The sequence below is a fragment of the Ricinus communis genome, chromosome 2 (assembly GCF_019578655.1).
Source record: "Ricinus communis isolate WT05 ecotype wild-type chromosome 2, ASM1957865v1, whole genome shotgun sequence".
Taxonomy (NCBI): domain Eukaryota; kingdom Viridiplantae; phylum Streptophyta; class Magnoliopsida; order Malpighiales; family Euphorbiaceae; genus Ricinus; species Ricinus communis.
The window spans coordinates 9,322,830-9,394,918 of NC_063257.1; the positions used below are offsets into that span (position 1 = coordinate 9,322,830).

General features: G+C 29.1%; 5 protein-coding genes across 5 annotated transcripts; 3 read left to right on the forward strand and 2 right to left on the reverse strand.

The window, feature by feature from the left end:
* The first annotated feature begins 8,158 nt into the window (after window positions 1-8,158).
* LOC8281424 (cytochrome P450 78A7) lies at window positions 8,159-10,115 on the forward strand. The gene is made up of 2 exons (XM_002527077.4): window positions 8,159-9,238; window positions 9,333-10,115. Exons 1-2 carry the CDS (start codon window positions 8,243-8,245, stop codon window positions 9,948-9,950), a joined length of 1,614 nt encoding a protein of 537 aa, XP_002527123.1. The 5' UTR covers window positions 8,159-8,242; the 3' UTR covers window positions 9,951-10,115.
* A 13,692-nt stretch (window positions 10,116-23,807) lies between these two features.
* LOC8281425 (non-specific lipid-transfer protein B) lies at window positions 23,808-25,173 on the forward strand. The gene is made up of 2 exons (XM_002527078.4): window positions 23,808-24,235; window positions 24,885-25,173. The coding sequence occupies exons 1-2, from the start codon at window positions 23,892-23,894 to the stop codon at window positions 24,892-24,894; spliced, it is 354 nt and encodes a 117-aa protein (XP_002527124.2). The 5' UTR covers window positions 23,808-23,891; the 3' UTR covers window positions 24,895-25,173.
* A 2,074-nt stretch (window positions 25,174-27,247) lies between these two features.
* LOC8281426 (non-specific lipid-transfer protein A-like) lies at window positions 27,248-27,955 on the forward strand. Its single transcript, XM_002527079.3, has 2 exons — window positions 27,248-27,670; window positions 27,802-27,955. Exons 1-2 carry the CDS (start codon window positions 27,327-27,329, stop codon window positions 27,809-27,811), a joined length of 354 nt encoding a protein of 117 aa, XP_002527125.2. The 5' UTR covers window positions 27,248-27,326; the 3' UTR covers window positions 27,812-27,955.
* Window positions 27,956-28,949: 994 nt separating this feature from the next.
* LOC8281428 lies at window positions 28,950-40,082 on the reverse strand. The gene is made up of 13 exons (XM_048371245.1): window positions 39,872-40,082; window positions 38,761-38,912; window positions 38,371-38,615; window positions 38,089-38,214; window positions 37,383-37,971; window positions 36,726-37,078; window positions 35,979-36,106; window positions 31,517-31,618; window positions 30,920-31,071; window positions 30,567-30,811; window positions 30,277-30,405; window positions 29,254-30,201; window positions 28,950-29,080 (listed from the first exon to the last, which is right to left on the reverse strand). The coding sequence occupies exons 1-13, from the start codon at window positions 39,977-39,979 to the stop codon at window positions 28,950-28,952; spliced, it is 3,408 nt and encodes a 1,135-aa protein (XP_048227202.1). The 5' UTR covers window positions 39,980-40,082.
* A 23,239-nt stretch (window positions 40,083-63,321) lies between these two features.
* Window positions 63,322-66,989, reverse strand: LOC8281429 (laccase-14). The gene is made up of 7 exons (XM_002527082.4): window positions 66,795-66,989; window positions 66,404-66,555; window positions 65,538-65,785; window positions 65,279-65,404; window positions 64,539-65,148; window positions 63,647-63,999; window positions 63,322-63,553 (listed from the first exon to the last, which is right to left on the reverse strand). The coding sequence occupies exons 1-7, from the start codon at window positions 66,894-66,896 to the stop codon at window positions 63,414-63,416; spliced, it is 1,731 nt and encodes a 576-aa protein (XP_002527128.1). The 5' UTR covers window positions 66,897-66,989; the 3' UTR covers window positions 63,322-63,413.
* Between the last annotated feature and the right edge of the window lie 5,100 nt (window positions 66,990-72,089).

Sequence of the window (72,089 nt, forward strand, 5' to 3'; positions counted from 1 at the left end):
TTTCTTGATGGGCGTGACCCCTATCATAAAATTTCAGCTTCAAGATTTTTATTGGGCTAACCTTTTAGACCGGTGTCAAACGGATACTAATTCAAATATCATGTAATTCAATTGCTATGTACTGTGATATTGCCAGTGTTAAAATCCCCTCCCAATGCTTAAAAGAAAAAAAAGTGATAATGATATCAATTTGAGAGCAGGGTTGTTAACAAATTGAATTGAACTCAGCCGAGTTTTAATAAATTTAAATTTAGTTTATTACTATTTTATATAAATTTAAAATAGAGTTTAAGTTTATGGATAACAAATTTGAATCAAATATGAATTTATTTTAAACTCGACTTATTAAATTATTTTGAATTGATAAACATTTAATATTTAATTATAAAGCATAACCAAAAATAAAAATACTTCTACAAGTTCATATAATAAATTTATTAACAAACTAACTTAATTATAAATTTAAGAATTTATAGACGAGACGGCTCGTAATTTAATAAATTAAATATCGATAAATTTGAATTTGATTTATCAACAAAATCAATATTTATGGAGCGGAACCCAGAAATAATTTGCGAAGCCCTTGATCGGTGTAATCCACAAATCTCGTGCCTTTCAACAACAGGAATCAGATCTTAAAGTTTATGGCAATTTGTGTCCATTTTCCAACATGAAAAATGCCACTTTTTGCATTCCCAAAATTTACTATGACCAAGAAATGTCATGTAGACATTCTGTAGCTATAACAGTCTGATGATCCGCAGTTACAAAAATCAGAGTATCCAATACTTGCGTTCCGTTTGAGCAAATCATGTGTTGAAATTTGAGGCTATTTTCCCCAGATTTTATCAGTTCTTGAACTCGTAAGTTCTGTTCTGTTTTCCAAGTTAATCCAGTTCCCATTTGTACTGCTTACTTCGCTAAGCTAAAACAATTAAGGTTGCCGAGTCTTATAAATATATGTGAATTTTATGTCTGCGCACGTGCTATCACTGGATTTCAGTTTTCAATGGATTAATAAAGAAGATTTTATATTCTTTTTTAAATATGTTCACATAATTCTTCTAATTTGTGATCGCATCACTTTTTTATTTAGTGGTAATTTTTTTAAATTATTAATTCCAACTTTTAGTCCTTGATTATGAGTTACTGTAAGAATATTAACAAAAAGATTTTGCTATTAATATTTCATACGAATATATTCATAAGAAAATATTTAAATCTCACAAGATATATCATTATAAATTCTACAATAAAAATTAAAATCTTTTATGAAGGAAGATCAATAAATTTTAATGATAAACAGACAAAAAACAATAATATTTAAAGGATTTGTATCTATTGAACAAAATGGAATTGTATGTATATATAAATAAAAAATAACGTATAAAGTACTAGGCAGCTTTACTATTTGATCTTGTGTTTTTATAGATAAAACGATATATTTAATTAAAAATTATAATAAAAAAAATTTCACCGTTAAAAAATATTTGATTCATAAAAATTTAATTATTTTTACTCCAATCATCTATTGTTATCACATTGTATGTATTTAATAATATGAACTTAGAATTTAATAATTTAAAAATATTGTTTGATCGTTGAATCAATTACTTATTAAATCATAATTTGATGATGAAACAATAAAATTCAAAATTGTTAAATTATAAACTCAAATTATTAAATAAATGCAACAGATAATAATAATTGATCACAGTAGAAATTATTGAATTCTTGCTAATCAAAACCTTTAGATAATAAAATACTTTTCTTTTATAACATGTACCTTTCTTTATTAATATTTAGAAAAATATATTATATTAAAATTATAAAAAATGACAAAATCACATATTACTTATTTATTTATTTCTAAAAGAAAAACAGTAGCCATTTTATTTTAAGAAACCGTAAAGACAACATAAAGGGAGTAGAGCCGAAATCCCATGAGAACGAAGTTTTGTGTGCTCGCACAAGACCATACGTACGTGTGAAAGGGTAAAACTACAACACAATCACAATTTCTTTTTTCTTTTCTCTTTTGCCCTTTTCCTTAGTTTACTTGAAAAAAGCATAATATTTCTTTTAGTATATAATTTTAAATAGAAATTTTTTAGATAAATTTAATTTATAATATTATTTATAGACTAAATTAATTATACAGTAATATATAATTTTATTCATTAATTATAATTTTTTGATTGGTTAATTGTCGTGGACAGTTGGATTTATATTTTGTTTATTTTACACAGAATATATTTTTAAAATTTATTAGTATCTCATAGTTTTAGAGAAATTAAGAAATCAGAAATATTTGTAAATAAAATTAAAAAAAAAAACTAGTTGTTTACCGTAATAATTGATTGAGATTAAAAATTGAAATTTGGAAGGAGGAGAGGGGCTTCTAAATCGAGATTGTAGCCACATAGAAAGCAGTCTATTGGCATGGGGACTATCTTGGGATTTGGGAAGTCACTTTGGTAAGCTAACAAATAGCTAATTCATTAATCGAATGGTTTATCTCGTTACCATTTGATAAAATTTATAAAATTATATATATTTAAAATTTGATATTTTTTAAATAAAATTAAAATTATTAACTTATTATTTTATATAATTAAATTTATATAAAATTAGTTATAATTAAATTAAATTATAACAAAATAGATAGAAATTTCAAATAAATTATACGTTAATAAGTGAATATATTTTATGACACCAAAATATTTTTTTTTATTTTATTATTTATATTTTATCTTTTTTTAAAGTAAATTTTTTTTTAGATTTTAACCAAATATAGTATTAAACTAATTATTATACAGTGTTTGATTGAAATCCATAAGATTTATAGAATTCATTTATAAATCTAAAATTTATATATTTTAAATAGAGTGGAAGTTAATTTAATATTCTATATAATCATATTTGTTTGAGATTAATTATAATTAAACTAAATTTTAACACAATAGATAGAATTTGTAAATGAATTCTACATTATTAAGTTAATATATTTTATAATATGAAAATATTTCTTTCAATTTTATTATTTTTACTTTATTTTATCTCTCATGACTTTTCTGAAGTACAATAAATTTTTTTTATGATTTCAATCAAACATAGTATTAGTGATAATTTGTATTTCCTAAGTTCAATAGGATATATATATATATATATATATATATATATAATACTAATCAATTTTCCTATTGAACTTAGTCTTTATATATAATATTTTATTATTTATTTTATATCGTAATTTTTTTATATGTTTATATTTAGTTTAATTTATAATTGTATTAGTACAGAAAGTAAAGTTTTATTTTTTATTTTTATGTTATTTACATTTATACTAATCTTTTATAAAATTTATATAATGCATTCTTATAAATTTTTTATATTTATTATATGTCGAGATAAATAAATATAAGAAATATATATTTATTAATTTTAATATTTTATCTATATTATTAAATTAATAAATTTTCACACGTTTGTGTAATAACTATTTTTAATAATTCAAATTGTTAAAATTTCCATTATTTATTTCTTATTAGTATTATTTTCTAATATATATATATAGATTGGAATATTTTTATCTTTTATATTAGACTAATAAAACTTTCAAAATATCATATTTTTTTAACTATTTTATATTCAAATTTAAAGTTCTTATTCCTTTTTTTAACATATTTTATATAAATATATATTATATTCGAAAAGATAATATATAAGATTTGTTATTTTAATTTAATAGGTATGATAATTACTATGCTCATAACAATCTTATTTTTAAATAAGTTTTATATTTTACCATATTTTTTTATGAGTACTATAAGCATTTATAATTAGCATTTGCCACTGGTGATGTGACTTTATACTTATTCATGATATTTATTTGAAGTCTATCCAGTCAAATTGATTAAAATCTGAGTTGATGAGATAATAGATATAAACAATTTATACTCGAAAAAACTGCATTGACAATAGATAGGATATAAATTATTCATACATGGACCCTTACTTATCCAAAAATATTTTTCCTTTAAATTGGATACACAATATTAAATTTATTAATTTTAGTCATCTAATATATTGTATTTAGAGAATTAAATAAATTATTTAATTATTTATTTATATATAAGTATTTTTTAACTAATTAAATATAAAATAACTACTTATAGGTTTAATATATATAATTAGATATATAATATTAGTAATTTTTTTTTTTTTAAGAATTTGACCTTTTCTACAGTACCAAGAGTCAAACTTGGGATTCTAACCCTTCCATTCCACCGTGGAAGAGAGGGTTAGGTGATGGGATCAATGAATTCAACCATCCCCCACGAGGGCTTCTGATTCCATTGCTTCTTTTGCTTGGAAAAAAAACTTGGACAGGCCACAATTTACAAGAAATGGTTGGTGGTGGAAATACATACTGCCTCCTAACTTCTGAATTCTCCATATATATATATATATATTTACAAATTCTTGGAAGCAACTTCTATGTACGTACATAGGAGTATAATATAATACCAAAGGCATAGTGGACTTTGTACACTAAAGCCTAATATATGATACCAGTCAAATGGTTCGGTTCTGAATGTCAAATGTGATAGGTGGATTCGGTGGCCTCACCCACGGTAAATCAGTCCTTACCTGTGGTCTGTGTTGAAAGTTAATCCTTCCCCTCAGCTACCCAAGATTTTTCTACTGACTTTGTACTTTGGGCTTCTGCTTACTGCTATATATAACACCGTTTCATTACTGAAAATAAAAGATATGATAGGTGGTCTAATATTTTTCTCAATTTTTTTTATTTTTTTTTAATTTATATAATCTAGAGCGTGCCGGGGTAGAATTCTTATGGATGATAAAACACTATTTTAAGAGTTATAATATAACTGTATATTTAAGACTTGCATTCCATACCTTAGTTAAGCTATGAGAGATTCTTATCATTTCATTTATGCGCTTATGAGTTAATTTTTGATATTCTCACTTTAACGTCGTGTACAATTTGTCTATCTTTCTATATAATAAAAATTTTAATCTAATTAAATAAAACCAACAGATGCATTTGTTATTTGAGCTCACATGTCATCCCAAATTGTTCCTGTTCTTTTCACAGAGCTACTCGTAATAGCTAACTCCATAAATTTAGCCCTGATAGAAGAGCTTTAAGGGATTAAGCAAAAAGGCCTTTGATTTTCTTTGCTTTCTCTGAACCAATTCGGCAATACACTTGAAATATTAAATAAATTATTATTTTTAAGTGAGTGTACGAAAATAGCTATCTATAAAATTCATGACTGGTTAGATCATCTATAAATGAAATGTAACACAAATCTTACCTTCATTTTCTTTTTCTAATCAATGGATGTAAAGGGGCTCTGAGTTGCATAGCATGTAAAAATGTATAGTTGTTTCTTATATTGTACAAATCACAAAAAATAATAAACTCCCAACCAATATTATGACTGTTAAACAGAAATATTCTAGCTTGAGACTTCTCTGAAATTCTCAAAAGTAATAGTATCATGCCTCAAAACTGACAATATACTCTTGATTGAGGCATAATTTACTTGTCTGATTACATTATATTATCTTCCCAATTCCCATTTTTGCTTGTACCATAGGAGCCACCAAGAAGAGATTTGAGAAATCGTAATTTCTCTCTCTCTCTCTGCTACTACCAATACTATTAGTATTACTATTTTTTTTCCATTACTACTATTCAGTATTATTATTATAATGTCCTTTTCCATTTTTCAGGCATTAATTATATAATTAGCTGAAACTCGTATATACTTCCATCATAAGATCATCATCTTCATCTAAGAAATTGAAGTATGTGTGTGAATGCACAGTTTTTTTATTCGCAGACGTGATTGTCAATCATCGAATGGACATTGTACATTAGTACACCAAAAATCTGTTCTATGTCTTTTCTTTTCTTCTTCGAAAACGACTTAGCATTTAACACACACACACACAGACATGTATATAATGGTAAATTTATGAGAATCTACACGTATTTTCGACCTTTAAGTGAGAATCTTTTATTCTTATTCAGCGGTCGGGAAGATCATGCGTAATTGCCTATCACTATATCAGTACAGTACCCTTGAACATATCCTAAATGGTTTCGCACTATGCCCATCTTGTAATGTCCGGATACTCATTACAGGAAAAAAAAAATCAAAATATCCTCAAGAAACTATATATATTCACATAGCAAGATTTTGTTAGATCATATCTTGAGACATCCACAGAGGTCATTCATCATCACCCTTTTCTTGCCTCCTCACCAGTCAGTCACCACCTCTCTTTCCTTTTGCTCTCCCTCCTTTATTATTAGCTAGAAAGAGATGGGGGCAGCACTATAACATTAGGGTTCCTGTTAGGGGGTAGCTAGGCTGATTGAAAAGAAATTAAAAAAGAAAACAATAGGGTATTGAAAAAAAGAGGAGTGAATAAAATCTACATAGTTCTGAGATATGTATAGAGAATCACGCAAACACCATAGAGCTTGTGCACGTGAGTACTGAGAACAAGAGACTGAGGAAGAGCCTTGTGAATTAAGACAAATAAAAAATTTGATAAAACTATTTGGAAATCTGCAACTACACGTAAACTGGCCCCCAAAAAAACTGTAATAAAGATAAAAAAAGAAAAAAAAAAAAAGGCCCCAAAAACCAATACAACACGCCACCACCTCGCTTCCTGCCCTAACACACGCACTGAAAAGTTATAGAAGTTAAAAATAAAGAAGGAAAGTTTTGGTGTTTTCAAGTCAGCAGTCGAGGAGGACGAGGGAAATTCTTAACTGGACCACAGTTTCCACCTTACAGTTTACGTAGTAGATTGTCTTAATTTAAAATAATCAATTATTTAAATGTTTGAAGTAGAAAATATAATGTTTCTTTATACATTTATTAGAGCATAATTATATTCTAATGTGCAAAAATGAGTTTTTTTCTTCTTTTTTTTTTAAAATTTAATGTGGATCCCATAATTATGTGAAACAGTGATCATGATTATATGCTTGAAGCAGAAAGTTTTCTCAGAAAAGAACAACCAGTGGTAAACAGTGGCTTAATTCTTTCCCCATTAACATTGATTCTCAGTAATATAAATTCTTTCCACCCATTGTAATTCCAGAACTTCTATGCAAAACCCAAAAGGAATAAAAGGGTAAGAACAAACTAGAAAAAAAGCTGGACAAACTGAATTGGTCTTGGTGACCGACTTTGACTGGTCTTCCCCTAACTAATAATAACTAATTAATGAGGCTAACCATTCTTATTCCGATTATATTGAATTTTAAAAATACTCTAAAATATAAATCGTGATGATGTTTTCTTAAACTTAGTTTTCACTTTGGAGTTTTTCTAATTCATAAGACAAGTTACAAAAATATGTTTTTTCTTGTTAGTTTTAATTATTTATATATATTATTAGTTATTTTTTTTTTAATTTTAATTTGTTATTCGATATTTTCATATTTTAAATTATTATCATTTTTAAAGTCTAATATTAGAAATTACTATTTGTTTGAGTATCCTCTATTTATCAGAAATTCTTTACCTTAATATATGTCCCACCTATATATCAAACTCATAGATAATTGATATATATTTATTAATATTAAATAATAAAATATGTGTCAATCATTCAATTCTAAAATATAATAACTTATACATATATTATTTTTTTATTAATTATAACGTATATACCAGCCTTATCACACTACTTTTTCCTCCATTTGTAGCAAAACCACAATAATTAAACAACTCTTGAAAAATTTTTGTTATAAAAATTATCCAACAAAAACATATTAAATTGATGCAATTTATATTTTATTTTATTTTTTAAATAATAATTAAAAATGTGATATGATCATGGTTATTTTATTTTATTTTATGAATCTTAGTAAAATAGCGAATATAGCGAAGTTATGTTGAAGTAATAAAATTTAGTATTCATAAAAAAGAAAACATAAAATTTAGTAGATTAATTTATTTTATTGTTAATTAGACTTTGACCGGAGTGAACTTAAAATCTAACGGCTCTGATTCTCTTTGATCATGACTCCACTGCATTCCTTCACCTATTTAAACCCAACTCCTGCTTCCCCAATTTCTCACCAATTGACATCATCACTCTTCTGTCTTCTCTCTTTCTTTCAGTGTCTGCTTTCTCTGTCGCTTGCATTTGTTCACTTTCTCTCTCTTTAGCTCTTTCAATGGACTTATCTCCAACGTCTTTGGACTCAAGTTGGTGGGTTTTTACTCTCCCGGCTGTGTTACAAACCCAAAATCTCTTGAACCCTTTCTTCCTCTTCTTTGTCGCCATATCATTTTTGGTCATTTCTCTTTCAACTTGGTTTGTCTCGACAGGCGGTCTTGCCTGGAAAAATGGAAGAAACCAAATGGGATGTGTCCCGATTCCCGGTCCTCGAGGTCTGCCCTTCGTTGGCAGTTTGTTCAGTTTAAGCCATGGCTTAGCTCACCGTACACTTTTTTGCATGGCTTCAACACTATCCGCTAAACAACTTATGGCTTTCAGTTTAGGCTATACTCCTGCTATTGTCACTTGTGATCCCCAAATTGCTCGTGAAATCTTGACCTCTCCCCACTTTGCTGATCGTCCTATCAAGCAGTCTGCTGTTAGCCTAATGTTTAGCCGAGCCATTGGGTTCGCGCCGAACGGAGCTTATTGGAGATTGCTTAGAAGGATTTCATCAACTCATCTTTTTGCACCTAAGCGTATAGCAGCGCATGAGCCTTCCCGCCAGTTGGATTGTGATGTTATGTTACGTAATATTTATCATGAACGGTCCTTCAATAATGGAGTTGTTTGTCTGCGTAAACATCTCCAAAATGCTTCTCTTAATAACATTATGGGAACAGTTTTTGGTAAAAGATACGAGTTTGAGGAATATAATGAAGAGGCTAAAGAATTGAAAGAACTTGTCAGGGAAGGATTGGAGCTCTTAGGTGCTTTTAATTGGTCTGATTATCTTCCATGGCTTGACTACTTCTATGATCCTTTTTGCATCAAAGAACGTTGCTTAGCTCTTGTTCCTCGAGTCAAGAAACTTGTGAAGCAGATTATTGATGAACATAATCAGAGTAAAAATCCTAAAAGTGTCTTTGATAACTCTGATTTCGTCGATGTTTTGCTTTCTTTGGATGGTGATGAGAAACTTCAAGAACATGATATGGTGGCTGTTCTTTGGGTCTGTGTCATATAAGTTCTTCATTCTCAATTAAATTTATCTCCTTATAATCACTCACACTAATTAAGTATGGAAAATTTTCTATGTTATGCAGGAGATGATCTTTCGAGGAACTGATACAGCTGCACTTCTAACTGAATGGGTAATGGCAGAATTGGTTTTGAACCCTGAAATCCAAGCCAAGCTTAGAAAGGAGATTGATCTTGTCATAGGAGACAGGAGTGCTAGTAGCATCCAAGATGTTGACATGATTAAATTAACATATCTTCAGGCAGTAATCAAAGAAACACTACGTGTGCACCCACCCGGCCCCCTCCTCTCATGGGCCAGGCTGTCCACGTCAGACGTCGAACTCAGCAATGGCATGGTCATACCTAAGAAAACAACAGCAATGGTCAACATGTGGGCCATAACCCATGACCCAAAAGTTTGGGAAGATGCGTTAGTGTTCAAGCCAGAAAGGTTCTTGGAGAGTGATGTTGATGTGAGAGGTGGTGATCTTAGGCTTGCACCATTTGGAGCAGGAAGGAGGGTTTGTCCAGGCAAGAATTTAGGGCTGGTCATGGTTAGCCTCTGGGTGGCTAAGTTGGTGCAACATTTTGAATGGGTTCAAGACATGGCTAACCCTGTTGACCTCAGTGAGGTGTTGAAACTGTCGTGTGAAATGAAGCATCCTCTCTGTGCTGTTACTGTTCCAAGAAATAACGAATAATGTTTTTTAAGCTTTTCTAGCTTAGGGCTAGGGTTTTGTGTGTCTTGGGAGAATAAACTTGATGGGAGTCAAGATGAATTAATATATTAATTATACTATATGTATATGTATATGGGGAAAATAGAATGTCTGTGGGATGGTGGTATGGTGAGAGTGGATTTTCTATGTTTGTATTTTAATTAAGTTTCTTGAATGGTTCTGTGCCTTAATTTCCTTGTGGTTTAAGAAAAGTGCTCATGTCTTCTTCTCTAAGTGAGAGTTAAGAAAGTTGTTAATTATGATGTATTTCTTTTTTATGATCATATATTATTAATAAATTAATGCGTAATTCCTACCGTTCCACTTATTAATTGTTTCATTGTACAAAACTAGAAACTTCTTGCATTCTAGGTATTACAACCTATCAATGAGTCAACGATTATGAAACACAAGAGTTAATACACAGTGATTAAGGTTCGAATAGTTATTAATAGTTCAATTAAGAAAATTAATTAGAATATTTGCTAGTTATTAATTGATTGAATGGATACAGTAGGCAGTAATTTTTCTTTTCTTTTTTTTCCTGTCATGTCACTTTCCAAGTTCAAGTTACAATACAAGAAAACTCACATTGCTTCTGTAGCTATTAAACAATTTCTCAAACCATCAAGTTTTTAGTTAAGTGGTCAGATATTTAGTACTGAAAATTTAAATCTCAAGACTAAATCTCCTTTTTTTTTTTTTTTTTTTTTAATGTAATAGTTTATTTTTTACTTTATGGAAAAAAACTTCACTAATATGCCGTCTATATCTATTGTTTTTTAATTTTTTTTTTATCAACTTCACAAGAGCAATAAACAAGCAGTAAAAATGTACAAATTGGTTCTACCCACTTAAGAATACTACAACATAAGCCAGTATAAAGCTTAGGTAAAGGCAAAATTAAGTAAGAAAATTTAAAAGTATTCCATGATAAGGTCTAAGCTCAAAATGGTATCGAAAATAAATAGGGCATATCCCCAGCTTACGAAAACACAAAGAAACTGTAACCATAGAAGTATCACCAAGAATCTTCATTAAGGCTTACTTTAAGCTTTCAAAATTCTATTTTATCAAGTGCCCCTAACTTTGGGTTGATTTCTTTTTCTTTTTTTGATAGGCAAAGGGAGGAGGAAGAATCCTCGAATAATTTGATGATACTGCTTCAACACCCTTCAAGCAATTTCACAGCCACCAGCTTTGGAAAAAGTCTTGTATAGGCTCAACAAACTAAATCTACACATACGAGATATGATAGCATATACTATTATTTCAGAAAAATAAATCTAAACTCCAATCAAATATTAAAAATTCTTTTTTAAATGATTCTTAATATTGCAACCAAACGCCGGAAAATATTTTTTAAAGAAAATGATTTTTGAAGAGAAAATTATTTTGGCAAACAAATGGAGCATTAATTACTAATGTTCATATATAGAAAGAGAAAACTAGGGTTAACTTGAGAAACTTTTTTCTTTTTCTACTAGCTATACCTATGTGCTTTTTATTAGTTGCAATTTTATCAGGTAGCATCAATTTAAGTCTATCATTTGTTTTGAGTTTTATAACTCTCTCTATCACAATTATCTGGATTGTTTTAATTCTTATGACAAAATATAAGATATATGAGGGTTAAATTTAAAATACATTCAAGCCCTTTTCACACAACTTTTTAGAGTAAAATCATGATTTTTTATTTTTCTTAAATCCTTACAATTTAAAAAATATTTATCTTTTCTTTAAAAGAATTGATTTTTCTAAGCTATTTCCAAAAGTTAAATTTATAAAAGCTTATTGTAAGAGATTTGAAATATAGAAAAATAAAAATTATCAAAAAGGGAATTCTTAAGCTATTTGATATGCTAGTTATCTAAAAATAACAGAATAAAAAGGAAGTATCTCAATCATCAGTTAGTAACATAATTGATTTCAATAAAAATAAATAAATTTAAAGAACTGAAGCACATCACTGTAATTTATTCTAAAAGTCTTGTTTCATGTGAGCTTGGTTTCAGGAGGGTCCCTTCCTATGCTGTTGAGGTCTTCTAGTAGAAATATAGGCCGGTCGGTCCATCCTGAAAATTGTCTTTTTTGACAGTTTAAAAATGACAAAGATCTAATGAACAAAAGCATACTACTTGAAACTTGAAAGTGATCATCTTTAGGTATTTAACAATTAAAATTAGTAACAACTGCCCCACAACCTATTTTCAGTTCCTGTTAGGCTGCCTGCCGACATCCCTTTTTCTGTGTAGATTGCAAAAAATGTTTCCTTCAAGGGTGCAAAGTTATTTGACATGAGTATTTAACATCAATAATTTCCGCATTAACCTCCGATTAATAGAAAATAGGGTGTATTTGAATACAATCTTTCAAAATCGACTTAAAAAATATTCCAGATTGATTTGATGTGATGTTAATTTAATTAAGATAGCTTGATGAGTTGAATTTAAATTTCATAATATTCGACTCGACAAACTTGCATATCTACTCGAGATTTTCTTTATTTAGTATTTAACTTTTATACATTAATAAAGTGGAGCTCGTATTTAAAAGATAACATTCAATTAAATTTTAAATATTTTTATCATTTCATGATGTTATTTTCTTATAAAATAATTAAATTGAGCCGAGTTTACAAACTTCATATTAAACAAATGAGATTTTGAGTTTTTAGATTAAATTGGAACTCAAATTGAATAATATTTTGATTCAGTTTAATTTGATTTTTTTCTTTAATTTAAAATAACCAAAATTTAAACTTTAATATTTTTTGAAAGGGTTAATTTTCAAATAAGTTATCTAGTTTGCATTTATTATTGAATTAAATATAAAGTATTTATTATTTTCAAATTCTACTAATGTATTTTGATATTTATTTTAATTTTAGTATGCAGTGAAATTTCTTAAATGCCCTGCTGTCATGTAATATCTTAAGGGGTTTTTTTTTTTTTTTTCATTGGTATAGTGGTTGAATAATTGTAACGCTGGGTGAAATTCATTATAATTTTATTTTTTTAAAAATAATAATTAATTAAAGCAGTAATATTACTAATTAATGGTTAAACACATCAGTTCCATGGCTTCTAATCTTAACTTAGAAAACCATACAGAAGGACTGTTTAGGTTTTCAAAATTGTCGGTGCAGAGAATTTATTTCTAAGTTAAAACTACGTGGGCAGAAGATGACCATTCTTTTCAAACATTTAAGGAAAAATATTAATATCTAATGAGGTGATTGACGTGGATGCTATATTGTCTTAAGCTTAATTTAATTTATTTTTCACTAATCCTACATTGTTGATTTTTTAGGTCATTTCTTTGCGGAAAAGAAATTATATTTTTAGTGTTTTAATTTTTTTATTTTTCTATTTTAGTGTCTAAATTATTTTTTATTTTATTAAGTATTTAAATTTATTAAAAATATTCAATATAATGTTTTTAGCCGATTTTATATGTTAAATTACCTATTTGACTTATTTTAAATAGTAAATTGACTTAAATATTCTCATCTAAAATAATATTATATTTCTTTTTCTATTTTATCTATTTTCTGCACTACCATTTTAAATTGGAAAAAGGTATAAATGAGCCCTTAACGTTTGGGCTGAGTCTCACATTGGCCCTTAAACATTAATTGGGCTCAATATCAGCCCTCAAATGAATAAAAATACTGTTTTGAACCCTCCATTTCACGTCCCATTTAAACAGAGATATTGCCGTTATTGTTTTGCTAATGTGGGTTATAAGCTGGTGACATGTATTGGTGGAACCTTAAAAGAAGCTATATAATGTTTGCTAATGGTGTGTGAGTCTGCAGGAAAAATAAAGAAAAAGTTTAATGTAAAGAAAAGCTTTAATATGCTCAACTACCAGTAAAAGACAAAATAAAATCCCCAAATTAACAGAAACTCTATATTGTTAATCCTAGCAGCTCAAGAAATCACATCATATACCAGTTTGTAAGCTTCAACCTTAGACGATATAGAAGGATTTTTTGGTATTGTGGCAAAGAAAGTAAGTCACATTGGTGATAAAGAAAGTGAGTCATATTGACTCGACTGAATAAGTGAGTGATATTTTTTTTTTGCTTTTTCTTCGCATGTTGTGGTCCTCTTGTTATTGTCATTTTCTATTACTTAAATATAATTTTTATGCTTTTCAAAATAGTGGTCCTGAATTAGCAATTTTTTGGCTACTTGCAGTATGGACAATATAGTTGATTTCGGATTCCACTATGGGGGTAGTTAGGTATTTAAGCAAGGAAAATGAATTATGTGAATGGTGGGACTGATATAGTATACGATTTTGTCCCTGACTATATGTGCTATAGTGACATAGTCAATAAGTATAAAGAAAAGTTAGGGTTTGTGACCCAGAAAAGACTTGTTTGAGGACTTATTTTTGATCCATGATGATGAGAGCACTAGGAAGGTGTTAAATTACATAAGCACAAATAGTTAGGTGGAGGGATTGAGTTCTATGCAAATCATGATATAGATATGCCAATATTAGTAAATGAGGTTGCAGCTATTGAATGGAGGGGCAAAGATGAACGATCGGGTTTTTGTACTAAGGTGGGAAAGATGAACAATCAGGTTTGTGTACTAAGGTGGTTCTAGGGTTGAAGATGAGAATCAATGAGTACCAATAGAAGCTAATTCCAATATAGGAACACAATGCAGTTATGCAAATGCTGGCGAGAGAATGAATGAGCATGAGAAAGGTAACAGAGGGGAGAATGAGACTGTGTTTACAAAAAAATTATATGTTGCACCTAATGGTTATTTGAGTGAAGAAATGATAGATAAAGAAATTAATAATGATGTTGAGAATAAGAATAAAAGTGCTAACAGTAATGAGGAGGAGAGTGAAGAAAAAGAGGTAGCTCCACCCACAGAAAGGGTTAGATATGATGGGGATGATGGTTTGGGCTATTTCATGCTTGGTATAACTAGTTATGGTGTGGCTTTTGGATATAAGTTGAAGATCAACCCTAATGAACCACAAAAATTGAGGGTAAGATGTATGAATGAAGATGTATGCCCTTTTGTGATGTTGATATCAAAAGATGGAATAAATCCAGGTTTGATAGTAAAAATACTTAGGCCTAAACATAGGTGCTTTAGGCATTTTAGCATTCCAAGTGCAACAACCAATTTTCTAGCAAAATATTTTAAAGACAAGATTTATAAGAGGCCTGATTTTACAACAAAAGAGATAAACGATGAAGCTGAAAACTGCACTGAAGATTAATGTTAGTATAGCAAAGTGTAAAAGGGCAAAGAAAATAATCATATAAGAGTTGGATGGGAGCTTTAGGGTAGAGTTTGGATGCTTAGAAGCTTATGCAGCTGCCTTAAGAAAGAGCAATCCTGGAACCAAAGCTGAAATTGAACTATGGAAAGATGCATTGAAGAAAAGGAGGAGGGTGTTTAGAAGGATGCTTATAATGTTTGAAGCATGTATAGTTGGATGGAAAAGGGCATGTAGACCTATTATAGGTTTGGATGGCTGCGGATTTGTAAGGGTCAACTCCTAACTGCTGTGGATAAGGATGTAGATGACTGAATGATACCTATTGCATGAGAAATTATTAATAAGAAAACCAAAAATAATTGGATGTGGTTCCTTTCATGGTCAACACAAGAGCTTGAACTAGGAGATGATTCAAAACTAACATTAATCTCAGAAATGCAAAAGGTTAGCTTCATACCTTTATTATTTTGTTTTGTTTTATACTATATATGCTTGCATAAGTAATTTAATCTATTGTTTCTTTGTTAGGGTATGATTGATGTTGTTCCACATGTACTCTCTGAGTCTGAGCATAGATAGTATGTTAGGTATATATATGCCAATTGGAAGAAGTAGAGAGGAGGTGAAAATAAGAAGAAGTTTTGGGTATATGTGCATAGAGTACTTCTGAAGAGAACTTTAAGGACAACTTGAATTACCTTAGAGTTATGACTAAGAGGGCAGCATAAGATTTGAATGGGTATCCTCCACAATTACTGTAGAGATTATTTTAATTCTAGGTGCAAATCATTGATGGTAGATAAAAATATTTCAGAGTGTTTTGATTCATGGGTATTAGATTCTAGACATAAACCAATTATAAGTATGCTAGAGGATATTAGATTACAAGTAATGAATAGAATTGCATAAAACAAAAAGCTAGTTTGTAAGTGATATCATGAGTTGAGTCCATCATGCATGGAACTGTTTTAAGATAACAAAGAGAAAGCAATAAGTTGTAGGATTATTTTTAATAGTGATTTTGGCTATAAGATTGGGGAAGGAGATAACAAGCATACTATGTTTTTGGATAAGGAGTTATGTATATGTAAAGCATGGGAACTCACTGGCATCCCATGTCCTCATGCTATATGTGCACTGTATCATTCAGAGGTGGACCCAACTTCTAGAATTAGTGCATTCTACCATAGATCTTCATATTTAGCAACTTATCAATCACCTCTTCTACCAGTGCTTGGAAAGAAATTCACGAAGTGTCAAGAGTACCTCCCAATTGAACCTCCTTTAGTAATAAAAAGGAGTAGCAGACCTAGAACTGAAAGTATAAAGGGATCAAATGAACCAACTAGAAACTTCTAAAGTTGGCAAACTTACCAAGAAGGGACAAAAGCAAAGATGTGGCATATGTCAGCAAGAAGGACATAATAAGATTAGATGTCCTAATAAAGGCACACATGTAATTATTCTGCAATTATTTCTTTTATTCTAACTTTTTAGTTTTTTACATTCATAAGACTGCTTATTGGTCTTTAGGTACCTAATACTACAAGATCAGCTGCCAATGCCAGTAGACCACCACCAAGTGCCTCTGCAGTAAGTTCTAATAGACTAACAACAACTGCTGATGGTCATTCTACCTATTCCAAAAGACCAATAGGCTTTGGTTGTTATATTGATTTGAGAACGAGGCAGACAACTTTCAATGTGAGTATGTTTTATGATGTTGAATATTAGTGTGCATATAAACCACTTGTGATAGTTAATTGTGGAGATTTTGTACTAATAGCCAGGAATGTCAAGTGAGAAGGTCATAATAGAGCTTGATGTGGAATTGGAACATGAAACTGATCCTCAAATCAGATTTCGAATTCCATGCGAGAGAGAATTAAAAAGGAACTCACCTGCAATGTCTGAGCCAACAGCTTCAAGGAGTATTAACATTACGGGAGATGGATCATAAGTCATACATGCATCAAATGACTTGCCCTTTCAACCTTCTGGCTTGCAATGGAGAGGGAATCCTGTCATTACCACTAGGTAGTTCCATGAACAAAGAGAGCACCAAAAGAGGCCCAAAAAAGAAGGAAGTCCAATGAAGCAAGTGTGAAAACTACCACATCAACTACATAATTGAACTTATTCCATGAATTTCAAACACTAAATTTTTGTGCTATTATGAGTCAATATAATATGCAAAAATGGATTTGTTATATTTTTTGTTGTTACAAGTTCCATAGGAACTAGAACTCAGACTTTGAATCAAGTTCCATTAGAACTGCATTATTTTGGGCACCATTTTTTGGCTACTTGTTAACAGTATTATCTTGTTTTTGTTAGCAGTAATGTTGGGTACTATAAGTTGTATTGGCTTAAATACAATGAATTTCTTGTTATGTAAATATGTCTATTTATTCATGTCTCCATTTTGTACCAAACATACTAATATAAAAAGTGAAGTGGTTGAATTTAACATCTAAACATCCAAGATAGCTTTCATTATATGAAAATCAAGAGTGCATAATTACAAGCTACTGATTGTATCACTATTACAATTACGAATAAAATCCAAGAGAGCAAAACAACAATATAAGCTATTATCATCTTCTTCCTTATACTTTCACACTTTGTCTCCTTTTTCTTCAAGCACTTTTAACTTTGCTCATCACTTATAGATTTTAGTTTTAATTGCAGAATCTTCTATAATTCCTCTTCTACTACTCCTTAATTCTCTAATTTGAGCTAACAAATACCTTCTCTCTATTTTCATCTAATTAAGTAACTCCTTAACCCTATCATTATAATGCTCATCGTGCCACTCAAAGTATCCACAATCTTGAACTTGCAAAACATAACCATAGGAACTATTGTTATTTTCAAACAAATATTAACTATTTAATTTACATAAATTCAAACCTACTAGGTAATTACTGCAGCCATAAAATCTTTTTCTAGGATTTTCATCTATCTATGAAGTCCATCTAGGCGCCTTCAACTTGAATCCCTTTCCTTGACAATTACAGTACATTTGTTCCCCTTTATAAGCTCCATATTTGAAGATGAAGAAGAAGCTATCATATAGTTATGTCGAGATAAAAAAGAAACACTATCCACTTATTCATTGAATTCCAGTACCCAAATCCTTGTAATTTTTCTGTAATTCTTGATTTCAATTTCTAGGGTTTTTTCCAATTTGAAGAAAGAACAACAGGGAGAAAGCCCACTTATGTGACCATTATTTATCTTCTTTTAAGGTCCAAACAATGACATGTCACCAGCTTATTACCCCACATCAGCAAAACAATAACGACAATATTCTCTGTTTAAATGGAACGTGAAATGAAGGGCTCAAAATGGCGTTTTAATTCATTTAAGGGCTGAATTGAGCCTAATTAATGTTTAGGCCAATGTGAGACTCGACCCAAATGTTAAGGGCTCATTTGTGCCTTTTTCCTTTTAAAATTAATTTGTCTTTAAAAATATTAAAAGAAAAAAGTAAAATTATTTTATTTTTCTCATTTATCCAAATAAGAATTAAAAAAATTAAATGTCATTTACTTATTCTTTTTTATTTTTATACATTCACCTCAAAATATAAAAATAAAATATATTCTTTCACCTCAAAATAATAAAAGAATAAAAAGGAAGGATGAAGTGTTTTAAAAAAAAAATTTAGAATTAAAAGATGATTTGTAGATTTTTTTAGAAAAATAAATAAAAAGTACAATAATTTAATCCGATATTTTCTTTAGTGGTAAAAGAAGATTTGATACAAAATAGAAAAAATAAAAAAAATTATAAAAAAATAAAAGAAATAAAAAAATAAAAAATTGTAAGTAAGAATGAATAAGGATATTTAGGTCATCTTATGTGTAAAAAGAGTTAAATTATTATTTTAATTTGTAAAATTTATAAGACACCATAATAATATATATATATATATATATATATATATATATTAACAGGTTAAGATACTTGATTAAATAAAAAAAAAATTCAAGTAGTGAAATAGAAACACTGGAAAAGTAAGATAATGAAATTATAATTATCCCTTTCTTTGCTGCCACTTTTCAAATGGACAAATTAAATAGCGGACATATATATATAATTAGTTCTCTCCACCTCTGTTTATGATTTAATTAGTACTTAGAATAAGTAGCTCCATTTTATATAGATTTATAATCCTACAAAAGATTGATAAATTACTCATACTATATATATATATATATATATATATATATATATATGGAGTTTAAATAATACTTTATTAGTATACTTTATTAGTTTAAAACGAGTTTTGGTGGAGCTTGAGGCTTGCAAGGATGACACTATCTTTAAGAATTTATTTTGTAATCTCTCAGGATTCAACAAGCAGTAACAGAAAATTTTCTAATCCAGCAAAGTAAAAAAGAAGAAAAATGAGAGAAAAAAAATAGAAAGCTTATTATATGAAATACTTAATGAAGGAGTATATTTATAGTATTAATTTTATAATGTTATAATACAATGTTCATAAAATATTTAAAAGATATTCTCTCTACTAATTGAATGTTATAGCAAAAACATAGATGACTGAGTTATTAAAAATTACTTAGTAAAAAAATAAACATTTTAAGGTAAGATAAATATAAATAAATAAAAAATACTAAAAATTAGGTTGGATTAGGCTAAGCCTATTTCGCGCACAATGGGAGAAATCCACATATTTATACTTAAATTGGACTTTTAGCCCAATTTTTGTGCTCGTAGCACCTTCTACAAGACTCTTTACAAACCAAAAAAGAATGACTTCTTTATAAACGAAGATAGAGACTTTCATTTTAGAAATATGGGAGAAAAAGACTTTTTGAAATATAAGTTATATATCCAATATATTTAAATGCTAAATATTCATTAAATTTGTAAAGTATATAATAACATATGAATTTCTACTTTATGATAAAAAATACTTATAAGATAGTTAAATATATTTAATAAATATTTTATTATATATTAATTTATTAAATATTTTAATATTATGACATTTATAATAATAATTTATGTACATAACGCATGTGACGAACAATACTAATATACTAAATATAAAATATGTACTAGCAATTTTTATTGTGTAACGCAAAATTTGTATATCAAAAGTAAAAATGTTAAATATGATGTTATAAATTACTATGATTTTGTAACAAAGAATAAAAGGAAGAATTCTAATATATCTTAGTTGTTCTAAAATTTAAATTAATATTTTAAAGAGAAATAGAATAAATTTAAATTATTATTTTTTTGTAAAAAATTCAAATTAAGTTACCATCGATTAAATATTTTTTAAAAAAATTAAAGTTAAATTGAAAAAAGTAATTTAATTTATTCAATTTAAAAATAGAACCGTTGTTAGATCTCATTTCAAAAAAAAAAAAAACTGTCTATTCAATTTTTTGTCCAGCCGAGCTTAATTGTGCTTGAAATTTTTAAATTTAGACTCGAATTTGGACCGACTCATCTAAGGGGGTCTCAAATTTTAACTACTCCTAGCTCATCATAAAAAATAAAAGCTTTTATTTTATAATTTTTAGACTAGTCAGGCTTGTTAGGCAGGCTGTAAAGAAATAATATTTTCAATCTCAACTAAAAAATAATCAAACTTTTTTCAGTTTGAATTCAGATTCATACAATCTTAAAGTAAAAAATATGCGTTTAAATTCGAAACTATTTTAGAAGGATTGTGCGGATTAGGAAGGTACTAAAACCTACGACAGGTCTAACTGTTATGATAGCTTTATCCTAAAGAAAACTTAAAAGACTTATTTTACTTCGGTTTATTAATGCAACAAGTAGCTAGTGACTGATAGCTGGTAATTATAGTTGATAGTTAATAAATTAAATCGTTAAATAAATTATGTCATTAATTTTTTGTATTAGCAATGATCATTGAGTGTTAATTTATATTTAAATGTATTTTATAATAGTATGTCGAATGATATAAATTAATGATAAGTTATAATAGATATGAAATTTTGTTTTTGGCACTTACAAAGTTAAACTTCTCCATATTTTGGTAATTCTTTGGTAATCCTAGGTATATAAAATTAATTACATCTACATAAATACTTATAAGCTTGTGAATCAAAATTAATTAATAGATGAAAGCATAAGTTTACAAAATTTGTCATTGTCGATTTTCTTTTTCTTATAAATGCAATTCTTTTTAGCTCAGCCTAATTCTCTGCCTCCAATCAGTTGGAGTTGAACAAGGAAGTTATTTAGTTTTTTCAATGTAATGATTTTATAGCATATTTGGCAAGTTAACAATAAATAGTTTAATATTGTTAACAATGCCAAATTTAAACACGCTGTTGTATCACTAAGTTAATGAAATAAATATTATTTTTAATTTTTATAATTTAATTAAAATTTAAAAATCTAATGTCATTTTACATTTAAAAAGATTTAAATTGAGTATATTTAATTTTTGAATTTAAGTTTAGAAATTATTTACTGAAAAATTTAAATTGATTGTATTTGATTTTTGGACATAAATTGATAAGAGCTATTTGTTGCAGAAATTTAAATTAAATATATATTTTTTTCACATAAATTTAGAGCGAATTGATCCTTGTCCGTTTTTTTCTGCTGTAATTCATAATATTTATTTAATTTGATCACCGGTAAGCCACCTAATTAAACGACACTACATAAATTGAGGAGCAATATTTGTGAAACAGAAACCACATCTGATGGTGGCCAAATTTAAATTCTCTGTGATTTTTCATTTGACTCAAAAGTTAACGAGAAAATGAGTGTATCCGAAGAAAAGATAAAAGGGGCCTTCAGAATATATAGAAGCTTGTTTACTGAATTCAGCCCCCGCCAAAGTCCGACTTCTCACGGCTTCGTTGCTAAAATATATAATGCATAATAATAAATAACTAAAGATTTAAAATTTAGGAATTTTTTGAAAAGAAAAACCTAATCTCGAGAAGCCATTAGTATTCTAACATCAGGTCCATTTGAAGGTTTCGTTGGTGATAGGCCTATAGAAGCTTTGGCTATTGATGGTTTTACAGAGATCAAATCCCCATTTTCTGATAGGTCTTAGGGTTTTCCAGAAGGGCTCAAAGGAGACTGAGAGGTTCCCCCCATGGAGGTATCCGTGAAAGAACAAGAAAGAAAGAAAAAGAAAAAGGTCACAAAGGATATGAATTCTGGCAAATCCTGGTTACGAAAAGATGTGCAATGAGTCGAGAATTAGAATGTGAAGAATTATATAGGAAGATTTGGTGAATTCTATAATGTTGCTGCTGTTTTGAATATTTTTATTTATTTATTGAATAAAATTATAAAATTTAAAATTAATTTACATATTTTTTTGAGAAATTGATGTAAAAATATTTTAGTATTATATAATTTTATATAAAGTAACCTACTAAAATATTTTTAAATATTTTTTAAATAAATATATAAAAATAATGAATGTTACTATAGATTATAATACTCTAAAATTCACTGATTGATTTTTTATGTACTAATTTTTAAAATCATCATTACCTATAATACTGAGTTCGGATCTTATAAATGTAATCTTCATCAAATTATTTTTGAAATTTGGATCTTAATAATATTTGAATTTATCTTATTCAAAAATTAAATAAAACCCCATTCTGTTAATTAAGATGAATAATATATTTAATTTACTCTATACGAGCATATATTTTCAACCTATTATATAACACCCTTTATCAATAAGAAATAAAATTACAAATGTGTCTACAGAAAATATAGAAATAAATCTATCATTCCAGAAATATGGATTATGAAACTTTTTCTCTGTTTTTACAAAGAAATGCAAATTCTATTGTGTGACTTTCTTTCCTGTGAGAAATTTACATTTTCCCAGTCAAGAAACATTAAGAGAAGATTGGCTGTTATGCAGACCCGTTAAGCAAAATGATATTAAAGAAAAAAGGAAAAACCAAATAAGAAAGAAGGCAGTGTGTGAACATGTATCATATACACGTGTTGCTTAGACATTGAAATGAGTGATGCATTTGTCACCAAAACTAACAAATTCTTCATCAGAAACTGCTGCAACTTAGGAGGATAATTAGAAAAATAGACAAATGCGCACCTCAATTTTATATATTTGGTCACTTTTAACATTATAATTTTTAATATTAATCTAATATAAATTTTTATTTATTTTTTTATATTATTTAAATATTTTTTACATGTAATTTTATTCACTATATCAATATATAAGTATTCAAACATTATTAAAACTAAAATTAATTTTTTTATTTATAAGTGTTTAAAAATTTATAAAAATAGATTTCATGAATTTATTAATTTAAATTAAAAAATTAAATTATTAGAGTCACTAAGAGACGTTTATTATGCATTCTGCCAGAAAAGAAAAGGAAAAGAAGAGAAGGAAAAAGACTCGTCCAAAAACTCATCCTCTTCACGATAACAGGTGAAGCAAGTGGCGTCCCCAATTAGAGAAGAAGCCAAAAAGAATGTAACCAACATCCTATTCCATGATCCATGCACAAGGCTAAGGCTACACATATATATATAGAACACCCCAGTTCATCACTTTCAATCTCACAAGAACAAATACAAGCTCAGAAAATCTCATCAAAATTAACTAAGCAGCAGAGGGAAACACCTGCAAAAATGATGAAAGGAGCAGTGATATCAGTGCTGGCTGCTGCAATCATCCTCCAGGCGATGGCAATGCAAGGAGAGGCAGTTAACTGTGGGCAGGTGAACAAGGCACTGAGCTCCTGCGTTCCCTTCCTGACAGGGTTCGATACTACTCCTTCTCTTACATGTTGTGCTGGGGTCATGGAATTGAAGAGGCTTGCTCCCACCGTCAAAGATAAAAGAATCGCATGTGAGTGTGTCAAGACCGCCGCAGCTCGCTACCCAAATATAAGGGAGGATGCTGCCTCCTCCCTCCCTTATAAGTGTGGGGTTGTCATTAATGTCCCCATCTCTAAAACCACTAACTGCCATGAGTAAGTTTCTCTTACCAACTAATAGTAGATGAAGAACTTTCCCTTCTTAGAAATGTGAAGCCACTAATTCATCTAAAATAGTTTTAAGAATAATTTTATATTTTTAACAATCAGAAAACTGTATAAATATTAGTTTATTTAAGATTAATTTAAATAGTTTCTAATTATGTAGTCTCATTGAAAGGTCAAATACCCTTTTTTTTTCCTTTTTATTTGTGTATGTTTATATTGCTATAGTAATTTAACTGATATAATAATATAAATAATCACTAAATTTTATATTTACTTTTATTTTATTCATAATAATTTAATTATAATTTCGTCACCTTACCAATAAAAAAATATTTAGCATGTCACATTTTTTTAATTATTTTTATCATATATCAATTTTTTATTTACCAAATGATAAAATTAAAATTGAATAACTCAAATGAAACAAACTAAAATTTTATGATTAAAATAAAATAAAATACAAAATTCAATGACCATCTATACATTATTTCTATAAGAATTAATATTCTTTTGTAGTTAAGTTGCTTAACTAGTTTGGTCTTTTGTTTTCTTATTGCTTGATTATTTGCTTTAAATTTGAAACTAATGTTAATTACTCTTTTTATTTTTTCTCATCCTTTTATAAATTTTTGGTCAGGATCAACTAAGATGCAGGCATGTGAGACATAAACCGTTGGATGCATCCCTTCTGTATTGTTTAGTTACATCCGAATAAGAAATTGCTATTGGACTAATAATTTAATGATGGAGGGCTATGTATCTTGATCTACAGAATTACGATTTCTGTTGTCTTTTATTTTTAAGAATTTCATTTTTATACAATGTGTATTTATGCTTTAATCAAACTAAGCATTCAATTGCACTTAAATGCTTAGTTTGAAGATGAATTCATATTTCAATTTTACTTGAATAATTGCAAGTTTGAACTCTTCTCTCCTCATTTATAATAAAAAAAAAAATTTAAGGTGTTGAATATATGTATTTTGATAACCTTATATTTAATTTAATAAACTAATAACTTTATTAATTGATGAATTTTTGAGAAAATAATTTTTTTATTAGATAATTTATAATCTTATTATTTAATAATTCATAAAATGTAGAAAAGCTTTGTTGTAATTATTAATTATTAGAAAGAGTATTTCTAAAAAATATAATTGTTTTTATATTATTTTTTATAGATTATATTTGGTTGAAGTAAAACTTATAAATTTTTATAGAACTTAGTCATTAATTTAAAGTTTATGCATTTGGTTGAAATGAAAGTTAATGTAAAATTCTAATATTGGATCAATAGAAATAACTATAAATAATTTAAATTTCTAGCATAATAGATAGAATTTTTAAATGAATTCTACATTTATAAGCCAATAGGTTATATAAAACTAAAACATTATTTTAATTATTTTATTTTATTTTCTCTCTCAATAAACTCTATAATTATTATTAATCAATAGAATATAGAAAACTTACTTATAAATAAAATAATTTTTTTAATAAATTTCAATCAAATATAACGTTATTATTTTTTTAATACTTATAATTGATAATAAATTTGAAAATCTTAGAAATTATTAAATACAATGAAATTTTATTATATGTGCGGCCAAAAAAAAAATAAAGTGAAAATTGTATTATCTATTAGAAAGAAAGCATATTCATCATAAATAATTTCAGAAAATAATTTTTCCAGAGCAATCACTCATTGAATTGAAAATTAAGTATTCAATTTTTATTTTTATGATAAATTTTCTATATTATATAGTAATTTATATATTTTAGATTTATGCATGTGATTTATTTTGAATTTATTAATTTTATATTATTTTATAATTTATATTCTACATAAATTTAATAAGTTATTCCTTTGTATATATAAAAGATGAGCACCTGTAAAAAAAATAAAAATGAGAGCACTTTGATCTAATTAAACAAAGAGGTTTTGCAGCCCTTACAAAAATGGTTAATAAAAGAGTTAGTTGAAAATGGATCTTTTCTTTTAGTTACAAATTAAGAAAAGGTTTTAAGTTTTATTCAACTTGAATTCAACAACTAAATCATTAAGGTGAAGAATACATTTTATATTGGTTCCACTATAATGGTAGAGCACAATCTTAATCAATTGGTAATGGGTAATGGGTAATGGCTTTAAGCCTTAAACACCAATTTTTAGTCAGTGAAAAATTAGTCAGAGAATTAACAAGGTATAAGTTTTATAAATTCTTTTTAAGGCGGTTGATTAATATGTTTATTTCCCCATCAATTTCTAACATGGAGACCGTCTATTACACTTAAACGGACTCTATGAACCATACTACAAAATGGAGCCAATTACCATTTTCATATATGATAAACCGACAAACATATCTTGATGATTATTTATGCATTCATCCTCAAATTTGAGAAACCATGTCAAAACCTAAAAATCTTGTTGCTACTTTTATCACTTTTGAACCGAGAAATCTCCATTATCAAACGCCCATTATTGTTTGATGGCCACTTGAAAATTTCATAAGCAAAGGGCCCTCTTCCTCTTCAGGAATATTAACTCTGCAAAATGCTTGGTCTAATGGTGGCCTCCATCCTGCAAAACGAAATTGTTGAACATTGGCTTGAAAAATGATGCCTTAAGTTTACCTTTTGGTTTGACAGATCCGTTCTTTAGCACCATATACTTTTTAGCCATCGGCTATCGAGTTCAATAAGAAATGAAATTTCAAGAAGCTCAACGTAACAACATTACAGAACTGGAGTATGGTTGACAAATTGATCATCACTCATTTCAAGAACCTTATTAGGAACTGTTAGGAAAGTTTTAAAAATGATCCAAAATCTCATCCTCTTTACAGTTAAAGTGGGGAAGCAAGTGACATTTTAAAGTAGAGAAGATGCCAAAATAATGCAACTAACATTCATTTTCCATGCATGAATGCATGATAATGATAACCACAAGATTTTAGACTTCATAATCTGTGAAGAGGCTATATATTTAGACCCACAATTTTATAATACTTAATCTTAAAAAATAATTCAAAATCTCAGTTAGGCAAAGCACTTGAAAACCTAAGCAGAAAGAAAAATGAAGGGAATAATTATATCAGTGCTGGGTGTTACAGTTATCATGGTTCAATTGATGGCAATGCAAGGAGTGGCTATTGACTGTGCGCAAGTGAACTTGTTATTAGGCACTTGCATGCCATACCTTATAGGATTTGATTCTTCTCCTTCTCTTGCGTGTTGTGCTGGGGTCAGGAATTTGAAGAGGCTTGCTCCGACCACCGCTGATCGGAGAGTTGCATGCGACTGTGTTAAGGCTGCTGCGGCCCGCCACCCAAATATAAGGGATGATGCTGCCTCTACCCTCCCTAACAAGTGCGGGGTTGACTTTAATATTCCTGTCTCTAATACCACCAAATGCCAAGAGTAAGTTTTCTCTTCTTTCATTACTTCTAATAGGAATTTCTTATTCATTACTTGTTCTTTGACTTTTTAATTTCTTAATGATAAAACTATTGAAATTTATAATTCTTTTCTGCATAATTTTCTTGATACAGCATAAACTAAGACGAAGATGAAGGCATATAGCAATAAAAGCTTTGGGAGATTTCTTGAGGTTCAAATCTCAGCACTCACATTCAGACATTCTTGCTTTTATTATTATTTTGCTGAACCACTGATGTTCAATTAATAAAACATATTGGACTAGTATAACAGCGCCCCTGTCTTTGCACAACCAGTGTTTGCATAACAATTTAAACCACCATTTTTATCACCTATAAAGCATATGAACTTGGTGGGTATCTAAATGGGTCACAAATTAAGTCCCACACAATATTTAAGAATTGTACAAGTGTACATCATAAACATATTTAATTGCTTCACTTTATCCCTATACCACTTTTTTTTTCATCTAATTCTTTTTCTCTTTCACCCTCCCCCTTACCCAAACAAAATTATTTCATTTTATTTTCCCTTAAACACAGCATATATTATAAGATAAATTATATAGACGGTCATCAAAATTTTTACTATATTATAAAAATTTATCATATTTTTTTATTTATAATTTTATTATTATGTTAACAACAGGAGAATTTTTTTAGTTAGCATTGAATAAATTACATGGATGATCATCAAAATTTATATTTTATAAAAATAATATATTAAAATCTAGATTTATAACTAAATTATTATTAATTACAATTTTAATAATATTAATGAATTTTAAGATATATGATGAGGTGGCATTAGAAAAATATAGTTTAAACATTTTTTTCTCTAACTTCATATTATCAGTGACCCGTATAGAAAATAGCCTATCTTATTAAATCTATTCAACAATTAGACATATAAACATAATCTTGAACTCTAAAATTTACTCTCTTTTTGTATTTATTTAATTTTATTTTATTTGTAACAAAAAGACTATAGTTTTGTCTAAGAATAGGAATAAAAGGAATGAAAGAAGGATTCAATAATAAAAATTATACAAACATGATTTATCATATTAAATTTTAATTCAAAAAATTAAACGAAGTATTTGTTGTATTCTCATAAATAAACAGGTCTTACAATTATTAATTAGTTATTAGGAAACATAAAATGTGCACCTTTGGAGAACATGATAATTATTTTTCTGATCATACAGCTTTATATATATATATATAAATTTTATGAAAGGAGAGAATATCCAATAAAGCATTTAACATGGGGGCATGTCTGGTGGTGGAGGCAGCAAGCTTGATCTGTAATCTTCACCATCTGTAACAATGATAACAGTCTCCATACCCCAAGTAAGATGCCGATCTAAATGGCAATGCAGAAACCAAACTCCTGTAACATCAACAATCTCAAATTTACAAATCATAATGATAAACCAAATAATGCTGTAAAAGTCTGCGCATATTCTCTCATAATCATTTTTCTGTATCATATACACGTGTAATTCTACTGTTTATTATGATAGAATAGAATGAATCAATATAATAATAGTAGCAATTAATTACCAGGATTGTAAGCCTTAAATCTGATGGCGGCCCAGCCATTTATAGGCACAGATACTGTGTTTCTAAAGGGAGGATCAGCAAGATTGTAATTTTCAGGATCTTTATTTTTGTCAAAGTTGCCAAATCCCCATCCAACAACATAGAAACTATAGCCATGAAGGTGCATAGGATGGTCTATGCCACCAAGCAAACTTGTCCCTTGAAAGACAATTTCCACAGTTGAATTATAATGCAACACTTTAGCCTCTGTCCCTCTTGTTGGTATTTGTAAAATCAAAGGCAAAAAGGGTTCTGTAAAATTAAAAAACAAAGGCGGTTGACTAGGGAAGTTGTGTCCAAACACCCCTCTAATATGATAGTGATAAGCTTCAAGCACATCAATTGATGGGAGCTCAAAGCTTATGTTGTTCATGCTAGCAGCAAAAATGGTACCGTTTAGACCCTCACATGGACGATTTCCAGGACAGGGAAATGTATTCAGAGAAACAGTAGATAGAATTTTTGCTGCAGTATGTAGAGGAACAGAAACAGGATGTTCTTTAGTAGCTAAACTTCTAAGGCTACCGAAAGAGTCAAAGGCTGCATTTGTGTCGTTAAAGGCAGGAAGTAATGGTAAGGCAGGAGATGAAGATGGAGTATAGTCTCCAACGTACTGAACTACCGCAGTTGTGGTGGTGTTATCGAACGGGATTTGAGGGTTACTAGTGTAAGACCTAGCAGCCATGTAATAATGGTCAGGTTCCTGGTCTGCATATAATAATACATCAAGGGTTTGTCCTGGAGCTATTGCTACGTAATCACTGGTTGCTGGCTTGGTGTATCCTGCGTCCGCTCCGACGACTGTGAGCTTATGGTTTGCAACCGCGAAGAAGAGAATGTCATTCATTGCAGCATTTACCATCCGGAGCAGATATGTCTTGTGTTCCTCCACCGATATCCTGAATGTTCCTGCAATTAATTGTATTACACGACAATGAGTTAAATACATATGATCAATTTAAGTATAGCTGTGAAGATTAATACCTGATTCTGAGCATGGCAACAACTCGCCAGGCTGACCATTAATAGTAAAAGAATCAGACACATTGGGGCTTCCTCCTGACCTGACAAAATCCTCAAAAACTTCTACAATATCCCTCTTCCACCATTCTCCTACAATATCCCTTTTCCACCATTAATAGTAATACAATCGATGAAATCAAATATTTTCTTGTTCTGTCATTCGATTGGAAATTAGTATAAATTTGAGCAACCCTCTGAAGTATAAATAGAATGCAATATTATACATATTGTTGGGTGATGGCAAGAGTTACCTAATATGATAGGCACCTCAGCATAAGGTGCTGAAAAAGGAAAGGAAGTTTTATGTTCTGGATAGATAAATATAGCACCATGAACAGTAGCTCGTTGCCAATCACTATGAGCATGCCACCAAAGGGTCCCTTCTTCTGCTGAAAAAATTACCTTTTGCCTGAACTTTCCTCCGGGCTGAATTGGGCACTGTGTAATGTATTCAGGACCATCTGACCATGGATTTCTAGGTTGCTTCACTCCATGCCTGGAAGAAAATGATTAGCATACAAGTATAAATAGAACTGGCAGAATTACTGATCGAGAATAATATTAATTCATTCATTTTTTTTTTCTTTCTGAAGGAAATGAATACCAGTGAATGGTAATATTATATCTGCCCCTGTTATAGACCGTGACAAATATCGTTTCACCCTTTTGAACTCGCAAAGTGGGTCCTGGAAATTGCCCATTTACAGTCAGGATCTTCTTCGTGTGGCATAATCTAGTGTATGTAGCTTCTTTCACCTTTGAAAATAATTTAACCCCAAGTTTAGTTTAATTGTACACTAAATGAACAACTATACATTGTTAAAAAAAAAAAAAAAAAAAACTATACATTTTTCTACACATAGAATTGCCCAACAGCTTTTCAATTTCTTTTTCTTTTTTGCGAAGTATTTTCTTAGGGAAAGAAAGTTGAAAAAAACAGTTTATAAAGTTTTAAAGCCACTTTTCTAACATTCAATAGCAATTCCAAATAGACCATAATTTTATAGAATAAGAGCATAGAAAAAATCAAGATATATATATACACACACGCCCATGTACATTAATTATATTTATATGAAACTAATGCCCTTAATTATCGATTATCAGTTCATATTTAAAGGAGTTCCGGTTGATACTCTTACTGACAGTTGTAGAGTGCTCAGTGAACAATATAGTAAAGGATAATGGCTGTAATTGTTACCTTAAAATGATAATTAGAATAAGCTGAGCAATGGAAGGTCACAGAGAGTAGAAACAATAAGATCTGGAAAATGAAGGCTTTCATAGCTAGCAACATGGTCTTCTGAAAAGAAAAGAAAGCCTTTCTTTACCTTAGCACTTGGTCTGATATTTACTTCAAGAGATTTGATGCTAGATTAATAGAAGTCATTGAAGAAGAAGAATTAGTTGGTGAATTAAGAGGATTTGGTGTGCTTGTTTCCATCAAAGCAGGATTGTTTAACATTTTTGGGAAGTAGATGTATTGAGACGTAAGAATAACAAAACAGAACACCTAAATAAAATTAAGAAATGTCAGTTCATTTTTTTCCCTGAAACTTACTGGTTGAGATGTAGATGTATTGACAAAAGTATTTTTCTTTCTGATTCATGGGAGAATACAACAAAAAATTGAGCAGACATTGCATTTAATTGAAATCGTAGAGAAAATTTATTTCATTTATAGATGAATTTCTAATAGAATTTAATCAATTTATTTGCAAGAGAATTGTTTTTGTTTACTGTAATATAGAGTTCATTTAAAAGTTAATTTATAGAGTTAAAAATAGGAGAAAATAAAAAAGAGAAGAGATAAATAAAAAGAATAGAGAATAAAAAAATGGAAAATAAAGGATCAATACACTTGAATTAAAAGTAGTTTTATCGTAATAGGAAAATAATTTCATAAGACTAGAATCTATTGGAAAATTCTATTAAATTTATTAAAAATTTAGTTTAGTTATATTCAATTTTTGAAAGATTTTATGAATAGAATTTCTGTTTTTTTTTTTAATTATAAAATAGATGGATTTAGAGTTTAGGGAAAAAAAAGTAAAAATATATAGAAAGGTGTATCGAATTGAAAATTTATTAAATAAAATTGAATTGAATTGAGTTGGTTTTTTTTTCTTTGGGTTGGAAAAACATGATGCAGAATGTACGTAATAAGTGATGAATGTTCAGCCACTTATGATGTGGAAGATTGAGAACTCGAGTCTCCATGAATGGCAAATTGCCAAAAACCTATATAAATGCTACGGGACAAAGATAGGATTGTCCTCTTACTCAATTGATATTGCTAACTTTTTTTTGAATCGGTAATTTTATATTTAAAATTAATTTAAATTATATTGATAGAATATTTATAAATAATAAAGTATTATTTTAAAAATTTTAACGTAACTGCATATTTAAGATTTTAACGTGAAATCTTAATTAAATTAGAAAAAATTCCTACTATTTTATGTAGACGCTCTTGGATAATCTTACTATTTTATCTAGACGTTCCTCAAGTTTTTGCTCAGTTTTTTTGCTCAGTATATACATTACCCTATTAATTCTAGTGTAGGAAACTTTGGTGCTTTACCCAAATTCGATTAATGATTAAAATTCACTCAAATTCTTGCTAATTAGATTTGCGAGTAATTTCTTTTATGGCACATCTAATGGAAAGATAATTATACTTTATTTCATGTGCCTCATGCTAGGATGTGGTTGCCTACATAATTGCAAAATCATTTTTATTGAAAAGTTATAAGAGAGCAAAATCTTTCAGTATTATTCAAATCTATAATTAAAATTCCTCAAAATTAATGAAAAATTAATATTTTTTCTTTTTTCCACCACTCTTTCTTTCTAAACAAATTAAGATATAATATTGTTATAGGATCTAACTTCAGGTTGTGATGACTTAAACGAGACTAATAGTAGTTAGTACCGCCATTAAGTTGAAGAGTCACATCAACACAAATTAATAGTATATATATATATTTAATAATTTAAAAAATATATATTATTATATTAAAATAAAAATATATAATTAAAATAAAAAATATAAAATCATATATATATCTTGATCTTAATCTCTAAATGACTAGTCTCTCAATAAAGATTTTGAACATATAAATGATTAAAAATACCCACTAACCCTTATAGATTAATTGGTTTTATAACCTCTCACACAATTTGGTCAATTTAACACAATATTTTGAACCACCTCACCGTTTTATACTCTCCTGCTCTTAAAAAGTCTCAAGTTTCACTTTCATTCTTTCTTGCTTTTTACACACCCAATTAAGCTATAAGCTTTATTTAGAGGATTTTGATGCCTTTTCCTCCATCATTTCTTCTGCTTCAAATGACCAGAAAAGAAAGTGGGAGGAAAGACAAATATGAGTATTTTCTAACTATAGCGCCCCTTTTTGCGTAAAAATTAATCTTCCATAAAATTCCTGATTTGAGCAATATACCCATCTACCACACATTACCCCCGTTATACACGTACTTACCATTTTATAAATATATGCCACAAATTAATAAGAGCTAGTCATTTGTATGACAATTATTATTATTTCGATTATAAAATTAAATTAATAAATAAATTTAATATAAATTTTAATTTTTAATATTAATTTATAATATTTTAAAAAATAATAACAAACTAACCATTTTTATATTATTTTAAAATTTTATCAATGCAATAATATAAAAATTATATTAAAATATTTATTAATTAATTTTAACATTATATTATAATTTATGTTTCTATTTTTAAAATTAAAATCTATTATATAATTAAATAATTAATTTATTAATAATATAATATTAAAAATATAATTTAAGATGTTGATTTCTAAAATTAGAATTGTTATTTAATTAAAAAATTAATTTATTAGTTAATATAATATCAAAATATAATTGATATATATTTTTATAATAGAATTAGTATTAGAACATTATTTATTAATTAATATAATATTAAAATATATTTAATATGTTATTTCTAGAATTTGATTTGGTGTTTAATTAGGAATGAAATTTATTAATCAATAAAGTAACAAAAAAATTATAAAATTACACATAACTTTGAATTCTATGTGATAAGAATATTAAACATATATGTTAGAATTAAATACAGAAGGTAGCCATTCTCATCTCCTAAAAGCAATCGCTCTTACCACTTAAACTATATATTAAATTTTGAAAAGAAAAGAATTGCATGAATAGTGTCTAATTTTTTTTTTCAAAATTTTTATTATTTTAGTGTTTCGATTAATTATGTGCCAAGAGTTTGTAATAAGGTAGCTCATGGTATTGCTCAATAGGATTTGAACCTTAGGAAAGATCAGCTTGTAATTGAGAAGGTGCTTCTTCATTTTTTTGGCATTGTACTTTTTAGGATATTTCCTTTGCTCTTCGATGCTAAAAAAAATTTCTAATAAAAATAAATATATATTTAAGATTTACAGTTAAAAACATTTCAAATTTAATTTTGATAAAATTAGTTTGAATTGTAAAATTATTTTCAATTTTGGTCAATTCCTAATTTTAATTAAAATTGAATAAATTCAATGATTATATGGCTTATTCATCTCATGCCATTTTATATCCTTTTGACCAAAATTGAGGATTGGTTAAAATTGCCCAAGCTTGTGCAATTCAAGTCATTTTTACCCAAATTAAAAATTGCTAGAAGTTATATAAATTCAAATTTTTTAACCTTTAGATCTTTATTGTTTTTCAATTAAGGGTCTGAATTGACAAATTTAATTTGTTCAATACTTTTTATTTCTTTCAGTTATGTAATGATTTTGGGTCAACTGATCAGTAAATTCACATAAACATTAAATATTCTCTATCTATACCACTCCACCTTCTTTTTTCTCTTTTCACTTCCTCTCTCCATTATCGATTGCCACTTTTTTTCTTCAATTCCCATTTGCTTTTTTGGTGAAAGAAAGAAAGAAAGAAAGAAAGAAAGAAAAAAGAAAAAGATTTGTATGGAGTATTTGTTTTTTTATTATTGAAATTTTCTAAATTTTCTTTCATGGAGTATTTGATTCTCCTTATAGAGCTTATGGAGTATTTAATTCCTTTTGTGGAGTTAATGATGATGTTTGAATTTTCATTTTAGATATATTTATGGATTCAAGTAGATTTAGAATGCTAATACTAAGAATTTTTTGGTGATAATTTTATAATCAAACTTATTTAAAAATCTAAATATCAATTTATATGTCTATATAACTACTGAGTGAGCATTCAGATGCCGATTTACATATTAAAGAAATTATGTCAATGTAATAAAAAAATATAAAGATAAATTTTTACTATTCAATTTAAAATTATTTTATTTTATAAACTACAAAATATTTCAACAAAACATTTTATGTATTTATTTGGATACATAAAATGGGCTTTTATTCAATCACTTGTACAAATCAAGATCCAATAAAAGAATTCCTAATGCAAATCAAGGCCTACACGACTATGATTTATATACATATAAAAACAAATTACATAAATTTTCAAGGATATTGTAACAGTTGCAAAGAATTAATTGATTTCGATTGAATTATAATCGCATTGATGGATTCACACTTATTCAAATAGTTGTGACCTAATTTAAGGTGTTAAACAATAAGTATAAGAGAAGCAGATTAAGAACAAGGTGGCATGTGTGCAGGAGGTTTGCGAAGACTTGTAGCAGTCGTTTTGCCATTTTTCACAATAAGAACAGTGTCCATTCCCCAGCTTGCGTGCCGCTCTAAGTGACAATGGATGAACCATGCCCCTGATATTGTAATTCCACCACAATTTCACATTAAATTTTCATTCTTTTTTATAGTAACATAATATTTTATTTGTATATACATAAAATATACCCAGAAATAAATACACCTAAACAGTCTAATAATACTGTGAAAAAACTCCAAAATCTTTTAAATTTTCATTTTTACTTATGTGTTGAACTCATGAACTTATTCAAATTTGATCTAATCCGTTCTCTTCTTAGAAAGCTTAATGATCATCATAATTCAATTTTTTTCAATTTTTTTTAAAACTTTGATTAGAATTTTCAATTTTTCTGATTCTATCATAATTTGATAATTTAACTGTAGTTCTATCTCAATTTACAAAATTAACTAATTGACATGTGTCTTTTTCCATATGATAATCTTTTTATATCAACTTTCTTCTTTATTCTTGCTAATAAAATTGCAATAAGTTTAAAAATATTTGGACGAAATTGTAAGAGGTTGAAAAGTTTATATTTTTCTCTTCATACCAAGTGTAATGTCATTAACCTAAAATGGTAAATTTATATAAAAGGAAAAAAAGAATCTAAAAAAGAAAAGTACAGTTATATGTATCTAATTGCGAGAATTGAAGTGTTATTGAGAGTCATTTACCAGGATTATTAGCGAAAAATCTTATGGCAACCCAACCATTCTTGGGAACTCCGACAGTGTTAACTTCTGGTGGGTCAATCAGATTATATGACTTAGGGTCAGTTTGTTTGTTGAAATTTCCTGAACCAGTTCCAACCACATAGAAACTAAATCCATGCAGATGCATTGGGTGATTTGCTGCAGCACCAATGTTAGTCCCTTGGAAAACCAGCTCAACTGCATCTCCATAGTTTAGCATCTTCACCTTTGTCCCTGTGGCTGTAAAAGCTGAAATATTTGTTGTATCTCCAGTGAAGTTAAAAAACGTTGGTGGAAAACTTGGGAAGTCTCTGTCAAAAACCCCACTCAAACTCCTGCATAAAGATGGTAAATATAGTTACTTATATCCTATTTTCATTAAATGGGCAGACAGGATCTTGTCTGTTTATTTAGCAGATCGAAACCAGCTTTTCTATAACACATTTTAGTTAGATTTTACCAGTAGAAAGCATTTTGAAGTGCTGTTTTGGTTTAATTTCCTAACCATAAGTTTACCAAAGATCTTGAGTTTGAACTCTAGAAGCCCAATTCACGCAATAAGAATATGTCCTTTTATCAACCCATATACTAACAAATGGCAATATATTATATGTGAAATAGAAATTAAAAAGGTAATACCTGTAGTAGGCTTCAAGTATATCAATTTTTGGTGTGACGAAACTAACATTATTCAAGCTTGCAGCTAGCCGATTATTATTTGGCCCAGCACATGATGCATTAGGGCAGAGCAATTGATTGAGAGCAATTGTTACATAGAGATGTTGGTTAATTTTCTTGGGGACATTAACAGGGTGGTGTTTGGTAGCTAGGCTCCTCAGACGACTAGTGAAACTGGACGCAGCTTCTTCATCGTCAATACTAGGCAAAGCTGGAAAAGGTATTGTGGGTGGGCGATTGTAGTTGCCTTTATATTGGAGAATTGCTGTAGTGGTGGTCCGATCAAACTGGACAATGCTGTCAAAGAAAGGGATGGAAGCAATGTAGTAATAACTAGGATCCTGATTTGCTGTGACCAATACATCCATAGTTTGTCCTGGAGTGATCATTATGTAATCGGTTGTTATTGGTTTAATATATGCAGCATCTTGTCCTACAACTGTTAGTTTATGGTTTGCAATTCCAAAGAACTGTTCTTCATTCATAACAGCATTGATTATTCGAAGAAGATATGTCTTCCCATAATCAACTAGGAAACGGTGTGTTGTTTCTGCAACAAACAGGAAACATAAGCAAATCAGATATATTCATAACGAGAAAATAGTTGTCTGGAGACTACAGCTGAAAATATCTTAAGCATTTTAAATATTTAGAATCTTTTACGTACTATTGGAACATGGAGACAGATCTCCTGGTTGGCCGTTGATGGTGTGAGCATCAGAGATGTTTGGACCGCGACCGGTTGCAAGGGCTTCGTCAATAATTGCTTTCACATCTCCCTTGAACCATGATGCTGCCAGAAAAATTTATCAAATTATATATGGAGGGTGATAATAGATAATGGCTGATAGTTTTTTCTTTTTTTTTTATTACGAAATAATTATGTCAAATATGAAAATACGTTGTATCTTTTTTGTTTTTGATAAGTAAAATAATTGCATATGATTACCAAGCACAATTGTCTGTTGTGCATAAGGGGTAGGAAATGGATAAGTAGTGCCAACAGTAGGCAAAATGACGATGGCGCCATGGACGGTAGCTCGTGTCCAATCGCTATGTGCATGCCACCATAGGGTTCCTTCTTCGTCAGTTAAAATGACTTGGTACGTGAAATTTTTTCCTGGTTGAATTGGGCACTGCGTAATGTTTTCAGGACCATCTGACCATGGATTTCTTGGTTGCTTCACTCCATGCCTGTGATCAAGAAAAGGTGTATATATATATATAATATTTAGTATGGTCAACTAAGTATCCTTATTGTTTATTCTTTAAATGCTCAGGTAGGTAAATTATTTGCATTTTCTTTCTCCAACTTGATATATGTAAAGAGAGATTTTACCAATGTATAGTAACACCATAGTTGCCTTGATTGTGGACATTTACATAAAACGTATCCCCTTTGTGAACTTGAATTGTTGGTCCAGGAAAGCTCCCATTGACAGTGAGCATTGTCTTCGTGCTACATAACCTTGTAAATTTTGTCTCTTGTAGCTGCAAATGTTAAACCATCAATCAGAATTTTAGACCCACAATTTATATAATACAGAAACTGACTTATCTAAGCTTCTTTTCTTTAGAAAATAGTAAAAATCATATTATTATCATAATGCAGTTTCAGTTTTCTTTTTGTGCTTTTTTGAGGGTTGGCATTGGTCAATTTTGTCCTATATTATGTAGAAGGTGTTAGCAAAAATGTGACAATCGTATATGTTAATTTATATGTGCGGTTTATCTGGTGTGGCTTAGTATAATAATTTCTTAATTTCTTAATCTTGATTGAATGTGTCTATAAATAATTTAGTAGACAAACTTCTAAAATCTCATAACTTAAAGGTCCAAAAAGATACACTAAGTTTTAGAGAACTACTTTATCTAAAAATTCAAACTATTAGATGAAATCTTAAAAATAGTTTTTTACACTTTTAATATATTCAACACATGTGATTGCTCATTGAACTTAAAGCATGAATAAGTACAAATCTATTTTATTTTATGTCGAAATATCTAATTAATAGTGTAAATATATGAGTAATTCGAATTCTAGACTTTTTAATCATAGATGTTCGATACTATATAAAAAAATAACTATTTCATCCAAAAAAAATGTAAGAATAATTTTATATCTCAAATATTAAAAAGATTAATATATATGACATGCATATAACAAATTAAATCTAAAGGTTGATATAGAAAGAAAAGTATATATGTCTATATATAAAAAGGAAAATTATTGCTTAGATTTGGTATATGTCTCCATCTATACACCAAATTAATAAATGATTGATACATATTTATTAATTTTAAATGAAAGAGTATGTGTTAATCATTTAATATCAAAGTGTAAAATATCCATAATACGTGTCACTTTTCTATTAATTGTGATGTATACATCAAATTTAGATAAGAACTACCCATATAAAAAAATAGAAGGAAAAAAAAGAAAAACTTACAACAAAATCATAGTAATGAATGTTGCCTGTGGCCATGCAAAGGAGCAGTCCATCCATAAGCATAAACCCCAAAAACCCTAATATCAAACTTGCTTTCTTCAGCCCCATTTTTCCGACACTTATAAAACCACCAAATATTATCTCTGTAAAACTATTGTGTGTTCGTCAGGTTGCTCCTGATTATTTGTGAGTTCATAGCTTGCATCTATGTAGCTATTTATAGTACAAAAAGCTTCAGCCCTTAGGTTGCTTCTTCCATGGTCATTTCTTCAGAATATTTGTTTTTTCTTTTACAAAAAAACAAAAAAACAAAAAAAAAAAAGGTAATAATCAAAGGGCCATACCTAACATGCAAGACGACTTTGGGAAAACACTAAATACCAAAGAATTTTGTCAAAATACACAAGGAAAACCATGGATTCTACAGCTGGAGAGGAAAGGGTTGTGTCTTATATATTCCAAGTGAAAGTTTTTGGTCTTTGATTTAAGTATTAAATTCATATCCCTGATGTCAATGTCTTTTTTTCCCTTACTAAAGCAAAATTTGTTATTACTTGTTGCACCTGCTCTTCTAATTAAGGACAAAACGAAGACCTGCTCTCCTTTGTGCCGCCGTCTGACTTTATCTTAGAGAGATAAGTAGTAGGCCATTATCGATCCATACTCAAGTGGGTTTTTAACTGATTATTCTTTTAAGAATTTAGGATGAAGTTTCTCCCAGGGGTGATTTCCATATGTATTCAAAATGGCCTTACACCTTTACAATAAGAATTTCTTTGTTTAATTGTTCTAAACAATTATTTGATGATTTACTTGCTTACAATATATGAATTGCATCAGTGCCGATATTGAGTCTTCATTTTTTCACCTTCTTGTCTATTTTGACTTTTCTTTTCTTTATTTTTGCTAATTAAAAGGATAAATGTAGACCTGGCAACTTGTGTCTAATTGTATTATGTTGAGGCACGTATGTAGTAACAAAACTGCTAATCTTAGCGCAGTCCATTTAACTAATTATATTAAAATGTCAAATTAAACATATGGATATATTGATGATTAGGTTATACGGGTGGACCCAGTAACATGTTTAATAAATTAAATATATTAAAAAAATATTTGTTTAAAATAAAACTTAATTATCTAATTATTTAAATATGGTGTGATTCGAATTTAAATTATTATTCTAAAACCTTATCTAATGTGTTTGCTTATACGGCGCATTACTTGTTAATCTATTAATTTATTTAAATATATATATTTATTCGTGTTATTTACGAATTAGATAAGTCAATTTTTAAATTATGTTATAAATAAGTTGATTTCTTTATAATTTAAATATATTTATTTTAAATCCAAATTCGTTTAACAACATATTGTATTATGTTATTTAATTGAATTGCGCAAGGTTAGATGACCCTTGTGGATCAATAAGACAAAATCAGTCCATCATCTGTTTTTCGATTTTGAGTTTTCCACAAAATCTTGGAGCTTGGCATTGAAAGCATGTAGGATTGATAGAAGGTGTTTGAAGTGGAGCAGAGAAGTTTCATGGGTTTTGGCGAAAACGGACGGGAAAATCAGACGAGCAGCTTTTCTAGAAGCAGTGTGCTTTCTCTGGAAAGCAAGAAAGCATAAAGGATAATGATACAAATGATATGAAATTTTATGTTTAATTTCGTTTTAATCATATGATTTTAGTTTACTTCAGTTTAGGCTTTCAATTTTAATTTAGATTATGATTTAGTTACCTTGCTAATAAAAGTTTTACATATTATTTATATAAAAAAAAAATTACTTTGCAAAAAATAACGGTTAGATTTACATATTTTTCTAATTGTTTTAGATTTCCTATTATAACCTAAATTGGTACCATAAAATTTGTATTTTTAATCATGAAACTTAATTTAGCAATAAAACTATATTATTTTTGAAAGAAATTTAAAAATTCAAATAAAAAAAATATTATTTTTCTATTATCAGCCTAAAAAATGAGCAAAATATAAAAAAAATCACAAAATATTTTAAATTTTAATTTTATTTGTTTAATATTTTATTCATTAGTAGTGCGAATTGTACCAACAATTTTCAAGGGGAATGCACTTATCAGTCATCATGTCTTATCCAGTTTAACCTAATTTATTTACTTATATTATAGTGATTGACTTTATGTTTATAACATATCCTACTAATTAATACATACAGATAATTAATAACATAAGACCTGAGTGGAGTTTTTAGATAACTATGGATGCAATAACTTGACAAAAAAAAAAAAAGATGAAATTCAGAACGTGATTGATTAGAAGAAAAAAAGAAATAGTAACAATATTATAAATATTATAAGCTTTTATTTTTCCTTCCCAACAAAAAAAAAAAACATTGTAATTTTGTAAAGCCAAATGATGCCAATGTTGACAGGGTCTATAGTATACGCCCAACTCATTTGAATCGGATCAGGTCAATTACTATTGGATGTCAGGCCGGTTGTATTAGAAATGTGTGTGATTTCAATGTAGTCTAGTCCAAAAGTATTATTCAACCTTTACAAATAAGAACTTGTGTGGAACAAAAGGGTAAGAAACCTGTTAATTAGATGTGGCTGTTAGAATTATAAAATATATTATTTTTTTATTTATTATGGTGTATATATCAAAATTTAAATAAAATTTCTTAATTTTTACATTGGAATGCTTTATCTGGAATAGCTTGGGAAGGAAGGAAAAGGCCTCTTCCAAAGGCCGTCCTTGGATTTTCTGCTTTCACTTTTAAATATTATTAACATTACACGCTTTTGAATGGGGTCAATAGCAATACATTTTTCATAAGGAAGAACCGTACATTTTTTTTATAATTCCACTAAGTATTAAAAACAAACTTGTTTTTCCCTTTCCATGAAGAAATACTTACGTTAGAAGTTAGACTTCTAATTTGATTAGCCAACAAATCTCATTTCTCAATTCTTTTACTTTGCAAGTCTTGATAGGATCTTGATTTCAATTTGATGCAATAATCTTTTTTATTTGATTACGAAACATCCTCTAAATTTTAAGAGGAGTCATTTTAATGTACTGTAGATATATAATACTTTCAAAATTAATAATAGCTGATATTATTTTAATTTTAATAATTTATTAATATAATTAGAGATTAAGTTAGTTAATTATATATAATATTTAGTTATCAACTAATAGAATATATTATTTTTATTATTTATATTTTCTTAAAATTCAATCAATGGTATTTAACAAGTATAAAATTCACATCTAGAATTTGATTTATATAAATAACTAAAAATAATATATAAAATCACTTATATTCTAAATTAGTACAAGAATATATAAATAAATAAATAATTAATTAAATTTTATTTATTTATTTATAATTGAAAAATAAATTCTATAAGGATAGAGTATTACAATGGTACTATAACAAAACACCATAAAAAAATGCAATACATTCATTACATTAAAATTATAGAATAAAATATAATCATAGAAAATTCTTATCTATATTAAGTATATATGTTACAATAAATAAAAATAATAATATTTAGCCACATTATCTAAAATTAATAATTAATATTAATCATTTGCAGAGAAATTTTCATAACTAAATAACTGTTTTATATTATTTCATGTTAATAATAATATGAAAGGATATTTACCCACATTGATAAGCGGCACGTGTTGTTTTCATATTCGTCGGTACATAACTATCATCTACTAATCATAATTAGACACCAATAAATGTAAAAGCAGCATGTCACTCATTATCAGACTAATGGAATTAGACAATTAATTATTATATGTGGGATCAGAATTGGGTACCCATTAAAAATATTAATGAGTCACGTGCAAAATACATGCATAAGAAAAAAAATTTTAAAAAAAAAAGAAATTAAAAAAACCAGTACATATTCATTATTTTTTAAGCCATAAATTCATAATCATGATCCCCACTTAAAACGTAATAAGTAAATGGATGGAATCTTCAATGCTGTCTCCATCATTTGGAAAAAAGAAAAGAAGTTTAGGCCATAAACCTAGCATTAGTCCATCGTATAAGGCAAAGGAAGTGTATCTTTCGTGAAGATCTAAAACAACTCGTGAAGAATAAGTATGGTGTTTACCCATAAAGATTTTCTTACTTAAATTAATTGAATTTAGGATTAGGACCACTCTTCTGTAAGCTTGGAGATGATGCTTGAAAGCTATGTTATTCTACAGAAAGCAAAACTGTTATAAAAAATATAATAATAATACTATTTTGGATACTTTTCATGATTGTCAATGTGATGAAGAACACCTCCACTTTGTTTTCCTTTTGCTTTTTGAGATTAGCTGAAAACAGAAGTGCAAAAATTGGACTGTTCATACCCTATTGCCTGTGTTTTCAATTAGCAATTAGGCAGGGAAGGATGCAAATTTTAAGATCTATACATTGCACCAATATTTTATTGAGTTATTGTTCCTTTCATGATATGAGTTATGTTTTTATTTATGCATCAAAACTATAAGTGGTTATTGATATATTTTTATTAATGTTTAAATAATTAAATATATATATGTTATCTAATGTTAAAGTATTAAATACATATACATATTTAATATATAGTTGTTTGTCATAATCTATGCACTTACTAGATAAGAATTAGCGGTTATTTTTTTTTTTTATATAAATTTATTAAACTATCTCATAGTTTAATATATTTTTATTTTAAAATTTACAGTTTTTTTTTTTAATTTCAATACCGTGTGAATATGAATGTTAATGAATAACAGTGAAATTGTATAATACCGTTAAAATATTATAATGTTGCACGCATGGCTGATGTTCTTCGAACTGCCACTTTAATATTTACTAAAAGTATTATAAAATTTAATTATTATTTACTAAAATATTTTGAATGTACCAAAAAATTATAAAATGCAAACAATAAACTCTAAACATAGTTTTTTTTTTTTTTTCACTTTTAATTATGGTCAGAATACTGTCGAGTGTATCAAGGCTTAATGGGTCAAGATAGTTCCTTTGAGTGCAAGTTTTGTCAATAACAATAATAATAAAAAAATCTATTATATGATAATTAGTTTTTTTTATATTCTTAACAATTATTATAAGCAACCGTGATAATAACAATAAAAAGATATCTCAATAATTTAATAATAGCCTTAAATTTATGTACTACAAGTCCAAAAAACGTGTCACTATTATGCAAAAGAAATAGAGACATCGATCTTTCCCAATTGACGTAACATCAAAATGTTCCTTTGTCAATTGTTTCTAAATCTATATCCAAGAAAACAAAAAAAAAAAAAAATACATAAAACAAAGGAAAAGATTATGAAATGATTGGGGTTAGAGGTAAGTTTAATTAGTAATATATATGGTAACAGCATATATAAAATGCCAAAGTCGGTCCATCCATTGTTATCAGTAATTTAATTTATCATATTATCTATAAATAAAATCAATTTATATATTAATAATATAATATATTTATTAAATGCAGTATTTATATTAGTTAAGTTACTTTTTATAATAAAAAATTAATTAATATATAAATAAATTATATTGAAAGACAATTCCAGGTGTTAAAATATAATTAATATACAATAAACTAACTCATACCTAACCATTTATCTGTTAACACTGGATAGGAGTGCATGGCTGCTGGAATTTCCCCTTATTGCATGCTTTGACCAATGACTGGTAATCTCGATTCCTTTTGTCACCATAACAATAAATACAATGCACCTATTGTTAAAACGGAAATAAATTAATACAATGTGCCCGGAGATAATAATAATAATAATAAATAATAATATATACATTATATATATATTGATGAATTTTGAATGATTACGATTTTATCGTAATTATTATAAAAATTTGTAAATACTACTGAAGATATCATTCATGAATGTTGAAGTGATTAATAAGATTTTAAAAATTTATTAGTTATGGATAATGACGTGGAATATAGAATTTGAAAGTATTAAAGTACTCTTCAAATCAAGGAAAATATCATAAATATTTTTATTTTTATTTTCTTATTAAATCTACAGTTTTTTTTTTTTTTTTATTTCTACTGTTTTAAAATATTAAAACAGTTGTTATCTCCAGCAGGACGTTGGACAATTTTTTTGGGCTTTAAGCTCTTGAATATGGGCTGTATTCCCTTTTTTTTAATTATTATAGGTCCAATTTTTAAAAAATCTATTATATAGTTTTATTTTTTTACAAATAAATTTAATCACTTTCCTATAAAAAATTATATAAAAATCGTGATTAAAATAAATATTCAGCATTAAAATGTTTTATATTCATTTTTTATCAATCATTTTTATCAACATGTTATCTATATCTAATAGTATTAATAATTTTTAACTTTATAGTTTGACTATTATATGGCATTAAATAAATTATGTTAAATAAAAATATAAAAATTTAATATAATAAAATGAAAATTTAGAAAATTAATAAAATAAAATCAGAAAAATTTAAGAATTTGCTTTCTATTGTGGGTCCCTAGAAAATGTTTGGGGTGGCTCTTAACTTAGATGAACCGAATACATTAGATGTCTAACTTACTAATAACATAATTAATTATGTGTGATTACAGTTCTTATTTAATTATAAACACATATTATTCAAACATACAAAACTATACCACTAAAAATGAAGACATATAATAAAATATTCTAAAAAAATCACGGAATATGATGAAGGTTTTAGAAAGGTCAAAAATAACATTTTACGGAAAATATGAAATATTGAAGAAAAATTCTCAATTAGTCAATATTATTTTACTAAAAGTTTATAAAGACTTAACAAAATATTTAGAGGACTGTCATTTTTTTACTATAACATGAGCACTACATTAGCAATCTTGTGCTTGAATGTTGTATAAATCTTAAAAGTTTAAGAGACTCATCAAATATTTGTATAAATTTAGGTGTCGAGTAATATTATATATATATATATATATATATATATATATATATAGTTTTATTTTGTAGTAAAGAGTAAAACTACTTAAAAAAATTAAAAAAAGTGAGAACTTACATAGTGCACAGAATATAGGATTCGAATCTGAATCATTTTACTTCCCGAAACAAATACTTTTGTCACTTAAAGTAGACTTCAAGCATATATACACTAAAGTCTCTCTATAGTTATATACTTAATGAAAGTTTAAGTACTGAGATTTAAAAAAAAAAAATTATACTTAATTTTATTAGTAAAATAGTAGAAACTAGAGATAAGATATGTAAATATTTTATTAAATTATACAAATAAAATTAATAGAACAAAACAAGGTTATTATATAGAAAAATATTTTCTTAATGTGATATATAAAAAAATTATAATTTATTATAATAAAGAAAATATTTTTATAACTGGCTAAAACTTGTGATCGTAATTTTTAAAAGCTTTTTAAAAATATCTTAAATCAATAATGTATAAATTTTTTTAAGAAATATGATGTGGGTTTTTCTATTTTTTATTTTTTTAATTGTTTTTAAAAACCAACATAAATTTAAAAAGAAAAAATCAAAATCATATTTAGAAAATTAGCAAACCGTATTTTAGTATTTCACACAGTAAAAAAAAAAAAATTACACAATAAATTTGATAAAAAAATAAAAAATACAAATAATTTTTATTATTTTTTAAATCTTTTATTATTATATAAAAATTATTTTTATCAGAAACATCACTATATTAATATTTTACTATATTTTAAATCTTAGACAATAGCTAAAACTTCATAGCTATCGAGGCCCACTGCTCTCTCTAGATGTCCATGTTTCCTTTTAAGCAATCCAATGATCTGCTTCCATCATGGATATTTGGCTTTGTCTCATTATTGATTGTTTTCTTGATCGAATAGTACGAAGGTACTCGAAAAGAGCAATACATAATTTATTTATTAATATGAGCAGCTAGTGAATTAAAATATTTATAAAATTTAAATTAAAAAACTGAAATAAAAATAATAATTTATAATTATTATTACAATACTATAATAAATTATCATTTCAACATTATATCAATAATGAATTATTATAGAAGTCGTTCTTGTGTTATTTAGGAGGTATGGTACCTACAATCTCATTAACAGCTCGCTAATTAATCAGATTAGGAATAATAAACATTTAATTTAATGAAATTTAAACTGTAAGATCCACGTCCGCCCGCGTATAATGATAAAAATTATGGTTTCTAATTACGCTCATAGCTGGTGCCACGTATTCCTAATTTCACTATATTATAATTGAATTATTTCAGTCAACAAATGTAAACATACAAATAATATATACATGAATCAGCATAAAATATATATTTTATTAATCAACGCTAGACGCCACGTATTGAATTTGATTATTAAATAAATCTTATATTTTATCCTTATCTGTAAATGTAGTATATATAGCTTTTACGTTTCCAAATATTAGTAATATATTTTGATTTTGATTTTGATTTTTTTTGCTTTTAGTAAAATTATCAATTAAGATGTACTATAATTTCGAAAATAAAATAAAAAATCAAATTAGTTAAGAGTTGCTAATTTATTATTAATTATTTCAAAAAAAATTCTCTTATTATTTTTATTAAAATTTTTAAAAATTTAAAATCTAAAATATTTTTAACCATAGCAGCAAATGAAAAGAGAACGAATAACAAGAAATGGATAAAATGTTAGATTTTTAAATTCTTTTTGCAAATCTTAAGAAATGAGTAAGACATTAAAAAAAATTATATGATTTTGTTATTTATTTAAATAATATTATCTTTTATTATATAATGACTTAACAATTTTAATATATATTTATTATTATTATTATTGTCGTCGTCGTCGTGGTCGTTATAGTACTTTAGTTAATAACGGGCATAAAAAAAAAGAAGAAGAAGAAGTCCTCTGAACTCAAGACTCAACAAACGGTAAAACACTAATTGGAACAACAATTCAAAGCCATTGTCTTCTATTTTACAATGGAAAGTTTGGTTGGAAAACAGAGGATTGGCTGTCTGTCTTCATCTCAGCAAACACATATAATTGTTTCTGTTTTGAGGATCAGAATCTTGACATGGATCCGTAGTTGAACCTTTCACTTAAGCTGTTGGAATTTCAAGCTCTCCTTCTTTTATAATTATAACAATATTTTTATTTATATAAAATGCAGAAAAACTTGCAATGGAAGAGAATTAATTAAATTAATAGATTTCCCGAATACAAAGTCAAATAGAGTTCCTTTCTCCTAATATTCACTTAAATATTATAGGAGATATTTTTTTTTGCCGCTCTTTTTGAGAACGATAGAATATATAATAAATTTTAAAATAGTGCAGTACTTTTTTATTGTCAAAATGAAGTACTTAGAATATATATTTCTTATCTAACCATTAACGGTAATGCATAGAAAAATTAATTTTTTTTTTATAATGATGGGTTTTGAGTATTGAAAAGAATATCATTTTTATTTTTCTTCTTAGCAATCTCCATAGAGTATAATCTACTTTTTGTAGTCTTAATAAAACTAAGAGTTTAGCGGCGGTTTAGTAATAAAAAATTATCGACGAAATAATATCATCACTAAATTATTAAAATCTTTTTAAATAATTACTGGCAGAATTACTCTACCGATAACTATCTATTAGACTAAATCAAGAATTAAAATATAAAATTGAGATCAAATAAGAAGAGCATAAGTAATATTGAAGCAACCTTTATAAAACAATTAAAGATTAATAATGTAATGATCTAGAACTTGTTAAAAAAATAAAGGTAGCTAGAATTTCTGCTAGCATATAAAGAAAGTCTTGTTTTGCAAATAGACGAGTACAGCTAAACATAATCAGGTCTTTAATTTGTATCTCATCTTAGCTGTTGCATTTCCATTAATTAAATAATATGCACCAGTAAATTTAGTCCAGCGATAAATATATATATGTCTGTTTAAATAAAATATTAAATTTATATTATTTTATTTATTTATAATTTTTTTTAAAAACCGTAATATAGCATTATATATATTATCAACCTCATTTATTTTTTGTCAACATAAAATAAATAAAATATAATCAATCCAGAAAACTTGAATTTAAAAGAAGAAATTAATCAAAGCCGTTAATCTTCGTTTTTTTTTTTTTTTTAGCTTTTCTCAACTTCGATTTCAAGTCCAAACCCATCAACTTCTTAAACATCAACCAGCTGTGAAGCCATCCTGAAGGGAAGGGGAGCAATTGCCTCCCTTAATTTCTTTGAAAACTTTACATTTTAGTACTAAATTTGTAAGGATATAGACATTAGCATCCTTTAAAAATACTAATTTCCCCTCTTATATATCTAAACTGGAATATAGTATTTTCTTTCATTAATTTTTCATTAAATTCTAGTTTAATCTTTGATTGAGAAAATGAAGAACATAATAATAATTACTAAAATATTTCAAGTGAATTTATTAAATTTTGGATACAAATTTGGCAGGTTACAAGTGATTTAAATGATTTAATTTATCCGTAATATTTTCCAAAGTCTTCCCTAACACTATGCATAACATCGGAGAGGGGAAAGGAAGCGAAGGTGATGTAAAGGGAAAGGAAGGAAGTTGAAGGAAATGGAGAAATAAAATTGTTTAAAATATAATTAATTTATTATTTTATTGTGTTTGATTATATAAAAATAATTATTAAAGAGAAGGAAAGGGAAATATATAAAACTTGTTTGATGAGTGGAAGGGAAAGAAAATAATAATTATTAAAAGATACAAAAATCCTTAAGTTGATATATAAATCTCAAAAAAAAAAACATCATTACGTAATAAAAGATATATAAGTTTTAATTAATTATAACATTTATTTTAAATAATTTTATAACGAAATGCATACAATTTTTTTTTATTTTGATAAAATCATGAGATAATTAGCTATAAAATATGAAAAGTAATGATATTATACAAATAATAGTTACGAAATATAGAACTTTCATGTAAAGAGAAAAAGAAGAAGAAAATAGATGACTTATATGAAGTAGCAGTCATTTTTAAGGAATGAATAAATATAAAAACCTAATAAAAGATAACCTAAAATTTATATAAAAGAGTTGTTTTTTAATTATTTTAAAAAATAAAAGGATAAAAAATATTTACGTATATGTTTTAATTTTTTTTTCATGAGTTGAAATTTTTTACAATCTAAATTGGAGTGTAATCAATTTTATTTTTTCCAAAAGAATGGAGGGGGATTATTCCCCTACTACTCCCCTGTCCATCTTAAAAAACTAAATAGCCAAACATGATAATAACTCATTCTCTATCCATTCCCTTTTAATTACCCCTTATCTATCTATAGCATTAGAATCAAAGTCTTTCCGTAGAGCATGCATAATAAGCTTCTTTAAAAAAATCATTTTATCTTATTTTTTCATATCTACATCGAGTTAATCTATAACGTACTGGATAGAACCTTTATGGGTAATAAAACATTAACTCAAAAGTTTTGACATAATTGTATATTCAAAGTTTGAGCTCGATACTTTAATTAAATTAAAAAGTACCATTACCATCTCATCTATACACTATTTCATTTTGTTTTTTTATATAATATAAATTCTCTTTCATTTAAATTTGTCATGAAAATATAATATACGTATTTCAAATCTCTTATCACATCCAATATTGATTCAATTTACATCTTTCTTTGTATTTACTTTGTAGCCATATTAGAGATATGTTTTTCAAAATAATCTTCGAAATCAATTATTGGCAAAAAAAAACTTGATCAGTGCACTGGATTCATATGAAGAAGAAGAAAAGTCAAGCTTTTCAAGGACTTCCTTTAGCATCATCTTAGATTGTGCTATCACAACAAAAATAGTACAATATTCTCCATTAACAAATTATGGCTGATACTTAATTTGGTGTCCTTCAAAAATGTTAAAATTTTTTGTTTCTCTGTAGCTGAAACCTTGAAGCAAGAACTCAAGGACCAAAGGACAAGGACCGAAGGTCAAGGTTTCAGGTCTGTACAGCAAAAAGTTGTATAGACATCTAGTCATAGGCCTGTGAAGCAAGAAAAAGGAGCAAGAAGAAAGGTCGCTCCTACCTTTCCCAATCTAGAAATGAACCTTGACATAGATCATAGGGGACATTAGGTAGCTTAAAGACCGTTACCCCTCAAACTTGTATATAACAGATTATACACGTACTTGTAATCTCAGAATTCATACTTGTAAACTCATCATAGATCAATAAAATCACAATCACAATCATAATTTCTACATGGTATCAGAGCAGGATTAACCTGTCATCACGTACCATTTCCACAAACCCAACCCCAAACTTTTATCATGTCTCACAATGATATCACAAAATTAACCAACACTGTGTTAAAAGGGAACCAAAACTACTTTGAATGGTTAAGGTCTGTTTATATCAGTTTGAGCGGCAGAGAGAAATTAGGGTTCATCATAGGAACCAGAAGCAAGCCAAAGCTGATCAATCCAGACCAACCAACCAAAGAAGAAATAGAAGAATGGCAGACGACAGACCACATGGTCATGTCACTACTCACAAACACTATGGAGCCTCAAATTTCCAGACTTCGCATGTTACTCGAGTCATTACAGGCTATTTAGAAAAAGATGAAGAGCCTATATGCCATGAGCAAAATTATGCTCACATCTTTAATTTAAAACAAGAACTAGCTCAAATCAAGGAAGGGACTTGAGCAAGCACGAGTTATGCAACTGAGGTACTAACTAGATGGGAGGAACTACAGAACTACCTCCCACCGACAACAGACCCAGAAGAAGTAAGAAGAGCATAACAGAACTTGGTGTATACATACTTGGGGGGATTAGACTCAAGCTACGAAGCTTTGAGGTCGCAAATCCTTTTGTCGAGCAACCTTCCCAAAATCGACGCTGTCATAGCCATCATCCAGCAGGAAGAGACTAGACGCACAACTATGAGCGCAACCGCTAACCTTGACAATGCAGAAAACAAAGCCTACCTCACTCATCACTCAAACCCTCGAGAGACGGCTCGAGCGAGAGGGGCGCCTGCCAGCGTCGAGAGGTGTGACCACTGCAAGAAGCATGGTCACACCCAAGACCATTGTTAGCACCTCCATCCTCACTTGTGGCCGAGTCTCAACAGAATCGAGCGAGGAAGAAGTGGGGGGAGAAGAGAGAAAGAAGAAAGGAGGTTTGGCTGCTTCAGCATGTCTAACCCTAAGGGTTATGAAGAGATGCCAGGGTCGGGTCGTGACTTAAGTAGCAGGTCGGTCCTTTTAATTTGATCCGACCAGACTCCAACACCTACATCTGACCCGACCCGACTCCAATAGCTGGGCTGACTCGGATCCGACCCGATTTGCACAGCAGACCCGACCCGACAAAAAATTCTCAACTCTCTAAATTGATTTCTCAGCTCCAATCAATTATTCAGCACCAGCAACCCCGTGGGTCAGGTTTAGTATCTAAAAATTGCTTAAATTCTTTAAAAATTTCTCAAGATTGGATCATTTACTCTGGTGCAACCGATCACATGAAGTGGGATTCACAAAATTTTGTACCTACAGATTCCCAACATGTGATCGTTGCCAACGGAAGTCGAGCTAAAAACTTTGGCTCTGGCTTCTCTAAATTATTTCGTAATAATATACAAGATATACTGCTCTTACCTCATTTTAAGTCTAATCACAAGGAAGACGATTGGTGAGGGACGATTTGAAAATGGTCTATACTACCTCTCGAACTACAACTAATGTCTTGTCTCGACTAGTCCAGTCGATCAAGGAATGTTGATGCATCGGCGGTTTGAGCATCCATCCGATAAAATTTTAAACCAACTTTTTTGCTTAAATTTAAATTCTAGTTGTTGTGATATTTGTAAATTTTCTAAACATACTCGGTTGCCTTCCTTTTATCTTCTACTGTATTTGAAAATATGTTTGATTTAATTTATTCTGAGGTTTGGGGATCTGCCTCCATTACCCCATATAATCATTTCAGATACTTTGTCATATTCATTGACGATTACTTCCGCACTACTTGGGTTTATTTATTAAAAGGAAAAAATGAGGTCTTTACTTTTTTCAAAACTTTTTTAACTTTATCCAAAATCAGTACACTGCCAAAATTAAAACTTTTCACTCAGACAATGGCACTGAATACATAAATAAAAAATTTTCAGACTTCTTTTTCAAAGAAGGTATTTTGCATCAAACCACTTGCATTAATACCTCCGAACAAAATGAGGTTTCCGAAAGAAAAAATAGGCACCTCCTTGAGGTCATTAGGACCCTTCTTCTTCAAAATAATGTTCCAAATATTTTTTGGTCGGATGCCCTCCTAACCGCTACGTATCTCATCAACAGATTACCCAGTACCAAACTAAAAAATCTTAGCCCTCTAGAAATTCTCAAAGGAAAAAAAATAAAATTAGGGCACATTCGAGTTTTTTACTGCACTAGCTTTGTTCATATCAAACGCCATCACAAACTCGACAAGAGTTCGGTTAAAACAGTGTTCCTAGGATATTCCTCAGAAAAAAGGGGTATAAATGCTATGATTCCTCCACTCATAATACCTACATCTCTCGGGATGTGTCATTTGTTGAAAGTGAATCCTACTTCACAAATGACCCAACTAAAACTCATGGGCACCATATCTTATTATTTCCGCATAACCTTTTCTTTTTTTACAGTCAAATGCAAGATACTCCACTAGGGAGGGAGTCATATCCAGAGGCAATTCCTGAGGCAACTCCTTCAGGGGGAGAGTATGGGAGTAACAAAGAAGATGAGCCACACGAAAAAGAGCCACAAGAAGAAATTGTCGTGCAAAGATCCACCCGACCAACCAGACCTCCAACCAGGTTAAGGGACTATGTGTCCCACAAGGTGTCATATCCAATTCAATGTTTCATTAATTACGATTCAGTATCAAATCAATATAAGGCATACCTAGGCAATCTCACAACACACACCGAACCAACATCCTTTTATGAAGCTAACACTGATCCCAATTGGTGTAAAGCCGTGAAGGAAGAGCTCCAGACCCTAGAAAAAAATGATACATGGGATATTATCACTTTGCCACCAAATAAAAAACCTGTCGGGTGTAAATGGGTGTATAAAATAAAATACAAATGTGATGGAACAATTAAAAGATATAAGGCTAGGTTAGTAGCAAAAGGGTTTACCTAAACCTATAGGGTGGACTACCAAGAAACTTTTGCACCCGTAGCTAAAATGAGTACTGTTCACATTTTATTATCTATTGCCACTAACTCAGGATGGAGTCTGTTTCAAACGGATGTGAAAAACGCATTCCTCCAAGGGTCTCTAGACGAAGAAGTCTATATGACCCCTCCTTTAGGCCACAAGTCTTCATCAGATCACTCCTTAGTATGTAAACTCAAAAAGGGAATCTATGGATTAAAGCAATCTCTAGGAGCATGGTATGCTAAGCTAAGCCATTTTCTCTTAAATATCAATTTTAATAAGTGTGCCTTTGATTCCTCTATGTTTGTAAAACATACGCACACATGCACTATTATTATTCTTGTATATGTAGATGACATTATCATAACCGGTAATAATAATGAGGAGATTGAAGGGGTTAAGCAAAAACTAAAAGGAGAATTTGATATCAAAGACTTAGTTCAACTATCATACTTTCTCGGGATAGAAATAGCCAAATCTCATAAAAGCCTATTTTTGTCTTAAAGAAAGTACGTTCTTGCCCTTCTGAAAGAAACATGAAAAATGGGAGCCAAGCCTTTAAATACCCCAATGGAAACTAATGTCAAACTTAATTTGGAAGATGGAGACCCATTAGATAACATAGGTCATTATCAGCATGTAGTAGAAAAGTTAATATATCTAACCGTCACTAGACCTGATATTGCTTACACAGTAAGTATGGTAAGCTAATTTATACATGCTCCTCGTACCAGCCACTTGGATGCTATTGATAGAATTCTTAGATATCTCAAAAGCACCCCAGGTCAAGGTATTTGGATGAAAAATAACAATACTAACACTATAGTTGGTTTCTCTGATGCAAATTGGGCAGGAAGCTGTGACAGAAAGTCAACTTCAGAATTTTGCACCTTTGTAGGAGGAAACTTAGTAACATGGAAAAGCAGAAAACAAACTATAACCGCAAGGTCAAGCGCATAAGCTGAATATCGAGCCATGGCGTCAACAGCTAGCGAGCTTATTTGGATTAAACAAGTGCTTGTTGACATGAGAATAGAATGCAAAGGCCAGATGAAAATGTATTGTGATAATCAAGCAGTTAGGCACATCGCATCAAACCCTGTTTTTTACGAACGAACTAAACACATTGAAGTCGACTGCCATTTCATAAGAAAAAAAGTACAATATAGAGAAAAAGAAACTCCGTTCGTCAGAAGCCACGAACAGTTGGCAGATATATTTACGAAGGCTTTGGACAAAGCAAATCACCAAAACCTTCTTAACAAGATGAGTTCTATCAACTTATTCAAACTCATCTTGAGGGGGAGTGTTGAAGAACCAAACCTTGATGCAAGAATCCAGGGAACAAAGGACAAGAACCGAAATTCAAGGCCTAAGGTCTGTACGGCAGAAAGCTGTTCAGACATCTCATCATAGGCCTGTGAAGCAGGAAAAAGGAGCAACCTTTCTTTCCTAAGGAAGAAAGTTTGCTTCTACCTTTTCCAGTCTAAAAATGAACGTTGACATAGATCATAGGGGGACATTAGGTAGCTTAAAGATCGTTATCTCTCAAATTTGTATATAATAGATTATACACATACTTGTAATCTCAGAATTCATACTTGTAAACTCATCATAGATCAATAAAATCACAATAACAATTTCTACACTTTGTAGCCATATTAGAGATATGTTTTCCAAAATAACCTTTAAACTCAATTTTTGGCAAAAACAAACTTGATCAGTGCACTGGATTCAAACTTGATCAGTCCACTGGATTCATATGAAGAAGAAGAAAAGTCAAACTTTTCAAGGACTTCCTTTAGCATCATCTTAGATTGTGCTATCACAACAAAAATAGTACAATATTCTCCATTAACAAGTTATGGCTGATACTTAATTTGGTGTGCTTCAAAAATGTTAAAATTCTTTGTTTCTCAGCAGCTGATTCCATCACTGCAAAATCCAAAATTATTTAATGCCCTAATGCTGCTATACGAACAAAACAAGAAGTGAAGTCATTTTCTTCAACCAGACCATTTTGGGATAAATATAAAATTAAAATGGGACCATGAGCTTTGATATCGTGATCTTGAAAGGAAGGAAAAGATTACTTCCAACTTGTCATGCTTTAATCATGCCAAGAACCTTTGCTAATAAAATAATAATGGTAACATTCTTGGAGAAATTCGACATATTATTATACTACTTTTGAACAGAAAGAGATGAAAAAGCATCTTGCATTCTCTCATATTATACTAACTAATTTTTAAATTAAATTAAGATAAAATTCTACATTTTGCAAAAATCGATTTTAATGTCTAAATAATGATAATAAATAAGTATTCTTTTACATTCTCTAATGTTTAGCATAATTAAATCATAAGAAATTTTAAACATTTTAAAAATACTTACATTTATTAAAATATTAAAAATTTATATATTTTAATGTTAAATTATTAAGATAAAAGAGATTTTATTTTTATTATTAATTTTATTATTCTAAAATTGTAACTTTGATAAAAAGTTTGAAAATTAAATTATATTTTTTTATCAATTTAGTTTTTTTAATTATATTGACGTTCAAAAAGCAAAGAGATTTTAGTACAATAAATAAAACATAGAAGCAAATTTGTATGTTACCTCAAGGATGAGGGGATAAAAAATATAAAACAAAACCTAGTGATCATCGTTTAATGTAAATTTGATAAAGGGGTTTTAGTATAAAATTATAAAGTAAAAAAATAAAAAAAATAAAATTTTTAAATATTGAGAAATAAATAGTGTAATATAAAAAAATATAAAAGTATATAATAAAAGAGATGAAAAACAAGAAAGATTACCGTGTTATTCTATTGATTTTCTTAAAAGAATTAATTAATTGTGATTTTTCATGTTGAATTCATAAAAAAAGCAATAGAGTTTAGGTTTTTTTTCTTACAATTAAACTCTCTTTTTATCAGTTGAATCCATTAATTATATTCGAGTTTTCAAACTACTCATGTTTTTCTCATCATTTTCTTGTATTTATTTTTTATTGGGTTCTTTTTTATAATTTCAGAAGAAAAAACGCAAGTAGTTTTAGCCTTTTTTGATTTATTCAAGAAGGAATCAACATGAAAATTGAAAATGGATTCTGAGATATTTGTTTTATAGCAATTTACGTGGAGACTTAACCTTGAATTCATCTGCGTACATCGAATATTCTTTTTAGTGTCTCTTTTGTTATTTTTGAAGGAATAACGAGAAGAACAAGTACAAGAACATCTTATGAAAACATTCATCATTAATAAATCATCAGTAAAATAAACAAATTGTCCGGGAAGAAGATGCAAGAAACGTAATATAAGAATTCATGTCAATCTAATTATTATTTTTTTCTTTTTTAGTGATACAAGATTTATGGACCGTAAACTATCTAATAAAGATGGTCATTTTTAACTCGTTATAAAAATAAAATTTTATCTAATATAAAAAATAATAATTTAAACTCAAAATTTTCATTTCTTAAAAGGAAGGGCGCTCTAAAATACGTTCACTCTAATATTTATATTGTTTTAAAAAAGAAAACAAACCACTTTCTATATGTAATCTTTTTACTATTAACAACTAAAGGATTTAGGCTTTTTTTATAGTGTACGTGAGTGTCGTATGCATCTAGAATTGACATGCTATTAAAGGTAAACATCATATAAATTTTAATTTGGTATAATATGTTGCTTAAGTTGTAGTGGTTCTTGTTTTTATTATAACATATAAGTAATTTAGTGAGTAAAATGAGAAACCAAATTAATGGGTTTAGTAGAAATTGCTAAGAAATAAAAAAAGAAAGGATTATAATTTTTAATTAAATTTTTAAATTTTAATAGATTGAATAATTAAATAATTTTAAATTAAAAACTGTAAAGATGATAATATAAGAATTCACATACAATTAATAAATTATGGTGAAAAGCTATTACAATAAGTTGCAAGTTTTATAGAGCAGAAAATATTATTTGTTAAATAAGTAATAAATTATTTAATTTAATAATTAAAATTAAGAAATTCAAATCTAACGCAAAAAATTATCTAGTATATATTACACTAAAAATGTAATATAAAGAAAAGCTCCAAGTGGGGTTTTCTCCTTTGAGAGAATGGAAGTGGAGTTTACTTTGGGATTAAAATAAATAAACAATGTTATATTTTTTATATTAATGAACCGACATTGAAAGTTTTGCTAAATGTTTAGGCCACGTTTTGCTTTAGTACTCGCTAATGTTCTTATTTGTGGTTGTCCTCAGCCTGAATGGACTTGCCATTGTCCTTTTGCTCAGTGATGTTAATTATCAAATAAATCACATCATACCTTTTTTTTTTTTAAATAAAGTTTCTCCTTTTATTTGAAAAATTTTATAGGTAACATATTGTTGCAAAGGTGCTTATTTTTCTATATATATCTTTCTTTATTATAAATAAGAAAAAAAATTAAATTTAAAATTTTATTCAAATTAAAATATGTCTAATTTGATTAAAAATTAATAATACTTTATTTCAGATTAAAAGTTTAAAAATTTCACATATTACACTTAAAATTTAATTCAAATTCTCTCCTTCATAATAGATAAATTTTTAAATAAATAATAAATATCAGATTACTGCACCAGCTAAAGGCTTCATATCTGATTCAAATCATCACTCTTAAGATTGATGGTAGTTTTTTCAAGATTAGGGTCGCTTGAGGAACTTGCTCCTTTTATTTTATTTTAATAGTTTAATGGATGTAAAGGAAGACTTATCTTGGTTTCCCTGAATATATGGAGGACTTCAAGCATGCACGTAAGGTCAATCTCTCCAGTGACCGATGATCGGAATCCGGCCCCAAATTCCGACAAAGCTAATCAGTCCATGCATGCAGGTAATTGACAGTGCGCCCAAGACAATCACCGAGCAAAGCCAAAACTCATTCAGTTTCTTTTCCTTGTCCTTTGGAATTTAAGTAGATACATACGTATAGTAACTGAGATGGTCTAATACTAGTTATAAACTCTGAAACGTGTTACATATATAAGCAAATGTAGGTCCATAGTGAGAAAGAAAGTAAGAGAAAACGTGTTCGTGACTTCCTGTTGAATTATTGTCTGTTCCTTCCGATCATGGTTGTAATGTTTTATTCTTTATGAGAAAAAGTGTCATCAGCATATTCAACTTTACAAACCTCAAATCCTTCTAAATTATTGTTAATGTCTTTTGAAAGTGGAATCTGATAATTAATACATTGCTTCCGAAAGGGTCCATAAATCACTCCAACCACTCCTTATAACTAACCGAAAATCTGAATCTGAACTGCTGCATAAGAATAACATAAAGTAATTTGGCAACAGGAAATTTTAGAACTCCTCCTGGGTAGGAATTCGACAAAACAACAGAACAAATGAGCCACGATGTTGGACAGAAAATAAAGGCCATTAGTTTACTCTTCGCAGCTCCTCTCAATTATTGAATGCTTTACTTTTAGCATAAGGAACTCATGTTTCTTCTCGTTAGAAATTTGACAAAATAACACAACAAATGACACACGAATCTGGACAAACAAAAGGACATCAGATTAGTTGTTGCAGCTTACGTCGCCTTATCGTACAGGACTTTATGTTTCTTTTCCTTTGCTACCATTTGTCGTTCAGCTAAACAGAGTGCACATTCTTTGGCGCATGCTTGCCTTGGGGTATACAATGTACCTGTCTGGATTGAGGACGAATGTCCTTTCTGGATTCATAATTTTCTTTTTATTGACTGATGTCTTTGTATTTTTTAAAAAGATAAAATTTTAAAAACTATACTTCAGAAATATATGTATTTCTTTTATTAAGATAGTATTAAAAATTATATTTTTATTTTATATATATATATATTTTAATGATAGATTTTGTTTAATTATGTCACAACTCGATCTATGAGTTACTGCACTAGAGAATATGTAGGCATAAACCTGTAACAAGCCTGATTAATTAAAACTCAATTAAAATATAATTTTATCTAATATACTAATATTTTTCATTTATTAACATTCATTCACACAATTACAACAGAATTTATACCGATTGATCAGCAATAATAAACTTAATACATCAACAATTGTTCATTGAATCGAATAGAAATAATAAATTCGAATGCAAATACTATGAAGTATCTAGAAATTTAAGTAATTAGAAACACAAGAAAAATAGTTCTATTAAACCCGAGGAAGAAAAGAGTTGGGCTGCCAAAAAGAAAAGAACCGCATATAACCTAATTATCATCTAAAAATTTTAAATTGAGATTGTCAATCTCGACAGTGAGTTAAAATCATATAATTCAAAACAAACACAACCATCACAATAAAATAATTATTTAAATAAATATAAAATATTATGCAATAATTAAAACTGGCAGAATCCTATATTCCAATTTTATTAACCAATCGACTCTCTTATTTCCTATAAGACTGGCGCCTAGAGAGCAAAGCTCGACAAAATCCTTAAAATTCGGTCTGGTCACTTAATTACTAATACAGCTGGCACCCAGAGAGTGATGCTCGACTAGGATATATCACATAAATATTTTCTTGTTACGTGTCTCTGATTTATCCGGTGCACACATGGTCTGATGTAACCCATCAGATGGTATGTTCTACTGCCGTCTCATCTCGAGTTAAAGTACAATCTTAGCATCAATAATATTAAAATAACATAATTTATAGATAATTATAAAATTACTCAATTTAATATTAAATGCTAAAATTGAATAGCATCGGTTTAAATAAAGTTATGGTATATACAATATTCATAATAAATATAATAATATTGATAAAAATAGTGGCAATAATAATAATAATAGTGATGATAATAATAATAATAATAAATAGTAATAATAATAATTAAATAATAGTAGATTAAATAGTGACATGACATATGCACCATTGATTATATAACTTTAACTCACAGTTCTATTGAATTTCCTTTAGCTGCTCCTACGCTTTTGGTGAAGCTGGCTGAACCGTCGGATTATTTATTCATGAAAATAATTAAATCATTAAAAAATATTTTATAATTTGAAAATCTAAAAATTCCGATTTAAAAATTCTACAGGTATGACTGGTCTAGAACCTGCTAAAAATACTTTTAATATTCATTAAGTATTTAACAGAATGCTGGTTACCCGCATCATTTTTCCGACTCTACAACATAACACAATTCACAACTAATAAATAACGGTCATGCATTAATGTAGTCCAACTCACTAAGAATTTCTTGGAATTTAATTTAACTTTTCATAGCTACAATTATTATAAAGCTAAATAATTTTTTTATTTTTACTAATTAATCCATAATATTTATAATTAATCTAATAATTAATTCTTAATTAATTAATTATAATTAATAATTAATGGTGATAATATTTTTTTAAATTTTTAAATAATTTATTGAGTCCAAAAAAGATTTGTACCGAGCCAAGAATCAAGAATCTAAAGTTTTCAGTGTCCGAAAAATATACTCAATAATATCGGGATTCGAATCGAGAGACACTTATTCGAAGCTTGAGATGCGTGGAGTCAAAATATATAAAAATTGCAGCCTAATTCTTACCGGAAAATGCCAGATCGAGATGGAGAAGAATTTGTTTGGTGTGGCTTGGATGAGCTGGACGCGACTGTTCGATGGCAAGGAGGAGCTGTCCTAAGATTTTGGGGGATGAGAAAGCCGATTTCGGAATCAGTTTGGCCAAAAAACGCTGGTAGGTGGCTGGTCTAGCATCGACAGCGAGGAGGAACGTGTTCTCCTCCACTTTAGTTCGATTTTCCGGTGAGAAAGAACGGAAAAGGTTGGTACCGGCAAGGAAAGAAGAAAAAGAGGGAGTGGAGACGCTGGGTGATGGTGCAGCTGGCTGGAAGTGGTGAAAATGGAGAAGAAGTTGGGTGGTGGCGACGGAGAATGAAGAAAGAAAAGGAAAAAATATGGGTCCTGGGACCAGAAGCAACATTTTTTATAGATAAAGTGTCTTTAAACCCCTTATTACTATTTTCCTATAACAACATTCCTTAGATTAATTATTTTATTTATTTATACTCATATACATAAATATGGAAATTATGTCACGTGGACAAAAGATGAAAAAAATAGAATGTTTAGCACTTATATTACCTTTTAGTTAGATTTTTATAGCAATTCTCCTTTTCGAAATTTATTTCAAGTTATAAGATTGATAGATGGAAATTATATGTCACAATTGAATATTTCTCTTTATTAATGTGACACAAATCTTAATACATAATCAGAAACAAACAAACAAACAAACATTCAGCAAATTAAGATGAAGGGCATGGAGGCATGTAAGCTGGAGGAGGTATGATGCTTGTTGCTTCGGTTTTTCCATTTTTCACGATCACCACAGTGTCCATTCCCCATGTGGTATGTCTTTCCAAGTGACAGTGCATAAACCATACACCTAAAGTTCATAACAGAACACTGCATCATTATTGAACTTTGAGAAAAAAAAGAATTGGACTGTTGAACAAAAGACCAGTCTGTTAAAACTTACCAGGGTTGTCAGCCTTGAATCTGATGGCTACCCATCCGTTCTGAGGAACACCGACAGTATTTATTAATGGCGGATCGTAAAGATTGTAATTTTTAACGCTGATGACATTGTCCCAATTACCGGTACCGATGCCGACCAAGTAATAGCTATAACCATGGAGATGCATAGGGTGATTTTCTGGTGACTGAATAGCAGTACCTTGAAGCACCATTTCTACTTCTGCACCATAATCTATCATTATCACCTTTGTCCCTTGATTTGTATACTGTGAAATACCTGTTACGTTTCCCGTGAAGTTGAATTGTTCTGGAGCTACAGGGAAGTTTTTCGTGAATACACTGCTACTCGTACCACTGTAATATCATTGAAATATTTCATTAGATTCTGAAAATAGCCTGGAAATTATCAATTTTACAATAAATATATATATATATATATATATATATATATATATATATTTCATTATTTTATTAATTTAAATAAATAATATATATCACTCTTTAACTATGGAGATATAAAATTCAATATATCCAGAATAGTGAAGTCAATATGATATAAGCATTATATGGTGAGTCATCTAACTGTGGGTGCCATTATAACTTGTTAATTATGCCTACCCCACAAACAATTCTTGGGCATAATAATTGTAAGAATATGTAAATAACTAAAGTCAAAACAAAATACATACCCGGCAAATAAGTTAAGAAACCATCATATGGATCATGATATGACAATCTACTCTTGAACTATATTTATTTTCTTTAATTGAGTAAAGTTGAAAAAAAAAAAAAAAAGAATTATTGTATAGTTGTCTTTAAAATATTATTTAAATCAAAAAGGAAAAAAGAAAAGGCACGCATACTGAATTAAAAATTGTAATTGAAAGACGTACTTGTAATAGGCTTCCAATATAGAAGCATTTGTCGGCGAGCTATAGCTGATGTTATTCAAGCTCGCAGATGCAACAGTCATTTCACCGCTGGCAACAGGCGGCCCGGAGCAATTCCGGCCAGAGGGGCAGGGCAGAACATTCAAACTAACAGTCATGAAAATTTTTTTAGTAATTCTTTTAGGGACACTAATTGGGTACTCTGTACTGTTTAAGCTCTTCAAGGAGGCAGTAAAATTTACAGCAGCAGATGCATTTCGGGTTTCAGGAAGGGTAGGTCCAGGAATGGCTGTGGGAGGAGTGTAGTTGCCTGTGTATTGAACAACTGCATAGACAGTGCTGTCGTCGAACTCAGCAAAACTATCAAAATATGGAGTTGAAACCATGTAATATTGACTTGGATTTGCGTTCGCTGTTAACAGAACATCCATTGTTTGTCCTGGTGTTATCATCAGGTAATCTGTAGTGAAAGGTTTTTGGTATGCAGCATCCATTCCGACAAGTGTAAGATTGTGGCCGGCAATTCCAAAGAATTGTTCCTCGTTCATCACAGCATTTATAATCCTGAGAAGATATGTCTTGCCGTATGTGACATTCATTGTAAACTTTTCTCCTGCACATGATTGCACTAGATAATCAGTACTGTCAAATTTACTTTTAGAACATGGTTGAGTTTTTTTTTTTTAATCGTTTTCTTAATTTTATTTTGTTTGGGGATATATCATATAAGATTTTTTTCCTACCAGTGGGGCAGTCAGTGCTGTTTCCTGTGTAACCATTGATAGTGTGAGCATCTGATGTATTAGGGTTGCCTCCAGTTTCAAGAGACTCCTTATATATGGCCATCACATCTCCCTTATACCAGGATCCTGCCAGTTTATCATTACAAGATGCAGATCAGTAGACCTTGAATTAGGTTTTCTTAAAACAAGCCCCGGGCAGGCAGAAAAGATTTATTATAAAACCAATAATACATAATTATTTAAATTAAAAATAATGTACCAAGCACAATTAATTGTTCTTCATCAGGCTGTATATCATATGGGTATGATTTCCCTTCAGGAGGTAAAATCACAAAGGCACCATGCACAGTAGCCCTTGACCAATCACTATGAGCATGCCACCACAAGGTTCCTTCCTCATCAGATAATATAATCTCATGAGTGAAGCTTGTATTTGCTGGAACTGGGCATTGAGTTACGTATTCTGGACCATCTGCCCATGGATTTCTTGGTTGCTTTACGCCATGCCTATCAAGTCATCAAGAATTAGGGAAAAAAACAAGGAAAGAAAATATAGAAAAGCTCTATCATTTTCACCGAATAATTCATGTCAATTTGTCAAAAAGAATGCAAATTATCACATACTTTATAACATGATTTTGACATCGTCCTCTTTTAGACTTTTATCAAAGGTTATTTATTAATAATCTTGTTCATACATGCATGTTAATTTTGATTAGTCATTTTCCATTATCAATTGTATACATCCCAGCATGCGGAGAAAGTTACTTTTTTTTTTAAATATTAAATATGAAAGGTTTTTTTTTTTTTTTATAAATTTAATATATGTTTCGTTTATGTAAATCCGTAGATAATTGATATTTATTAATTAGTTTTAAATAATATAATATATATCTAATTGCAAAACACTTATATATACGTGTCACCCTCCTATTTGTTATAGTTTATGTAACTAAGTTTAGGTAAAAAAAAAATATATATATATATATATATTATATTATATTATTATTTTACAATTTTAACACTAAATAATTCACATGTATTCAGATACTCTTACAAATAGAAAAAGAATTTTCCTGATCTACTGTTTGTGAGAGGGAGGGGGAAAGAGAAAAACACAGTTACCAATGGATAGTAATGCCATATGTTCCTTGGTTATGGACGGTAACATTAACAAAGTCTCCTCTGCGAACTTTAATTACCGGTCCTGGAAAACTCTCGTTTACTGCCAACATGCTCTTTGAACTACACAGCTTTGTAAAGTTGCTCTCTTTTATCTGCAACCCATGTATAAAAATAACTCAATAAATAATTAAACATTATTACGAAAGAATCCAAAGACTTGACACTTTCTCCAAGAACTTCTACGATTATTGCCTATCAAGAAACTATGACCATAGCTTTGGACACACTCACTCTCTCTCTCTCTCTCTCTCTCTCTCTCTCTCTATATATATATATATATATATAGATCACTACTCTACAGGAAGAGATGCAAAGAAAGAAAAGAACTTACAACAAATTCATAATGATGTACTTCAGCCATGCAAATGATCAAAAAATCAAGAAACAGAAAGGAAAGTAACCCTAAGACAAGATTCTTGTTCAGGAACTCCATTTTCAAGACTGCTTAGACCCTCTATAGAGAGTTTTGTTTTGTGTGTGTTTTCAGGTCGCCCTTGCTCTTTTGGTAAGAAATACATGTGATGTGGGGTGACCTTTTTATAGAAGCAATAACACGGTTTGATTCCTACCAGTCGTTCCTATATTGAATTTTTGCAAGAAGGCCTAACAAAACACATGAAAAGGACATGGGGATTTATCGATTGGCCTTTTGTTTTCTGAATAGAAGAAAAAGAAAAGAATCTCTTGGCATCCTGTTGAGATATTTTTTAAATAATTAAAATTTTCAGTTGTCAAGTCTCATTCTTGGATCATATGTACATAAAAAAACATTTTTCATAATGTCAAATAATTTCCTTAAAAGAGAGTGAAAAATAAAAGGATATTTATATTTTGTGGTTATAAGTTTTTGATCAGGACAGTTATCGCATTTGGTACTAAAACTTTACATTTTATTTTTATTTAGCACTATATTTATTTTCTTTTTATATCACTTTTAGCCAACTTTATTTGATTTTATATGTTCAATTAATTTTAGAATCTACCATAATTGTTGGACCCCATATTACTATACAATTTAATTATCTAACTTCAATCAGCATACTAAGTAACAATTTTGAACTAAATTACATGAGATATTAGTTCTATTGACCTTACAGTTTTATCCTCTTAGTGAATTTGTAAATTTTTCAAAAGATTAGTCATTCTGAAATTTCTCAAATCCAACACATTAATTTAAAGTTGTTATAATTTCATAGCCAAAAAAATATTTCATGTGATTATTCAACTCTTTGTATATGCTATTAGCTATTTTATTTCGTTTAAATATACAACTCGATTCATTAATGTTGGTACCCTAAAAACTGGCCGAAATCCGTTTAGTTAACTCAATCTAACACTAAAATAGAATGTTTGACACCAATAAAATTTAAAAAATTGAAACTAAATAAATTAATGTTGTACAAAATTTTAGTAACAAATGGGATAATTACCTTTTCTTTTTTAAATTTTGAAACTGATACACTAATTCTTTTCGTGCTAAACTTATGTTTTCTTTTAATATATCTAAAATCAAGCGGATATTTATTCATGTAGATAATGAAAGAAGTAATTCTAAAAATAATATAATGGACGTATTTTTTTTAAATCAGGTAAAAATGTACAAAATTATGTTGAATTTAATTTAGAGATAACTAAATTTTCTTGAAACATAGAAACTTAAGTTTGGATTGGAAATTCTTATCTAGTTTAGGTGTATATATATCAAACTTATAGATGATTAATACATATTTATTAATATTAAATACTTTAAAATATATTAATTACTAATATCAAAGTTTAAAATGCTCATTCTCTTATTTACTGCAGCGTATATATTTAGTATAGATAAGAATTAACCGCTTAGGCTAAACTGAAATAGATAAACAATATAAATATGTATTATTGGATATGTATAGAATTAGAAGATCAGGACCCAAAAGTTGAGGATTCAAGTGATGTTGGGCGTGTAAATAGTCATATAATTTACTGGAAAAATTGCATAGTTTGCTGATTTATCGTTAAAGAATTTGCAAGGTGATTATTGGATTTCGACGTCTTTGATATTGTATAATTGATATAATATTTTTTTATTTAAAATTAATGAATATGTTTCAATTATTTATCGGTTTAGTTTTTATAAGTCGGGACATATACTAAATCTAAGTAGAATTTTTTTGATAATGTGATTAATATTAATGTAGATATTGTGCTTTCTCAACTTGAGAGATAAGGTTTAAAATTTGAATTTTGCTTATCTTTTGTAAGAATTGTTTGTGTGATGATTTATTTTTTATCGGTGCTATATATATGGTGCTTCGATTGGCATTAGAGCAGGGGTTCGTTCAATCAGATGACTGACCTTATGATAATGGTGGCAAGCTACCCTGATGTATGGTTGTTCATACAGCTAAGGGTATGATGGATTATGTTCATTGGAAAATTTAGTGTCCTTCTCTTGTGACATCTCTATACGAATCATAGTTTCTGTTAACCTCCATTGATGATTATTCAAGAAAGGTATAAGTTTGCTTCTTGAAATATAAGAATGAAGTATTTGCCATTTTTATATAGTGGATAGCCTTAATTGAAAAGTAGCTCGAGCGCTCGAGGATAGTTGACAATTTAGGATACTACTCAACTAAATTTGATGAGTTTCATAAGATTGAAGGAATTTCTAAATAATCATATCGCCAGTAAAATAAACAATAGAACTGTGCTTACAGTCTAAATTATTATCAAAGCATTTTTAGACTGAAGCTATTCAAATGGCTTACTACCTTGTAAGTATATCTATGTTGATCTCCTTAAAGTTGAAAACTCCTAAGTTGGTATAGTTTGGTTCTCCTATTGATTTTCTACTTCATAATTGTTTGGTTATGTGGTTTATGTTTAATGAGAAAGATTATAAAAGATTATGACAACTATGAGTGAGGAAATTGTGTCACTTCATAAGAATTAAACTTGGGAACTTATAAAACAAGAATATGGCTAGAAGATTATGGAAATAAGTTTTCAGAAGGAAAAATGAAATCACAAAGTTGAGGATGCAAGGTGCAAACTATGCTTAGCAATTAAGCGCTTTATTTAGAGAGTGTGTTGAGTGAAATAAAATGTTCTCTCTAGTTCTAAAGCGTATCTTATTTGTGTTTTGTTTATTAATTTAACTTAGAGCTTAAAGAACTAGATGTCACAACAGCTTTATTACATGGCACACTTGAAGAGAAAATCTAAATGCATCACCAAGGATTTTAGAGTCCATAAAAAGGAACACCATGTTTACCTATTAAGTTCATTATATAGCTTGAAGCAATATCCAAGGCAATGACATAAAAGATTTGGCACATTATGATCAACTACAGATACTCAAGAAGTGAGTATAATAACTATATGTGTCACAAGAGGTTCTTTGATGGTTCATTTATGTATCTATTGCTGTATGTTGATTGCTACCAAAAATCTTATAAGTTTAAAGCGTTTTTTGTAACACCCGGAATTTTTATATATTTAATAATGAGTTTTTATTTAAGTTAATTTTAGCCTCATTATTATTGGGTTTAATTTAAAATGATTATATTTTGGTTATTCAAATTTTTCCAAATGCATATTTATATAAGTAAAATTATATATTGGAAAATTATGGTAGAATTGTAAAGGATGTGTTTATAAAAGAATTTTGGAAAAATTGATTATTTAATTTAATTGTGTGTTAGGACTAAATTGGAAATTTATTTTGGAATAAGGATTGAAAGTATAATTTTATTTTTATGGGGTTTTAATGGAAATTTGTGAGTTTGGTATTTTCGTAAATAAATATGTCGGTCAGGGGTATTTTTGTAATTGTGTATTTTCAGTAATTCTAATTTGGCCCAAATTAAATAGTTAAGGGCTTAATTGATAGGCTAAAAAGAAGTTTGGGGGTCAAATTTAAATTCTGCAGGATGAAATTGTAAGTAATTAAGGAAGTTGAGGGACCAAATTGTAATAAGGAAAAGTTCGGGGGCCTAATGTCGATATTGAAAGAAAAAGAAGTCGGGGAAGAAGAAAGGAGGAGAGAGAGAGAGAGTGCGGCGTCGGGAAGAGAGAGAAGGGGAAGTTGCAGGCGTCGGCGGCGACCGTCGAAGGCGTGGAGCGTTGGCCGACGGAGCGGCGTGCGCTGGCGAGCGCAGCGGCGATGGCAGCAGCAGCTCCAGCGGCGGCGGGAATCGCGCGTGTGGCAGCAGCTTCCAGGCGTGTTTCCGGCGTTGTTGGCGGCCGAGTTGGGTGGCGATCGGCTCCTCTCGACGAGAGCTTTCTTTTGGTAGCAGCGGCGACGCCAGTGGTGGCCGAAAACGGAAGATCCGGTGGAGAGAGAAAATGGTGGCAGCCGGCGTTTTTCAGCTTTTCCGGCGAGATCCGGCGGAGGAGGGACGATCGGAGGATGTATCCCGACTCTCCTCAGCTCAAGCTTCGCGATGGCACCGGTTTCGTGGCGATCGGGCTTCGTTTGTGAATCGACGGTCGAGATCGTCCGCAAATTTCTCCGGATGGTCGGGTGTCAGATCGGAAAATCGAAAGCGGGGATCGTCATCAGCGCGTCGTTGTGAGTCCGATGGTGTGTTCGGATCGTCGATCGGACTCCGGCGGCTGGAGGCGAGTCGACCGAGCGACCGAGCGTCTTGGTAATTTTCTTTAGCCCGTCATTTTTTAGAAATTCTTAGTTTAATTGTGTCTTTTGGTTTATATTGTGTATTTGATGGTATTTGTGGGTCAAAAATAATTGTCTGTCAGTTGCCTGCCTTGTGTTTTGTGCTGTGTGGCGGAGTCGGGAAATAGTGAAGTTTGGGGACCCGACTCCCGTTGTTTTAATTGTAAGTATTTGGAGTGTTTTTCTGGCAGGTCCTGGACCCGTTTTTACGGGGGGTAATGTTCGTGTTGTAGGGGAGGTTCTGCCGAATTTTCGGTAGTTCCCGAGTCGAGATTCTTAGACAGTCAGTCCTAGGAATCTAGACCTAGGATCTATTGTAATTGTTTCATCGTTTTGATAAATTGTTTTCCGTGATTAGATGATCATCTGTTCGCTCGCTCCTACCGAGACACCTAAGCTGAGCTAGGAGGTCGCCTAATTCTGTGAGTTAAAGTCATATATCGTTTACGCACGTGTCATGCATAAAATTTGATTTGCTACTGAGAATATTTATTTGCAATTTCAATTTTTCATTCAATTATTATTATTATCATTTGCATGATGCTTTTAGTTACTATTTAAATATGTTTTTCCTTTATTACCAATTTTAATATTGCATGATGACTCAGGATGGGACGGCAGTAGAACATAGGAGTTGGATGAGTGTCCAATATAATATGAGAGAGATAAGAAAAAGGTAAAGAGGTAAAAATTTTGAGAAAGAAAGATTAGGACTGCCTGGCCGAGCATCGCTCTCTGGGCTTAGTAGAGTGTGGTTGCCGGGAGTAAAGGTCCCCGGTCGAGCATTGCTCTCAGAGCCGGCTTATTTGGATATTTAAGTGACCGGAGGTAAGGTCCCCGGTCGAGCTTTGCTCTCGGCCAGTCTTATTGGATTAAGAGAGCCGAATGGCTACTAGATTTCTTATTTGGATATTTAAGTGACCGGGAGGTAAGGTCCCTGGTCGAGCTTTGCTCTCGGGGGCG

What these genes read in the sequence shown, in the direction of transcription:
- LOC8281428 (XM_048371245.1), bottom strand. Translation starts at nt 39,979, where the DNA reads ATGGGGCTGAAGAAAGCAAGTTTGATATTAGGGTTTTTGGGGTTTATG. An exon ending in TCTGTCTCCATGTTCCAATA is followed by an intron (nt 37,972 to 38,088) that starts GTACGTAAAAGA and finishes TGTTTGTTGCAG; the next exon opens with AAACAACACACCGTTTCCTA. An exon ending in TATAATATTACCATTCACTG is followed by an intron (nt 30,812 to 30,919) that starts GTATTCATTTCC and finishes ATTTTCTTCCAG; the next exon opens with GCATGGAGTGAAGCAACCTA.
- LOC8281426 (XM_002527079.3), top strand. Translation starts at nt 27,327, where the DNA reads ATGAAGGGAATAATTATATCAGTGCTGGGTGTTACAGTTATCATGGTT.
- LOC8281429 (XM_002527082.4), bottom strand. Translation starts at nt 66,896, where the DNA reads ATGGAGTTCCTGAACAAGAATCTTGTCTTAGGGTTACTTTCCTTTCTG. An exon ending in TACATCATTATGAATTTGTT is followed by an intron (nt 66,556 to 66,794) that starts GTAAGTTCTTTT and finishes CATGGGTTGCAG; the next exon opens with ATAAAAGAGAGCAACTTTAC. An exon ending in CAGCACTGACTGCCCCACTG is followed by an intron (nt 65,149 to 65,278) that starts GTAGGAAAAAAA and finishes AATCATGTGCAG; the next exon opens with GAGAAAAGTTTACAATGAAT.
- LOC8281424 (XM_002527077.4), top strand. Translation starts at nt 8,243, where the DNA reads ATGGACTTATCTCCAACGTCTTTGGACTCAAGTTGGTGGGTTTTTACT. An exon ending in ATATGGTGGCTGTTCTTTGG is followed by an intron (nt 9,239 to 9,332) that starts GTCTGTGTCATA and finishes TATGTTATGCAG; the next exon opens with GAGATGATCTTTCGAGGAAC.
- LOC8281425 (XM_002527078.4), top strand. Translation starts at nt 23,892, where the DNA reads ATGATGAAAGGAGCAGTGATATCAGTGCTGGCTGCTGCAATCATCCTC.